Source organism: Phoenix dactylifera, chromosome 16 (assembly GCF_009389715.1).
Source record: "Phoenix dactylifera cultivar Barhee BC4 chromosome 16, palm_55x_up_171113_PBpolish2nd_filt_p, whole genome shotgun sequence".
Lineage (NCBI taxonomy): Eukaryota > Viridiplantae > Streptophyta > Magnoliopsida > Arecales > Arecaceae > Phoenix > Phoenix dactylifera.
In genome coordinates this window covers 5,039,217-5,110,441 of record NC_052407.1, presented here as the reverse complement: position 1 = coordinate 5,110,441, position 71,225 = coordinate 5,039,217, and the positions used below count along the sequence as shown (strand labels likewise).

The 71,225-nt window shown below is 38.8% G+C and overlaps 4 protein-coding genes and 1 long non-coding RNA gene across 17 annotated transcripts in view; 3 read left to right on the top strand and 2 right to left on the bottom strand.

The window, feature by feature from the left end:
- Positions 1–3,898, top strand: part of LOC103713678 (AP2-like ethylene-responsive transcription factor CRL5) — a 4,336-nt gene extending 438 nt beyond the window's left edge. Inside the window, exons 1-9 of the mRNA XM_039114322.1 lie at positions 1–477; positions 592–1,246; positions 1,545–1,627; positions 1,777–1,785; positions 1,911–1,999; positions 2,085–2,158; positions 2,245–2,295; positions 2,387–2,463; positions 2,928–3,898. The exon at positions 1–477 is cut by the window's left edge and continues 438 nt beyond it. Coding sequence (XP_038970250.1) covers positions 177–477; positions 592–1,246; positions 1,545–1,627; positions 1,777–1,785; positions 1,911–1,999; positions 2,085–2,158; positions 2,245–2,295; positions 2,387–2,463; positions 2,928–3,571 — 1,983 coding nt within the window. The 5' untranslated portion in view covers positions 1–176 and the 3' untranslated portion in view covers positions 3,572–3,898. The remainder of the gene's footprint in view (positions 478–591; positions 1,247–1,544; positions 1,628–1,776; positions 1,786–1,910; positions 2,000–2,084; positions 2,159–2,244; positions 2,296–2,386; positions 2,464–2,927) is intronic.
- Positions 3,899–20,189: 16,291 nt separating this feature from the next.
- On the top strand, positions 20,190–23,082 carry LOC103713676 (transcription factor bHLH74-like). 3 transcript variants are annotated; one of them, XM_039114321.1, is made up of 9 exons: positions 20,197–20,754; positions 20,826–21,272; positions 21,373–21,600; positions 21,681–21,746; positions 21,846–21,914; positions 22,071–22,142; positions 22,272–22,457; positions 22,535–22,622; positions 22,696–23,082. In XM_039114321.1, exons 2-9 carry the CDS (start codon positions 20,880–20,882, stop codon positions 22,716–22,718), a joined length of 1,125 nt encoding a protein of 374 aa, XP_038970249.1. In that variant the 5' UTR covers positions 20,197–20,754; positions 20,826–20,879; the 3' UTR covers positions 22,719–23,082. The 3 variants fall into 3 exon arrangements, with proteins under 3 accessions (XP_008798910.1, XP_038970249.1, XP_008798908.1); XM_008800688.3 differs by having other exon boundaries at positions 20,190–21,266; XM_008800686.4 differs by having other exon boundaries at positions 20,198–21,272.
- Positions 23,083–29,543: 6,461 nt separating this feature from the next.
- Positions 29,544–34,047, bottom strand: LOC103723628 (probable xyloglucan glycosyltransferase 9). 2 transcript variants are annotated; one of them, XM_008814592.4, is made up of 5 exons: positions 32,855–34,035; positions 32,444–32,752; positions 32,077–32,367; positions 31,858–31,971; positions 29,544–30,625 (listed from the first exon to the last, which is right to left on the bottom strand). In XM_008814592.4, the coding sequence occupies exons 1-5, from the start codon at positions 33,647–33,649 to the stop codon at positions 30,008–30,010; spliced, it is 2,127 nt and encodes a 708-aa protein (XP_008812814.2). In that variant the 5' UTR covers positions 33,650–34,035; the 3' UTR covers positions 29,544–30,007. The 2 variants fall into 2 exon arrangements, with proteins under 2 accessions (XP_008812814.2, XP_038970248.1); XM_039114320.1 differs by lacking the exon at positions 29,544–30,625 and adding an exon at positions 30,653–31,016 and having other exon boundaries at positions 32,855–34,047.
- A 15,819-nt stretch (positions 34,048–49,866) lies between these two features.
- On the bottom strand, positions 49,867–53,339 carry LOC103723627. 10 transcript variants are annotated; one of them, XR_005506436.1, is made up of 10 exons: positions 53,033–53,339; positions 52,558–52,619; positions 52,409–52,470; positions 51,408–52,268; positions 51,239–51,314; positions 50,964–51,073; positions 50,786–50,881; positions 50,632–50,703; positions 50,423–50,520; positions 49,867–50,342 (listed from the first exon to the last, which is right to left on the bottom strand). XR_005506436.1 is itself a non-coding variant. In XM_008814590.4 (10 exons), exons 1-10 carry the CDS (start codon positions 53,184–53,186, stop codon positions 50,165–50,167), a joined length of 1,758 nt encoding a protein of 585 aa, XP_008812812.1. In that variant the 5' UTR covers positions 53,187–53,339; the 3' UTR covers positions 49,867–50,164. The 10 variants fall into 10 exon arrangements, 7 of the variants coding, with proteins under 7 accessions (XP_008812812.1, XP_038970242.1, XP_038970243.1 ...); XR_005506438.1 differs by having other exon boundaries at positions 50,632–50,700; XM_008814590.4 differs by having other exon boundaries at positions 50,964–51,062.
- A 6,276-nt stretch (positions 53,340–59,615) lies between these two features.
- On the top strand, positions 59,616–60,744 carry LOC113462227. The gene is made up of 2 exons (XR_005506435.1): positions 59,616–59,786; positions 59,946–60,744. It is a non-coding gene; the product is annotated as an uncharacterized LOC113462227 (long non-coding RNA).
- Positions 60,745–71,225: the final 10,481 nt, after the last annotated feature.

Here is a 71,225-nt window from a genome sequence, read left to right as displayed (position 1 = left end):
CAGATATTCATACAGATTTCCACCATGGAGCTCACTGGGGTTTGAACACAAAACCCCAAGCCTCAAATGGTGGAAATCAAGAAGGGATGGGTATGATTAGAGTGTGTACTCTCCAATGATTGAGCTGCCTCGCCTTGGGTCTTGCTACAATCTTCTTTGTAGTGTGAGGGAGGAAGATGAAGTCCATGAACAATAATAACTGGTTGGGATTTTCTCTCTCCCCCCACATGAGCATGGAGGTGTCTGCTGACCCACACCAGCAGCCAAATAGTCAGAGCCATCATCACCAATCTCAGCCCGCACCTGCTGCCGTCTCTTCTGGCAACTTCTTCCTCTCTCCTCCTCACTTGAGCAGCTCCGGCATTTGTTATGGCGTTGGAGAGAACGGAGGATTCTATTCTCAGCTATCTTCCATGCCACTCAAGTCTGATGGCTCTCTTTGCATCATGGAAGCACTCAGCAGATCACAGCAAGAAGGTTTGTCTCATTGCTTCCTTTCTTTGTTTAGCTTCTGCTCCCAGCTTTCAAACAAGCAGCTGTCTCTAAAACACTTTGCCATATTCTTTTCCATTTTCATTCAATGTGGTGAAGGAATGGTGCCATCTCCATTCCCAAAACTGGAAGACTTCTTAGGCTGTGGTCCAAACATGGGGACCCATCAGTATGGGAACAGTGACAGGGGAGCAATGGCTTTAAGCTTAGACAGCATGTACTACCATCAAAACCCAGAGTCTGAGGGCAACAGAGGTCATCCTCTAGACCTCCTCCAACAACCCTATAGGCAGCACCTTCAAGTCCAACAGCAGCAGCAGCAGCCCCCTCCTCCTTACTTCCAGCCATTGCAGGAAGGGATGTGCTCTGTGCTCACAGGCCATGAGATGTATCAACCACCACTGGAAGAGGAACAAATGGGAGGTGGTGGGATTCCGGGATTGAAGAACTGGGTCACCAGGAGCTTCAGCGCTGGCAACAACGGGCTGGGTGAGGAAGGGGGTGTGGGATCTGGTGGTCCTCTTGGTGCAATGGGGTATGGGGACTTGCAGTCTTTGAGCTTGTCCATGAGCCCTGGTTCACAGTCCAGTTGTGTCACAGCTCCCCAGCATATCCCTCCTCCTGCAAACGACTACATGGCTTTAGATGGAAGTAAGAAGAGAGGGACTGGGAAGGGGGGCCAAAAGCAGCCAGTTCATAGGAAATCCATCGATACATTTGGCCAGAGAACATCTCAGTATAGAGGTGTCACAAGGTCAGTATGTAGGAGCTCTTAGTTTCTTCTACAGCTGATGGCTTGTTTTCTTATTGGATCTTGTTCTTTCTTCTATATATTGTTTATTGCTCTAGTACAGTCCTACTTCCTTTGTTCATCTCTCTTCATATTTTTAATGCTCTGTTTATATAAAAACTCTTGCGTAGCTGTTGTTTATTTCCTATATATGTTTGTAAGTTTTTGGTGCTTATGTGTGATGTGGGATGGCTCTAACCATTTTGTTTTCTTTTAGAAAATTTTTCTATGATCATATAAAGACTCTGGTTTTGTGCATCAGGCATAGGTGGACTGGTAGGTATGAAGCCCATCTGTGGGACAATAGTTGCAAGAAGGAAGGCCAAACAAGGAAAGGAAGACAAGGTTTTTTTCCAAACAAACTATATCCACTACCATCTTATGATTTCAACTATCATATTCAGTCTATGGTACAAACTGACTATTTAATCATATTTGGTTTGCCATGTTCTTTCCTGGGAATGTCATGAATGAAATCTATGTTTCTTGTGCAGTTTACTTGGGTGAGCCCCCGCTCTCTTTATCTACCTCTTTTATCTATTTTAATCTTCTTCTTCTTCTTTAGGATATTCTTGTTGTCTCCAAGACATGAAAAATTTTACTCAGCTCTCTCTTCTCTGGATTCCAGGGGGGTATGACATGGAAGAGAAAGCTGCAAGAGCCTATGACTTGGCTGCCCTCAAATACTGGGGACCTTCCACACATATCAACTTCCCGGTATGATTGAATCAGTACAGGCTTTTAGTTACAGAAATTTAAACTCCCTTTTGCTGGAAACACGTCTGAAATCGTTTTCATTCAGTTGGAAGATTATCAACAAGAACTCGAGGAAATGAAGAACATGAGTCGGCAAGAATATGTTGCTCATTTGAGAAGGTAAATGTTCTTTCCTTATGTTGTAGGCCACTTCCAATATTGCTTGGTGCTTGTAATATTTTATTTCATGTTCATCTCTGTTGCAGAAAAAGTAGTGGGTTCTCACGAGGAGCTTCTATGTACCGAGGCGTGACGAGGTTAGTCTTGCTGCTATTCATGATTAAACGACATCATTTTCTTATTTGTTCAAGAATTTTTTATACACTTGCTGCTTCTATTCATCTCCAGGCACCACCAGCATGGAAGATGGCAAGCTCGAATTGGGAGGGTTTCAGGAAACAAAGATCTTTATCTTGGAACCTTCAGTAAGTTTTTGAGGTTCACTTAACCACTTGATGCTTTGTTTTGCATGCATGCTTCTATCATCAAAGTGTGACCACTCACATCCTTCCGAGTTTGTTATGAGGTTAGAAGTCCAACCGCTATGCTGCACCCAATCTAAGATACTGAAATTTCAGAGGTCCTGTCGAAGAATGTGGTTACTGGCAATGCATGCTTTTTTTTTCCAAGCTAGACTTTTGTTTTTAAAACCCTAGTCATTCTTTTCATAAGGCTGATATCTCAGTAGCTGCAAAGCTCTCGTTTGACCGTCTTATAGGCCTGGAACAGTGAACGCAAAAAGAAACGCACTCGTATCTCCGACGACCTGTGTGAATTCAACTTTTTAAAGTTCACCTTTCAAAATGATGGCCATGTTATAGCGTATTTGTTTAGATGAGTCTTGTTTATTTAGCGCCCTTCGTTCACATAAAGCGAGATCAACTCTCAGGTACTCAAGAGGAAGCAGCTGAGGCTTATGACATTGCTGCAATTAAATTCCGAGGAGTGAATGCCGTCACCAACTTCGACATAACAAGATACGATGTCGAAAAGATCATGGCGAGCAGCACTCTGCTTTCCGGCGAACTTGCCAGGAAAAACAAAGATGCAGAAGCTCGCGACGATGCTCCTTCGGTCCAAAACAGCAGCAGAGAGCTTAATTTGACTGAAGACAACAGCAGTGGTGGTTCTGATTGGAAGATGTCACTCTATCAATCCCCTCATCAAACATCACCGATCTCAGAAGAACATGGTGGGCAACTGATACCAGGTGGTGATGCATTTCGAAGCCCATCCTACTCAACCAGTCTTCATGGTCTGGTTGGCATGGACACAGTGGGTTCGGCGCAGGGGATCGATAATTCTGGGAATTTGGGGAATGCTCATCTATCAAATGCATCATCATTGGTGACTAGCTCGAGCAACTCCAGGGAAGGGAGTCCTGATCGAGGTGGTCTCTGCATGCTCTTTGCCAAGCCCTCACCAAGGCTCGTTAATTCCACACCAGTTAATTCATGGATTCCATCGACCGGGCTAAGGACGACAATGCCGATGTCTCACATGCCGGTGTTTGCTGCTTGGACCGATTCTTAAACCTCTGCTATCATGGTAGCAGCATGTTTAAGAGTTGTTGATGAAGAAACAGGGAGTGAAAGCAAGTAGGACTGGAAGATGAAGGAGGTAGGTGGTTTTATTAGCTGTTTGTAGTTGAGATTAGTGGTGCATGAGATCTTTAAAATGGAGCAGGTCTCTGTCCTTTTCCAGTGGTTGTAACTGTTTGCAACTCGTCTTTTGGGCCATGGGGGGAAGGGTTTTGACATGGGGGGGCGCCTGGAGGTTTAAGGGCAATGATTTCACTGTATCTGTAATGGAATGATGTTGGTAATTTGGGTGGTCCATTCTAATGTTTAACCTGCTTTTCTTCTTGCCTAGTATAGCACTATGATCTTTTGACCACAATATCACTTTGACATGATCAACTCGATTCATATCTATAATAATTTTGTCAGCTTTATTTAAAGACTTCCAACATTCTAAACCGCTTGTCCTAAAAGATTTCCATTCCAGATCATTCATGAGTGAAACAATTAGGATTCCTCCTTTTCCTCTCAGAAGCCACTTTATGAAAAAAAGGGAAGTATTTTTGCTCTCTGCCTCCTGGAAATCTCATCTTTGAGATAAATTTCCTCCAAATATCGATGAAGGATCAAATGTAGACAGTGAACGATCAATCTGTTCCTCCTTCGTAACAAGAATGTCTGTCGATGTCATGCAGCAATTTTTCTTTTCAAGTCTCTACTTGCATCTCTTATGAAACGGACCACTTTCTAGGAGCAGTTCTGAGTCTTCTCAAATTGTCCACCCAGACTGTTGCTGAGTTGGGGCACCCTGCTTCTCCAATTACTGACCGCATATCTTCAAGATTGGGCTCTTTGATCCTCCAGGATTCAAATATGAAATCTTTGGAAGCTCGAACTTTGACTTTGCAATCCAGAGCGGTCGGAGCATGGTCGGAGGCTGCGCTGATAAGGGCAGATTGGATTTTAGTAGGGGATAAGTCTTCCCAATCAGCAAAGAGAAGAAACCGACCAAATCTAGCAATGGAAGGGGGTGCTCGCTCGTGTCACTCCCAAGTCCCAAGTGAAACATCGACCTTTGGGATCAAGATCTAATAAGTCAAGGGCGGAAATAAAGTCCAAGAATCTAGTGCTATCTTTCGATCCTCCACGTATTTGGTGGGTCCTCGCATATTCTTTCTGTGTCGGGTCCGCTCTGATACTATTTGTAACAACCCAGGATCTCATCCAAAATGGCTAGCCGGAAGGTATTATTTGGATTCTTTAACTCTGTAAAAGTATCCAAGATTTATTCCGCGAATAACCGATGTCGAACTAAATATACACTCGCATGAGTCCTCACAAGTAGTGTCCCAATATAAGAATACCACCAGCACTGCCGTCCGCCACCTTAAATATCTGTAGGAGAATGATATCATAAGCCGATGAGGAGAGACACTCCCTAATAACTCCCCGTCTCTCAGCTGCACCAGACCCCCTCACGCTCCAAGAGACAAGAATCATGAATCAAATTTACACCCAGTTGGGGTGGTCACCCAGCCGGCATACATCCCAACCCAATCTAAAGAGCCCCATACCCACTTGACCCAGCCCAGCTGCAGCCTCTCAACCATTCTTTGGAGCAAACCACAATTGAGAAAAACAGCCATACCAAACTAGGGAGCAAGGAGGTGTACTTTCAGCTACTAATTGAGGATTACTTTCAGATTTCAATAATAGCTGTTTGCTCCTTACCCGGCTGATTTCATTCAGCTCATTAAACAAGCAGCAAATCCAACAACAAGAAAATACAAACATACCATCACCTAACCCGGCAACCGACCAAGCCATAAGCATCAACAGATCTCTACTATTACGCCCCAGATCCGGAACATGACATGGCTGTGCTACTGAGGGGTATAGCCCACGAGAACACGAAGCCAACATTACTTTTAACTTTCAAATCCATTACAATAAAATATAACAGTTAAATATCTATTTTATCATCCATTAAATAAAACCAATATTGGCTTAGAGCGTCTAAATCCAACATTAATACCAAATCCATCATCCTTAACATTCAGAAAATCATTAGCTACAAATTTATAGTCAATACTAAAATTCTACTACAAAATTGCCAAGCTTGCTAGCGCGAACTCCAAGCCTGTACTATTCTTCGTCCCTACTGATTCTATTTACCTGGAGAGAAAAAAATAAAAAGAGGTATATGAGTGACACAGCTCAATAAGTAAATCTTTTCCTATCTTATTGGATCAAGCATAAGTTTTTCATACCAATACATCATTTAGGAAAAATAACAGATATTCCAAAATAAAGATTTCATAATACAGTATAATAAAAACAAGCATAAATAACCTAACCTAACCCGATTCATTACCACCATTTTGTGGAATGGCTATATATAGATTAGCTTACTCCACCTCCTTGCATGATGCTCTTTAACTTTTACAATCTAATTAAGGCTTTTGGAATTTATTTTGATCAACCTAGTACTGAGCAAAACTAACTTGCTTTACTAACAGCAGCACCTCTTTGCCAAGCACAGGAATGCTTGATCGAGAAAAGCAAGCAAAAAGCAGCAGAATACAACGGGGTTGGAGGTAGAGCCAAAGACCAATTGAATAGTTAAAGTGAAGGTGTCAAGAGTCGCAGGTTACCGTATATCATGCACGCCTTGTTTAGGTTGCCAATCATATATATTTGTACAACCGATATAGAATTTTCTTGTTGGTACATCTTATATTCAACTCATCTCCATGCAAATCTTAATGTTTTTATCCTCTTAGCAAGGTTATCTTAACATTCCCATTAAGAAGAATTTTTGACATTGTCTTCTCATCATCCTGCATGTTGATAACCTTTCTTGGCTGCCTCTGCATTGACTCTTCCACCATCTCTTTAGGCAGCACATGAGTAGTCCATCATTCATCCTAAGTGGATTCGATCTGAATAAATCATCACAAAGCCTAACCTAGTATTTAGTTCTGATTAATTTTTCCTTCTTGGTGAAAAGGTTGGATTAATGTTTGGTTCCAAACTAAAATCCGATTACCAGTCATCAGGTGGTTTCTTGTACCGGGCCTTTTGTGCAGTCTATCCAAAAGACTCTCAATCTTAGGTCCGGCCCGTCAATTGTTTGGCATCAAAACAAGGCCCAAATTTATCTAGTCTTCATTTTCTTAAAAAGGAGCTGTTATCAATGTTCCCAGGTGCCTCCTCCAATCTTGAATATTTGGTGATGCCTTGTCTTCCCCTAGCATTCATATAATTTTCAGTTTTACATGGTTGGTTGATGTGAATATTTCTCACTTCAAGACTATTCCTAGAGAATTCCCCATTGAAATGGACTCGTGTTCTAAGTAGCATTCACTAACAAATATTTGATGCGACCATAGAAGATTAGAAAATTTAAGATTAAGTAACCTTGAAACTTTTAATACGCAATTATATTTGTATTTTGAAGAAAAATATTTTGGGGTGCAAGTTACATGCACCGGCTAAGACTGAGACCCTGTTTGGCAGAACTTTTGGTAGGCCATAAAGCACTTTCTGACCCTCCAAAAGTACTTTTGGATGAAATAGGAGTGTTTAGTAAAAAAATCGGAAAGCTATTTTAGCTTTGTCAGAAAGCTAAAACAACTTCTTAGAAGAAGCTTGAAAATAAAGCCTTTTCGAAAAAGCACTTTTAGCATGTGTCTAAAAGCTGTTTTGATTTATTATTTTTTTTCTTTTTGGATCAAAATACCCATAATAAAATATTATAATTGCAGAAAAATATTCTTTTATATTTATTAATATATAATGATAATAATTATAATATTTTATAGCTTTATTATTGTATTATACTTAAAAAATATAATATTATCTTACATTATATCATAATACATTGATATGTTATGCTATATAATATCAAATTATGTTATATTATTATGCTATAGCATACAATATTATATTACTATATTATAATAATATTATATTACATTATACTAATATTATACTATATTATTTATTTATGTATTAATATATATTATATTTTATTATGCTCTGCTGTGTAATATTATGTAATATTTTTATGGTCATTTTGTCATACCAAAAGTACTTTCTCAGTTTGTTTACCAAACAAATATTAAAGTTCAATAGAACTTTAGAAATGTAGTTATCAAAGAGCAAATAGTTTTTTAATAAAAGCTCTACTTTCAAAAGCTCTATTTCAAAAAATTCTACTTCCGAAAGTTCTACTGCCAACAGCTCTACTAAACGAAACTGACTACTAACATTTAATTACCCTCATGTTCTCTTTTGCCACTTAGCAACTCCATAAATCAAATCAGCTAACTCTCCATGTACACCTTCTCTCTTACCACATGATAAAAGAACCCCTCCCAATAGTCTGTAATTAGAGGATCAAAATAAGAAATCATTAAATAAGAAAAGAAGGGTAAATATGTCATCCCCTTAATTCCACCCTAAATTCCAAAGGATTTCTTCATTGGCCATGTCTCCATTATTGCTGAACTCCAAATGGGCAGAGACTTGATAACTTTTTAAAAAAGTTTAAAAGTTTTTTATTTTTTTAAAATTGAATAGAAAAAGCCGATGGACATGATGTTTTAGAAAATATTCAAAATTCAGAATTCTGTTTTTTTAATACAATTATAGATGAAATTGTATTCTTTTTTTCTAAAATAACGAGAATTAGGCCTCATTAATCAGATCGAACCTTTTAAATGAGAGCATCCAGAAGATATCAATCCAACGGCTATGGTTTAATCAACCGCAAAATGAATTCTTCAGTCAAAGAGACGGAGCCCCTCACGCCGTCGTATCCTTTCTCCCGCTCTTTCAGGAAACGAAATCCCCTCCTCATCCCTCGGAGCTCCGCGTTCCGAAACCCTCTGCTCTTTTCCACCGAAACCCTAACCCTAGCTCAAAAACACCCATCTCCAATGGCGGAAATCCTAGCCCCAATGGAGGAAACCCTAGCAACGGGAGTGCTGTCGTCCTGTCGTTCTCCGCCACCGCGTTCAATGTTTCCATCAATGGGTTGTTGGATCAGACGGATTCCAGGATCTATCGGGTTTCTTTCGACATCTCGAAGCGCGCCGGTCCGTTGATTAAATCTATGCACGGAATGAGCAAGAAGGAAGAGAAGGAGATCCTCGAACTGTGGAGGACCGTGAGAGATGAGCTTTCCCGGACTCTCCTCATCGAAATTTGCTTCAAGAATGGGTTGGCTGTACCTTATAGCTTGATGTGCCTTCTCACCGAGCTTAAAAATCGGATCTTGGACTTTCTTACTGGGGTCGATCTTGCGAGGATTCAATGTGTTTGTGTTGAATGGAAGCAGCGACCAGCTTTGGAAGTAGACGTCAAGTGACCAGCTTTGGAAGCAGAAGTTCGAGGAGGAGTTTGGTAAGTGGGGAGGAGATTCCGGCACTTGGAAACAGAACGTGGTTGGCGAAGAGAACATTTACTGGTGAAAGATGTGGTAAATTGCGATCTATTTTGAGTTTCTTATATATATATATATATATATATATATATATATATATATATATATAAAATATATTAATGGTGCATGTTTGTAGAGAGGAATGATTGATAATTGGGTGTCCGGCATATAGATATTCATGATGTTCCATGAATATTATTATTTTATACTATGTTGAAAAAGTGATTCTAGCTTGCAATTTGCAAAGGAGAAAGAGGAGCTAATTACATGATTTGCTCTGCGTGGCAATATGCTATGAATGTTGTAATGACCACCAAGTTATTTGGTTGATTTTCAAAAAGTCCATGAAAGTTTATCTCTTTTTTTATTTTTTAAATTTAATGACTTTATATTTGAATAACTACTGGCGGTGGAATTCTAATTTGCTGAACTCTAGTTTTAGTACGTCAAACAAAGACATCAGAACAAACAATTCGAAATCATAGAGAAGACTCAAGGAGTAAAGCATTCAGGTCATGCCAAAACATGAATTGCTCAAGCATTATAAAGTAGATTCGATCAAATAGCTCCTCAATTTGCCACATTAATTTACACCAATGCAATTAATTAATCTGACATATAATAATATATGTCTCTACTAACATTACTTAATGGATGCATGAGGTAGAATATATGGATGCTTTACACTTGAGATATGATCTTGTTAATACTTTGAGAACTCAAAGAATCCTAGAATGTAAACAGCTAGTTTAATTTTCAAAGCTAAGCTTGGACCACTCTGCCGTCATCTAATGTAGCTAAGAGATGGATCTTACATGTGACCAAAAAAAGAACCCAAGTTAAACTTTAATGGGACTTGTGAGAGGAAATATCATGAGCCTTATCATAGTATCTTCCTTTATTAAAAAGAGGAATAAAGAAAATGCATTAGATGTTGCTATTGATAGAAATCAACGACAGAAAAATTTATTTAGGCAGTCTAATTTATTTTAGTCCATGTCATTTATAGATTATTATCTCATGAAAAAATATGATACAATGATGATACATTTATTTAATATGTAATTTCCCATTGCTAAACGCTATTTTTCATATGCAATATTGATTTTTAAATCTTCTGCTCTTTTGGCAGATCCTTCAAGGAGCACTCTAATGCCAATGAGAGTAGCTTCTGCGATCGGTAAAACAAATTAATAAGAATAGGTTAGGTTGAGGTATTAGTTTTAGAGTTTTTTAGGTTTTCATTTTTGAATTATTTATGATTTTTATTCCAAATACATTAATATTGTTCTGTAAGTTGGGCGGCTTTCTTGACTTGCTACGCCTGCATTAGTTTTCATGTTTTTGGCACTTTATCTAGGTTTTGCTGATACTATATAATGGGTTTTTAGTGAATGGGATCACGATAAACGAGGCTATATATTACTTAATTGACATATGAATACATCCATGTATGATGAATGCTTAAAACTTTTTTCATGTCTGGAGTTTGGTTGATATTAATGTTGGACTCTCCATCTCTTATGGCATTCCATTAATTTTTTTTAAAACCAACTACGGTTTCAGTTAGCTGAACTCAATTGACTCATATTTGTTCCTTATTTAGTGTACTCCATTAAAGCACTTAGTTGAATGCTTATCCAAGTACTTTAATCTATACTTTCTTCTTGAAGGTTCTTCAATACCATGAAAAACTGATTCTTGTCCTTCTCAATTACTCCTCGAAATTTTGTTTGCTCTTCAAGAAAATTCATATTGAGTAAGCCAGAAAAATTCCCATTATCCAACAATTGTTATCAAAATGGAAATCTGAAGCTTAGGGGAGGTAGTTGCTTCTCATAATTCACTGCTCAATATACCACTACTTGTACAGAAAACTGAACCAATGTCAAGTTCTCTAATTTTAATGTCCAAGTTACTCTGACTGTGCTATTTAAAGTTAGTTTCTTTAGGCCAGGAAAATGGGTTTCATACGATCACCCCAACCCAACAAAAAAAGAAGTAAAAGAAACCATGCTTAAGCTTACTCCAAAGGTGGGATAACTCCCTCTATAACGGGTGCAATGCAATAGATAGTGAAATTTAGGATTTCCATCCTAATCTTTCTTTTTGTTTATTGTTGGTAGGAATATCTATAATCTCACTCGTACACCATTTACACTATTTTCTTGTGTAATATACACTATAGTAATGTACAATTCTAACAATATATTTTTCAGTCCTTTCAGTAGAGGATTATTGCCTAATTGAAAACCATCAGACAATTGCTCTTCCAATTTTGTTTTGGAAAATCTTTTGGGTGGCTTGCAAGGCAAGTATGTTGGATGTAATCCAGTAGATCTACCTAATAAAAGCAATACAGCTAATCATGTTGAGAGGAGAGGAGGGAGGCTTGAAATTTAGAAAGAGAGAGGAAGATTACTTCAAGATAAAATCTAGAATTTTTTTGCCAAAAGACAGGTTTAAGAATATGTATTTTCTCTATCAATCTGTTTTCTTGGGGCTTAATGTTTGTATCATGGTGTGAAGTTGTTAAGTATTATTTTAGAAGAATATGGGTTAGGTCTATTGACTTTAACATTGAGAGAATTAGCTAGAAGAATGACTGGTTGCTTATGTTTAATAGAGGGCATGGCTGCAACCAAAATATAATTTTTGAATTTGCAAGGAATCATGAATTGGTGGATTTGCATAAGGGTTTGTATAGTTGGTATAGTGATAGATTGGGTTGAGTACGGCACAGATTGATGGGACCATTATTTCAAAGGACCGAGAGGGATGATACTCGTTAGGCTATGTTTGGCTTTTTAAGCCTACATTGGGTTGTATATTGACTGTTTTAGAACTGAGGGGTTTGTCTCATCCTCCATGCCTGATGATGGGTTTCCATAGACAATTTAGTCTTCTATCACTCACCTAGCTATGTGGAAGAGGCCCTGAATCATCAGTCATGCCTTTGGGCCTGTGAGAAGCCTAACTTCTACGTGTCATGCTCTAGGGAGATGAATATTGTTGGATTCAACTCACTTTATTGAGGCATGCCTGCTTAGATGCCTCTTGCAGACATAACCTACTTAACAAAAAGAAAAAAAGGATTATAACATAATGAAGGTTTAGCATTAATTTGAACTTAGTAAGAATGATGAAAACTTGAACAATGATAAGTGAGCATTGTTGTTAAGGGGAAGTGATAAGTGATATCTCACCTCTCTCCCTAAAGTCAGATCTTTTAAAAAATGATGATCATAGTGCAAAGTGAAATGATGGGAATGCAAGTCTAGTATAAATAAAGTTAAGAGAAGGGGATTTAAAAATAAAGAAGTCTAAAGTGGACTACGATAATTGATGGTGTTAGTAGGAGTTATGTCCATTATTTTCTCTAAACACCTTTTCATGATAGCACCAAAAGCAAGAGTAGGAGAATGGGAATGACAGAGAGTGGATACAAATAGACTTATATGATGGATAATTATGTATTAATGTATCATGAATGAATGGACAGGTCAATGTTACATGGATGAAGAGTTGGAATTGCTGAATGGTCAATGGGGAATTGTTGGCCCTATGTAGGATACCTATTTATTGATGGAGGTGGAAGATGGAGAAAAGGGAAAAAGCATAAAAAAAAGGTTATGCAAGGGTGGAGGAAAAAGATAAAAAGCAAATATTGAATGGAGGAGTTGTCAAAATAAGTAGTCCACGTCATCACTACCTTTTTTTCTTCTAGCTGAAAAGTTTCTTTTTTTTTTTTAAAATCAGACACACATAACAAATGTGTCTGAATGCTCATACAAAAATACTTCTGATTAATCAAGCATTTAAATAATTCATGTTGGGTTCCGGATTGTGAATTTTGAAAAACTATAGGAAGAAAAGGAAACATCGTTTTAAAAGCAAAAATAAAATACGAATTTCCTTTTCAAGCTTTAGTTAAAAAACAAATAATTAGATGCATTTAGGAAACACCTTTAATTAAAAAGGTGCATATAGATAATGTCTAACTGTTCAGATGCATAACATGTACACGTCTTCTATATAGACCGGAGTTGAACCAAACACGTCTAAATGCTTATGACTGTATCTAGGTAAAATTCATCCAATAATAAATACCTGGATTTTTTGAATAGTTCTATGGCCCTATATTTAGACACGCATGGTTGGTCAAAACCATGTTTTCTTATCCACAAAACTGATAGTATATAGATGGGATAAGGCCTGCAAGTTTATTTAAGAAGATGGAGCAGTTGGCTAACAAATTGAGTTTCATGAATAAATAACTGGCTTACTAGTCAATATGCAGCTAGCAGAAACTCAGAATGTATTAGTGATTTTGGGTGGTATTGCGGAGAGAGTTTGACTGCTGTCATTAGGGTTTAAGGAATTGAGAAAATTGGTATTGGAGGTCAGGTTAGCTTTGGGCCTGGGATGGGCATGAGTTACAAGACTCATTGAGAAAGGCTTTAGAAGATAAATGATCAAGTAGTATACATTGGGTTGTGTATTATCATGATACTTTTAGATTGATGACTGACAAATACACTGATGTGGCTATTTGCAACAAGGATATGAAATGCTTGTAAACAACCACAAAAAAGCATCCTAGTTAGCCAGCAGTTTGACTAAAGCATCATTTTCATATGTGTTCCCGTATTCTGTATCCTCTATTATAGAATCGGGCAGGTGACATAAATGAATACTGCCTGTTATTCATATTCACATGCCAGTGAGACAGGAGAGGAGAATACCTATGTTGTGTGGACTGAAGTGTTGGTAGCAGGTAGGATACATGCATATAGAATGAATATATACTAGACATGCACAGTAAGCTCAACATGTAATGAGATCAGAAATAGATAAGTTGGGTGCATGACATGAAGCTTAAGACTGCAAGCACTGGGAGATACCTGTTATATGATTAAGACTACAAGCACTAGGAGATTAGTGTTATATGATTTAGATGATCAAGTTATAGCCGTTGACTGCTGAAAGCAGCCTCTGCAGCATGCTATCTTTTCCGTTGAGCATTTTCCAAGAGAGGAGACATAACTTGGAAAATCTAAATGGAGGTTGCAATCTAGAATATGATGGAGATTGCCATGATAAAGAAGAATGCTATGGATAGGTCTTGATAACTGAAAATAGGCAGAGTCTGGCAGTGACAGTGTGCTTTTGGTTTCAATCATAGCACAAACTTGGTCTTGTTTGTTTAATGAGTTTCATTGCTCACACACTCCTTTAGTCATGATATTTTTGAACCTTAGCATCAGTTATAATCCAGGACTGTACCAATTGCTTAGCCTTTCCAGCTGGTTTGTAGCCAGCTTCTTGTCCTCATGCGTTTCTAAATATTATTCTATTTGTCTGAAAAAGCTCCGTTCTGATTGACCTCCCAGTATTATGGTATGGTTTGAACTGGGGCATAAATCTGTTCTGACTCATTCTGCGAACCTTCGCTTGATAAGATTATGCTAATTTGTATATACCTAGGCTAGTAATTGTTTAATTGCACCTTAAAGCTTTCAGTTTTTAATCGCAACCTGAATTTCGTGAGTATCTTCAGTTTTAAGTGCATCAGTGGGGAGGGCTGTTGCTTCAGTTGCCCTGGCGAGCTTTGAAATGATTCCAGAGCAAGACAGATGATTAATTCTCTCCACACGCATTATGTCAATTCAACAGTTCTATCCATCTTTTATTCGCTGCTCATTTATTACCGAAAAAATCTGAAAGAAAATCTTTTACTCTTTGCATTGATTAGTTTTGGCAATTCACATGCTGTTGTGTTCCACCCCTCGTATTTAACAGCAAACTCCCTCCTTGCCGACTTCAGTTGGGTCATCGTGGTCTCCCCACGATGACCACGCCGGCCGAACGGCCAGCGAATCCCCCGCAAGCCCCCCTCTTCCCCTCTCTCCCTCTCTCTCTCTCTCTCTCTCTCTCTCTCTCCCTTTCTCTCTTCTCTGAGAGCCCCATTCTTTCCCCATTTCTCTAAAGATTGGATCTTCTTCCTCTTTTCTTTTTCCCTTTTTTTTTGAGAAGATTACCGGAGCCACCGTCGTCGCCGGAGCCGCCACCGCCGTTGGAAAGCCACTCGTCGACGACCGGAGGTGAGAAAGACAACCTTATTTTCTATTTTTATGGATTTAAGGGAAAGGAATGTGGGCATGTTAATCGGTTTTCATTTTCCCTGTTTTGGAGAAAAATTTGTGGGATTCGGCCGGCCGACGGTGGCCGGCCGGGGTCAATCCGGCCGAAACGAGTTCGGCCGGAGGTGGCGAACGGGGGCCGGGCTTCCCAGCCCCGATCTCCCTCTCTTTCCTCCCTTTCTTCTTCTCCTTCTTCTCTTCTTCTTCCCTTCCGCCGCCCGTGCCAGTAGAGTGGCCGGCGGCGGCTGGCCGAGCGCCGCCGCCGAGGGCCACGGTCGACCGCCGAGGGCCGACTGGAACAACCAGCCACCCTCCTCCCTTCTTCTTCTTCTTCTTCTTTTTCTCTTCCTCTTTCTTCTTCTCTTCCTTCTTCTTTATTCGGCCTGGGTTTTTTCTTGCTTTGAAATCCGTGCCTTAATTGTGAACCAGACTTTGAACCGGGTCTAAACTGTGAACCGGTTCCACCTATTCCGTGAACGGGTTTTGATTAGGGTCTGAATCTGAGTCAAGAATTTAGGTTGGGGAATCTGTGTTGGGCTGAGTTGGACCAAATTGGATCTGTAGGCTGGGTTTGGTTCATTTGGGCCTAATCTGTGTTGGGCCACAATTGGGTTGGGTTTAAAGGATTCTGATTTTTGGAATTTAGTTTACTTGTTCTTAGGGTCTATGTTTGGTATTGGGGGCCTATTCTTGGATCTATGAACTTAGAAGTTAAGGGGTTGGAATTAGTTTAAATTATGTTTCTTAATTAATTAAATAATTAATATTTATGTTTAATCAGGGGTTCGTGATATCTGTGGCAGGAATTTTTAAGCGAGCCCAGGTAGGTGACCGTTGCTTTAAAGTAGAATTTTAACATGTATCTTGCATATGTTGAATTATTGATTTATTATTGGCAATATGTGTTAGAATTAGAATTAAATATTTAATTTCATAAATTGTTATGTGCTTTACTGTTGGGAGTATGATTATGACTTTGATTTGGAAAGTTGATTTATTGATTTTTAAAATCCGCGTGACTATAGTCTAGGCCCCGCCAATGGGATGATACGTTGGCCCTGTCGACTTGTACTGAGGAACTAGTTTCGACACCGCGACCACCGGTGATAGAATAGTGGCGGCACAGGGGTGCGTTTTGCTCTTCGGAGCAGCTCGGTGGAGCGTGAGTTTGGCACCAGGGGGTGCGGCACAGTGGTGCGTTGGCTCAGTGGAGCGGCTCTTCGGAGAGTTGTATTGGCACTTCGGTATAACCATGCCACTGGGTGATTTGGCCGTAGTCATGCGGTTGAGTTATTTTGAGTCTTGGATTGGATTTACGGGTTATCGTGTGGATTTTTGGATTTATGAGTTTTAGTTGCTTTTCATATGTATCATGGCATGTTATATGACGACTTTATTGCATGATGTTGCCTACTGAGCTGTTAGCTCACTCCTCCTATTTACATTTTGCAGGTGATGACATATGATTATGGGGATTACGGGATGGAGTGATCATGATGTAGTTAGCTAGTAGATATGGACTTTCTTTTGACTTATGTATATATATGGACATTTGATATGAAAACTGGAATTTATCTTTAATTAGTTATTGATGGTTGATCTGATTTATCTGCCTTGCGTGCCTGCGGAGTCCGTCCTGCAGGTGCGCGGCGTCTGCTCGCGCCCCGGGCCCCGGGTTCGGGGCGTGACATATGACATGGTGCACTTAATCAAAAATATATGGAGCATAGCATAATCCAAGAAAGTTGGCACCGATCAGATGATGCTGGATGTGGGGTATTGGAGAAAGTATAGATTAAATAAGTTTTGTTCTCACTGGCAATCCAACAGTATAGAGCAAATATGCCTTCTGATATTGGCAATAGTGGGTCTGGTTGGTTATTTGATCTCATATAATATTATGTTAATGTTGGTTAACTTGTCATGGACTTCAGTCCAAAATGATAAGATCTTACCACTGTTTTTCTTTACCTTTGAGGTTAGAATTAATAACCTTGACAGATGAAGTATTACAAAGGGTTGTATGCGCCTTCATGGAACATGCCAGCCAGCTGCAGATAATTGAATTCCCAGGCAGTTATTAACATACTGCAATCCCTGAGAACTGTTTTAGTAAGAGCAGCACCATGAGCAAGTTTCTCTAGCCTAATGAGAGGAATGCGATTTGTAAAAAATTTTACAATTCGAGTACACTGAAGCAAAGCATTGACTGCTTAAGAAGCAGATCTTAGGTTATGAATTCATGGAACTACTGTATCTATCAGTGCAGGCAACAACCTGAGAATTTGGTGCCAATCGGACTCGTGGACTTGTTTTTTTCTCGGCAACGAATTTGTTTCAACTAATTAAGTAGCAATGTATACATGTACTCTACAATTTATGCTTTGGATCCTGTCACTCTTTTGTTCTTCTAATCCTCAGTTGGCTAAAATAATTTTATGTATTAATTAGTGATGCTGTATGAAGTGAAGATTCTTTAAGTTTGAAGGACTGCTATCTCTTAGCAAAAAAAAAAAAAGGACTGCCATGTACCATAAGTGTCACGATTTGTTTCCCTGTTCTGTAATGATGAGTATATCTCCTTGTTTATGACCTCAAATCCTTGATGGGTTCGACAAAAACAGCTGCGAGTGAAAAACCGGGTTTGATAAAACATCCTCGTGTACCACCTTAGAAAGACACAATCCTACATGCATGTGGATGGGTTTTCTTTACTTATTGTGTACCTACGACTGTCAGCTTCTTACCTCCAAAGTTATTGTTGCTCAAACCATGACAATCTCTAAAATATTTAATGCACGTAAGTAGTGCATGGCAAGGGATTAATCATTTCACTTACCATGGTGCACTCTTAGCCCAAAAAAAAAGAAAGAAAGAAATTTTTTTCTCTATATTCATTCGTTAATAAATGACGAAGGTAGAAAATAAAAGGATATATAAGTAGAAATTGGGAATCTAATCCCGATGTTATGATTGGCAATTGCGCAGCAACACACCCTATCAAATAAACAATGCACTCTAGCAAGTGGGACCATAATGCATGCCATATGGAAAAGGTGAGCACGAACATTATGTTATAATATTTATACTTGTTGAAATTTTCTTTTGTGGCTAATTATTTTGGAGAGTTCTGGTAAGACGAGCTGTCTAGAGCGCTCCTTGACTTGTTACTTTTTGACTTTTTTTAGATATATTCATACTAGAATTGTGTGAATAATCTAGCAAAAAATATTAGAATTGTGTGAAGAACAATACCCACACACGATGTAAATAAAATAAGGCAAGCATGTAAGAAGTCATGTGCTAGGGGTGAAAGGTGACATGTATGGTTGGGAGACCTCCCTAAAGATAAAAATTTTATACACTCATATCTTATTTCCAATAGATGGTGACATACAGACAAGCGAAATGCACATCTGAAAGAATAAATAAATGTTTTTAATCTCAAAATAATGATCTTACCTTTTCTGATTGTAAATTTTTTTAATCTGACATATGAAAAGGTACATGTAAGTCGAGGATATTAATCTTACCTGAACAGGGAACTTGGTAATTATTTTTGAGGGTATTTTGGGTAAAAATTAAAATTGATGGAAGCCTACTGAGAATACTTCAATGTTCAAATCATATGTTGTAGATTTGTGAGAGTAATTATTTTGTGAGTAGAAGGGGCTAGCATTGGTATAATAGCATTTCTGAAATTTTAGTAGATAAATGGGATAAAAGAGTGGATGGTTAGAATCCAGGGAGATTGGTTGTGGGCTCGCAGTCATTAAATCAAGACTAGAATTAGTTGGCTATGTCCCGGTAAATGATTTCATGAAGCTCAGAATCCAGTGGAGGGACAGACTCTTATGCCACAAGGAAAGCAATAAAAAAAACAAGCACGCATTAGATTAAGGCTTTTTACTTTTCCTTTGCAACATATTACTAGCCTTTGCTTAGAGTAGCTTACTATTAATATTTTTTTTTGCCACTTCATCTAAAAAGGCTAGCTCAAAGGTATTTCTTGGCTTTATATAAATATCCAGGCATCATCGCTAGGAAATTCATTTTAATCTAATCACAAGCAACACAATCGCCCTATGGTCAGCCCTCATAAATCGGTACTATGGTATCCTCTATTCCACATAGACCATAAGCCGGATCGTTCTGATACCATTTTGTTGCAACTCAGAATCTTATCTAACAAGACTATCTGAAAGATGTGATTTCGGTTCTTTGGCTCTATATAAATACTGAAAATCTATCCAATGTAGTGCATAGCCAATGTAAAACTAAATATATGTCCGAATGAATCCTCATAATTTTACTGAGAATGGTTGATGGTGGTTACCTATTCCCTCTCTAGTCCTTCCGACAGCCTACTGGCTCAATCCACTTCCCCTTAACTAATATTCTTAGGTTTGGTGCTATTTGGTGTCATATACCCTGGAACATTTGGTGATTCTCGTCCCTGTGATTATTTAACTGCACCTACTGAATGCTTTTGCGGGGTTCCTTGTGATGGATGAGTCATGCTCACCTTGGAAAATACTACTGCGCAGTATCTGATAGAGGCCCTTAATTAGCCCAAGTACAGTTCCAATTTTCTTGCTTTATTGTGACGGTTTTGAAGGCTTCTTTCGTCCCCAATGATAGAGCTAATGAACTGAATTTGTTCTTACAAACCAGTAGCCATATCCACTTTCTCTTGGCAGGTGTGAAAATTTCTGCAGTTATTCAGCAGAATATGATCCTTTGAGGGTTTCAGAAGATACTCTTTTCAGGAAATGTTCAAAGGGTTTCCCAATAAACTTTCTTTTCTAATAGGAAAGCTTCAACATTTTCTCTTCTGGTCCATTCCAAAACCTCATTTCAGTTATATCCTCATCCCCATCTCTGTCGATTTGGTGCTTTAAAAGGCTATCTGATGGTAGCCTTTTGTTGCAAGAATCAATGGGCCATCCTAATGGGCATGTAATCATATGCTCTGAAGATTACTCGAGAATCTAATTGCTCTCTCTCTCTCTCTCTTGCCATCCTTCTAAGCTTAAGAAAAAGTCTCTAACTTGCCTGAAGGCCTCAACCTTTAGTAAGCTTGTTACTGCTTTTGATTTTGCTCATCATGTTGCATGATGCTGGTGGTTTGCACTAGCTTATGTCAAGGCCCCTGGGAATTATAGAATAGGAATCCACTTTTCCTCTTTTTTTACCGGCAAATCTAGCTGTTAACTGATAGGATTCCTTTCTCTTTGTCTCCTTTATGCTCTGGTGAAAGGGTTACTTTCTTGTCACTTGGGCGCTTTGGAGTATAATATTAGGTGTAATCTCACAAGGTTCTCAAAGCTATCCAGCTGGTGAATGGTAGGTAATATGCCTGGCCCTGGGGTTACCTTTTCTCTCTGTTTGTCTATAGGATTCTGCTCCTCGGAATTACTTTTGCTTTCAACCTCTTTTGCTACGAAGCTGTCGTCGTTATTTGTTCCTTGTTGAGCCTGCAAGAAATTACCAGTCAAAACTCCTCACCTTTCTCTTTAGTTGAAGATTCTCTTGTTTCTTTGGTTTCTCTAGTCTCCGAGGCTTCTCTTTTAAACTCTCCCAACACCTCAGCTTCTCCAAGAGGTCTGGTATCAAAGCATCATTCAGTTGTTCTATATAGTTGTTCATGGTGATGACAGTCGGTATTTGAACAGAGAAGTGTGGGTTCTACTTAGCTCGGTAGTCAAAGAAGTTTGCACTGGGAACTGATGTCTGCTCGCAAAGAAGTTCCAGAAATGGTAGCTCCAGGCTATTGTGCAAGTGGTGCCGCTAGTCATTGGGATCCACTTCTTTCCATGGATCAGAATGTGGATTTCAGTGGGTCAGCTGGTCATTCTTCCTACAATGTTCGTGTACCAGAAAGCAAAGGAAGTTCTATCATTGATTCGATGAAGCAAATTCCAAGGCTTTCGTCCTTCGGCAGTGAGAGCTTCACTGAAATGTTGAGCTCCTTTACCTTGCCCATTGCAGCTGTTCCTTGCCCTCCAGATATCCCTTCAGGTAATGAGCATGAGACTGAGAAGAATCTGAAGGGGAAGAAGAGGAAAGGGTTGTCTCAATGCATCGCTCCAAGTCCCCATTCTCCAGCAGAAAGGGTTCGAGTAAGACAAATCTCTCTCTAATTCTTCAACTAAATTGATAGGTTTTCTATTATTGAACACTGTAAAACAACTGATAAATCTTCACTGGTCCTCGTACAAGGATGTCGAGGCTGGTCAGCAGAAAGATATTTCACCTGATAGTGTCAAAAGCTCAATGGAGGATGAGAGCAAGCAGAAGAGTGAACTGAACTCAGGTGCCAACAGTCCCAACTCCACTGAGAAACTCTCCAAGAAGCAGTGGCATCATGGTGGTGATGTGAAAGATGATCACAATCATGCGCGAGCTAAGCGAGGCCAATCCACCAACAGTCACAGCCTTGCAGAAAGAGTAAGTTTCAATCTAAGTTATTCCTTTTCCATGTCATTAATCCTTCTCATTTTTCTAGATGTGGTTTCCTTAACCTGCAGATTAGAAGGGAAAGAATTAGTGAAAGAATGAGGTTTCTTCAAGGTCTAGTTCCAGGATGCAACAAGGTATTTTTACATCCAGGGCCTTGGCAAGGCCATGCTCCCCTCATTTATGAAGTATGGTTCTGATATATTCTCAAGATGGAAAATTTTCATTGCTAACAGGTTACCGGTAAGGCGGTGATGCTTGATGAAATAATCAATTATGTTCAATCACTTCAAAAGCAGGTTGAGGTATGCTCTTGATTCATCTTATTCCTACAAATTTGTTGAAGGCTTGTTATAATTTTTTTATGCTTTATCTAACCTTCTTACCAGATGAAAGCAATTATCCTTCTTATTTTTAACCATTTACTGATTTGAAATATTTTTCCTGAATGGTGTTTTTAGTTCCTGTCAATGAAGCTGGTAGCTGTCAATCCAGAGTCGGACTTGGCTATCAAGCAGATCCTCTCAAAAGATGTAAGATTAATGTCCTGATGGCAAAGATATAAACTTGTTCAATTACTTCTGATGTCTTTAGTTTGATTCTTAGTGTGAAAAGTAGCCATAAGCTTCTTCTTTTTTTTCCTTTGTTCTCTCTTTTCACAGATGCTACACTCACTAAATAGAAATCCAGCCATTCCCGGGTTTGGTGTGGAATTAAACCAAATCCACCCTCATTTGCATTGGTCATCCTCATGTGAATTCAAGCAAGCCGAAATGCTTCTTTCAAGTAAACCGACTTCAGGGGATATTATCGGAGCCACCAACCCTCATATATTTCCACTGGGTCAGGTAATCCGAAGGCTTTCTTAGCATCACAGGCTAAGTGCATTCAACAATTTGTACTGATTAGGGTCTTCGGCATGCAGGCATCAAGTGTATGGGATGCTGAACTCCAAAATATTTTTCAGATGGGTCTCATTTCTAACCCACCTCTTGATTGTGAGAAGCTGAATGGTAAACATCCATATGTTCCCTCGCTGCATATCTTTTCAGGTTCATGAAATTTTTTTTTTTTTTTTTTTTGCAGGTGAAATGAAGGTGGAGCCATGAACAATTTAGGAGAATGAAGAATTTAAATTCTCCTAACTAAGATGTTCTTTCGTGTACTGTATCGTTCATAGGTCTAGCCATTAGTGCCCAATGTCTAGAAAAATTGAGACATACATGAAGACCATGTATAGTCAGAGTGGCTCTTGCATTTGCTTGAAGGAAAGATTGCATTATTTGTTGTAATATTGGTTGTCAGAGTACTATTTGTAGGAGATTGTGGAGTTATTCCATTAAGATGATTATAAGTTCTAAAAGAAATGGTTGTATAAAAGTATTTGCTTCACATGATTGTATTGAGTTGCAGGAAGCTTGCAATTGCAATATCTTAAAACACTAGAGTGGAATTTTTATCACTCTTTCGTAATTGCTAATGGTTGAATCTTTTCTTTCAGTGCTGTAATTGTTTCTGCAATGATGCTCCATTATGCACTTGATTGCAGTTTAACTTTTTAATTAACTGAAAGATGGATTTGAGATAATTCGTTATCTATTCTTTATATTACACATTAATAATGAATGATATTAAGATCAGACTAGGAAAAAGGCATGCCTCTTCATAAATAAAAATATGCATCATCTGTGGTTCACACTCTGGTCATCATTACCTCTTGCATTGTTGTTCCCTCATTGGACTGAGCTTGAGTCAAGTTTCTCTCCCAAACCTTTGACAAAATTTGGTGGTGAGCTTCTTTTTTCCTTCATCTTGCAGACTTTCAAGAAAATGTGACTTGAAATTGTAAAGCATCTAGAATTCTTTTCTTTGTTTTCCAACTCTCCAACAAATCATTCACAACAACGCCAGTTAAGATCAAAGACAAGGCCTTGATCTCCAATGACCTCTGCTGAATCACAAAGTCATTGAATTAGCTCCCTTAAATTTGTACTACTCTGAAGATATCTGGTACTTCACAACCAGCATATATTAATTTATTCAAAAAAAAGAACTTTCGGTCGTGGATAACCATGTTCTATTGTTCAATTCATCACAACGTTTTTGGTTAATCTGGCCTCCTGAATGATTTATGGATGCAAGAGGAACTTGAAATAATCAACTGAAAATGTGCCATTGTTTCATAAATTTTTAATAATTTTTGCATTAATATTGATCTATTGAGGAATAATCCTGATAAGTAAAAAGTCATAGTTGGTGATCGATCCATCTATTAGCTTAAGTTTTTGAGTCAAGTTTTAAGATATTATCAGAATTAGCTCTCTTTTTTGCCTATTGCTACGTCCATACTCTCGGTTACTAATTTATGTATCACCTATCCTTTCAGATTCAAGATATGAAAAGAACATTTATGCCCACAAGGACTGGGCTTGGTAATTAGCATTCTTTTCTTGTAAGTGCTTGAGATAATTTTTGATAGTCAACAAAATATTTAAATTCAAGATCCACATAATTAATCATAATTTGTACCAGTATAAAAATACTTACAAGTTAAAAATATATATATATTTGTGGTCCCCAATCTATACATCAACTAAGGAAAAAAAAAACTAAATTATAAACAATATAAAACCATGTTTTGTGATGCTCTAAATATTAAAATAAATTGATTTCTGATAATATGTATAGATTATGATTAGTAAAAATCAAGCATTCTTACTATCAAAAGAAAGTTGCTCTTTTTATCCCATAAAAAAAATCTGCATCCAAATATTGGGTTTTGTTAATTGTTTTTGTTTTAACCTTCAATATCTTTTTATTGGATCTTGTCCAAAAAAGAAAAAAAGCTTTCCATTATAAGGGTTTAGGCATATGATATAAGTCAAGTAACACGGCATCATATTAACATCTTGGAGCACGGTCTTCCATGATAGATTTTTTTTAGGTTATTTTTTGTGCATATTTTCTTGTGTGTGCACTACTTTTATGGTTTGAGACTACAGGGAAATGTAGTCATATTGACAAATATATAGATTTTAATTAAATCTCTCATGCAGTTCCACCACCCACTTCCATCTATGCTGCTCTTTCTTTTTAATTAGGAGATCATAGCCATCCGTTACTTTCAAAATGATCCCATGTATTAGATCATAGGGAATTAAGTGTCACGCCCCCGCCTCTGCGAGGCACGTGAGGCACCTAGTGCCTACGTGGGGGCCACATGAGGGGGGAACACGGGGCTCTCCTGCCAGATATTGTCCGGTTCTGGGGCTTCACGCAAGCGTCCTTCACCCCTCCCCGATTTTGTTTTCCTTCCAAAACGCGTCTGCAGGATTAGGAGACACCCGCCTCATATGTCCAGGCTCTAGAACGAGTCTTTCCGATGTGGGACTATTGGACCTCACACCCTTTCCATCATCGGACAAGAGCCATCCTCGGCTCTAATACCAAATGTCACGCCCCCGCCTGCGCGAGGCACGTGAGGCACCTAGTGCCCATGTGGGGGCCACATGAGGGGGGACCGCGGGGCTCCCCTGCCAGATATTGTCCGGTTCTAGGGCTTCACGCAAGCGTCCTTCACCCCTCTCCGGTTTTGTTTTCCACCCAAAACGCGTCTGTAGGATTAGGAGACACCCGCCTCATATGCCCAGGCTCTATAACGAGTCTTTTCGATGTGGGACTATTGGGCTTCACACCCTTCCCACCATCGGACAAGAGCCGTCTTCGGCTCTGATACCAAATGTCACGCCCCCGCCTCTGCGAGGCACGTGAGGCACCTAGTGCCCACGTGGGGGCCACATGAGGGGGGAACACAGGGCTCCCCTGCCAGATATTGTCCGGTTCTGGGGCTTCATGCAAGCGTCCTTCACCCCTCCCCGATTTTGTTTTCTTCCCAAAATGCGTCTGCAAGATTAGGAGACACCCGCCTCATATGCCCAGGCTCTAAAACGAGTCTTTCCGATGTAGGACTATTGGGCCTCACACCCTTCCCATCATCAGACAAGAGCCGTCCTCGGCTCTGATACCAAATGTCATGCCCCCGCCTGCGCGAGGCACGTGAGGCACCTAGTGCCCACGTGGGGGCCACATGAGGGGGGGCCGCAGAGCTCCCCTGCCAGATATTGTCCGGTTCTGGAGCTTCACGCAAGCGTCCTTCACCCCTCCCCGGTTTTGTTTTCCACCCAAAACGCGTCTGCAGGATTAGGAGACACCCGCCTCATATGCCCAGGCTCTATAACGAGTCTTTCCGATGTGGGATTATTGAGCTTCACATTAAGCATTAAAATGATTCCATGTTTCATATTATAGGCAGCCATCATCTATTCTCCTATCCCATATATGATGCCTCTTAATCTAGTGGGCATGTCTAGAGATGGTTCACAATTTCATATTTTACTCCCGTTCTTAAGAGGGAAAAGAAATATCCATCCATGTTTTCTAATTAAAATACGAGGGACAACCTAGATACTTCCTTCTTAAGTTTTTTTTTTTTTTTTTGCGTTTCTTGGAGTCCTAATCGAAAGTGTGTATAGAGAGAAAAAGATTTCATATGTGTATATATAGATTTCCAAAAAAATAGATCCTTTATAAATAAGAAAAGAAAAAAAGTTTAGAAATTAATTGTTCTTGGTATGGCTCAGCCTTAAAAGCAGTTTCAATTTTATTAAATCTACTTCAAAATGGAATGAAGTTATAGAGCTTCATAACATTTTATGATTAGGATCAACATGTCCTAAAAAAATAATCTAGACTTTCTCTACACTACTCAGTACTCAACTTATCAACCTTGGCTTTCATGGTATCAAACTAACACCAATTATTTGCTTAAATGAGATATAATTGTCCATATTGTGGAGAATTGGGAAAATTAGATGATTGTATCATTATTTAGACCAACTTTTTGTAGATTCGTAAAAACTATAATAGAATATGAGGAGGTTTAGATGGATAAATTTTTTTTTCTGTAATTGATCATTAGATATGGTCAGCATTAAAGCAACAGGCTCCAAAATTGACGATGCTGCGGTATAGCACACGTTGGATTAATTTGCGAGGATGAACTACCAAGCCATGATTAAACTATGGCTCGATCAAGGAGATCTTCATCAGATTTCTCTATTAGTTCCCTTTACTTGATTTTTAGATGTAGCTATCTAAGGAGCATCCATTTGGAATGAGAGCGACACAAGGAACTATAAGTTGCTCCAAGAGAAACCCGAAGAAGACTAAAAGGAAGACCAAGAGAAAGGCAGAAAATCTATTGAAGACCCTAAGAGATAAAACTCTAGTAAGGTGGCAAAACTCCAATGGAAATAAGGGAAGGGAAGACCCTAAGAAATTCTAACCTACTCTCAGCCTTTCTCTCCTCAAGTGTTGGACTGCAAAAGACTCAAATGAAGAAGACACACCAGCCTCTCACCTTATATAGAGCCTCAGACAGCTCGGATTAGCACGGTGGTTCACCTACCTATGTCGATCTCTGCCACATCACTCGGGTGTTTGGTTATGGATGATCACTCAGATCATCATCAATAAAAGCATATAATAGTCATTTCTTTGAAACTCCCATCACAAATGATATTGCTTCGAAAAGAGCAGACGTCGACATGCCCCTCATAAATGCAATATCTAGAAAATATTTAAAACAAAACCAAAAAGATAGTTTTGATGGATCAGCTTCATAGCTTGCCTTGGCTAATTAGCTTCACTAGAAAATCTACTTCTATTATCTAAGCCCACAAGCAAGCTCAGCCTTGGAAGTGGGGGGCAAGTGATATGCCTCAGAACCGACCATAGCCGATGTGGCAGACTGACCAATGAAAGCTCCTCTTGAAGTCTTTGACCAACCAGTCAAACTCGCCACATGGCCGACCCTAGAGGCACGTGAAGAGTTCATCAAATTTCAAACTCTCCCTCCAACTAACGACAGCTTGGCCACGATCGCAAACGATTTTCATAATCACTCAGGGAACGAGCGAGATGAACGAGCGGAATATCCCCGCATGATCTTCGGGATGCGCGATTGGTTACCAAAAATGGCCAATCCATATGCCTGATTTCCTCGCCAATGGGTGTCGACCCCCGCCTATCCAAAGAACTCCCACAGGATCCTCCAGTATATACTCTTGAGCTCCTTTATTCTCTTGCGATGCCACTATGCCAATCTCACAACACTTTCGTCATTTCTTAAGAGTTAGTTTGACTTAGATATCAAAGGATCCTTTGTCAGATACTGTTCGGTAAGAAGACATTCTTTGTCTTTGTTATTTTAGATCAGTTCCTACATTGGAGCAAAGATTCATTCAAAGTCTCCATTGTTCAACGCCATCTCGAAAGCATCCGGTGACGGAGTCATCATCACCCGAGTGTAGCAACCACTCAACTATCGTCACAGATCTTCAATCGATCTTCACAATTTGAAAAGCCGACAGTCCGAACACTTAAGTAGCCCAGCCAACTCAGTAACTTGGTCGGGCTGATTTTCTTTCTTCTTTTCTATCTCTTCTTATTTTCCTACACTGATGGGATTTGGAGTCTTGAACCTGGTTCGGTCCTGTTTTCGAACAAGATAGGAGGACCAAGATGCCTCTCATTCTGCTAGAACTCAAAACATTAACAATTACTAATATTGTCATGGTAGTTCCGTTGCATCTTGTAACGCGTGCAGAGGCCCCTATAATTCCATCCTTTTAGATCATTGCTCTATGTAGTTCCTATCCTATTACTTGCCAAGACCATGAGTTATTTAGTAGAAGTTTATTCAAACGCAGGCTATGTACCCTTTCTACTACGTAGTTCTTCGTGGACATGGTCATCTAAGAAGTTGGAACCTCGGGCCTCGCAGGGACTGGAAGTGAATGCAAATTGGAGGAAGAGAGATTCTCTTCCAGCCAGACTTTCTATGTCGCTGGCAGCTGATGCTTATAGGACTTGTTATGTAAGAATTTGATTTGGGCTTGGCTCCTTTACCATAAAAAAAAAGGTTGGAACCTCATCCCAAATTTTATATTCCTATAAATTGCTGCAAGATTATTAACAATTTGAAATATTTGGAGCCAATGGGCACTTGGCAGAGGCATTTTCTTTTGAAGGTAAGTCAATAATTCAGTCTTTAGAATTATGTCCACTAGTGATTAGGCAGCCAGGAAAAAAAAAACAATGCTTACCGAATTGTTACATATGATGAATTACTGAGCTGTTTGGTCTTATTGACATCCATACGCTTTTTTATACTTGCCCCAGCAAGAAAAGTTTTATTAAAACAATTTCTTCTCTTTTTCATTAAAGAAACATGCTGAGAATACCACAATTATAATTCCAGTCTGGGCTTCTCCATATTGCAATCACTGAGGGTGGCGCCACCCAATTGACCTTTGCCAGTGCCAAAACAAACACATATTTGCCTTACAAACTTTCCACATTCTATTGTTTCTTTCCCGAAATCTTGATGGTCAAATAAAGCAGAATATCTCTACCAAAAACATAAATCACAATGTGAAGATGATAGACAGACTAAGACAAGGTCTGTTTGTCTTGAAGCTTTCTACTCAGCTTGCAAATTTAAAAAATAGAGCACATAGATATAAACAAATTCTAAAAAGACTTGTTTTATGAATTTAAATCCCTTCAGACTGAGCAAAGCAGATAAGTTACTCTATGATCAAATACTCATCAAATCTAACAAGAACAGAACTGTGTGAATTCTCAAATTTGTTCTCATTTATACTGTTCTAATTTTTCAAAAACTTAAAGGGTTCAGTTTTCTGAGAAACAACTGCAGGATAGTGGCAGAAAAGAGGTGATTTTGAGAAAAAACTTGTGGAAAGCCAGGAAAATTATCTTAGCGTCCGCTTCACAATCAGCTTCCAATGTTAAAATAAAAAAATATAAACAAATTCAAGCAAATTTAATCAATGAAGGAAAAAGCAAATAAATAAACAAGGCCAAACGAAGTGGCTGAATTTTTTTCCACCCGCATTAATATATTCCATTTCCTTGTCATTGAGACCTCCAGAACTTAGAAACAGTTTACATCAACACGAAAACCTTGCTCCTTTAAGAATTGATAAGATGCTACTCAGTAAATGGATGGGTGTAATTCACTATGTTGGGAGTTTCTGATATTAAAAAGGTAAAACTATGTTGAACTGGAAGTGAAATCCCATCTGAGCATCAAAACTTTCTTACAAAAGAATATCTGAAAGAATGAAGCAACTAAGAGGCTGAGAGTAGAAATATCTACACCTCCAACGAGTGCAAACTTAAATTCTCCCCCAGCAGGGGATGTAAATGATTTTGGGGAGGGGCCAACAAGTTGTGCATGCCTCTCATAATTAAGATGTTCTTCAATACCCATGCAGTCCACACGACGAGCCTCCATGCAACTGCTTTTACCTTTTCACTGAATCTGCTCGCCAATCAGATCAAGACCCACCAACAGGAATGAGATCCCCTGGAAGAGGAGGAAGTAAAAATGTATACCCTGGGCAGAGAGCAAACTCCGAGCAGAAGCGGTTAAGAGAAGGAAGGCAAGTGCTAGCTCTTTCCGGTAGATCCTGTTATGTTTTTTCCTATCCTTTTTGGGCTTGGCCTCCTCCTTTGCCATGCCATCAAGGTTCGGAGCAGAGGCACCTCGTTGTAGCTTAGGCTCCTTTTCTACCAAGCGAACAAGATCGCCCTCAGAAGAACGTCCTGATTTCTTAGTGACAACCCATTCGTAAGCACTACCAAGCTGGAATAGGCCAGAGATCATCGCATTGAACTTGGTCACGGACATGGTATTTTCGAAGAGCAGGTAGGGGACAATGAATGGGAAGGATCTAGGAGCCGGCAGGATGTTGAGGAAGGACATAGTGGCAGGGATATAGCAGACCACCCAAGCAGGGATCCCAGCTTCAGGGACAAACATGGTCATCGGGAGGATGATGCAGAATAAAGTAAAGGAGTAGAATGGTAATATGAGCTTCCGGAGAAGAAAAAACAGAAATATCAAGTTGGCCTTCTTCCAGAACCCAATCTGCACAGAAAAAAGAGCAAAGAAGGTTAACACAAGGAAATTTCAAGAATCTACAATAGAGAAGAATCACATAGTGATAGGATATATATTTTTCAGAATTCTGGAGAGCAACAGAAACTTCAGCAGTTTTGTATCAGAAGATTGATATTTAGTCACATAGATAGAAGAATAACGGTTGTTGCATTTGAAAAAATTGGGCTCAGCAGCATCCTATAAAGGAATAACACAAACAGGGTAACAGCTGCCAAAAGGCATTGGAAAATAAGAAAGGAAATGGGCTTGGACAATTCATCCTGGTGGTGAAACCATGTTCAACAAATTTACTGCCGTTGTATCAATCTAATGGTGAAAGCATGCTAAGGTTTTTGTTGTCCTCCCACATGATGGCCTCCTGGCAATGACATCGAGGGATAGGAGTAAGGATATTTAACGGCGGCATCCAATAGGTGGGGTATGATAATAGTGTTAGAAAGAATAATTAACATAACAATATTAGATTTACCAAATTTCAAGCATTGCTAAGGACACACACAATTTCCTGTTTTTCTCAGAATGCAGCATAAATCTTTTTTTTTCTTACCACATTCCTCTAGTGTTTTATTTTATTTTATTTTTTTTTGGATACATCGGCTGCTCACACTAATCTCGAGTGAGCACAGCCAGCTGAATCCATGGAAAGCCTCTAGTGTTCTATCATTATAATTTTCAGAAGGAAAACCAGAGCACCTGCAATAAATTATCATTGGTAACAAGAAATGTTGATGGAGAAGGTGGAAGATACGCATTAGTGTGATGTCATCATTACGTTAGACATTGGAAAGAGACCTGCCTTGTATCAATGGGATCAAATAAATCCTACCCATGCAAAGACACATAAAAAAAGACACTAAATGACAATGTAAACTTATATCACTACAAAAAGAAAAAGTGGATAAGCCTCTCTTTTAAATTTAGAACATTAGCAGGTTAAACCACCTGCCCCTTTTAGGTTCAAAGGAAGCTTGGTGTGATATGGATGCATTTTATTTATCGGACATTCAGGCAGAAAGTTCCCATGTAAAATTTATCTAAGCTGGTTATTTGCCAGGAAAAGAATACACCCCAATAAGAAATTGCACATCAGATAAAATAAGTCGTGTTGCATAATTAGTATGTGATTGTGCTAATGTTTTGCTATAATCCCTTCTAGAGCATAAATTAGCATCAGAATAAAACAAATATGAAAATTATACCTTGGATCGCATGATATCCGGCAAGCAGAGCCTAAACAACTGCATGGGACCGGAATGCCAGCGGTGCTGTTGCTTCCGGTAAGCCTCATATGACTCGGGCAATTCGCATTGGCACTGTGAAAGAAATGCAAACAAGGAACACAAATTTAAATCAAAATCCAGTTCGGCAAATCTTAGCAATCCAGTAAGCAGCTGGAGAAGTGGAAGTCCTCCCAGTACCTCCACATCATTGAGGAAGATGAACTTCCATCCCTTGAGATGGGCTCGGACCGCAATGTCCATGTCCTCCACAGTGGTCCTCTCCAACCATCCCCCGGCATCCTCCAGAGCCTTAATCCTCCAAACTCCGGCCGTCCCATTGAAGCCAAAGAAGTTGATGAACACCCCATTCACCTGCTGCTCCACCTCAAAGTGGAAGCACAGGTTGATGTTCTGCAGCCGGGTCAGCAAGTTCTCATCTTTGTTCACAAAAGACCATCTAGCTTGCACCAACCCCACCTCCCCATTGTCCTGCAAATCCCACAGATTAGCTTTGAGGTCGATGCTTATAACAATTAAATGGTTCCAATCAGTCCCTCAAACCAACCTTAAAATGGGGAACAGTTCGCTTCAAAAAGTCCGGCTGCGGCTGGAAGTCAGCATCAAAGATCGCAACGAACTCATAGTCCTTAACATAGCTGCAATTCATGGCAGACTTGAGGTTGCCGGCCTTGTATCCATCTCGGATCACCCGGTGTCGGTACACGATCCGAGCTCCACTCTGCTGCCACTTCTCCACCTCCTCCTTGATCAGTGCCTGCGTTGTGGGATCGTCAGAATCATCCAGCACCTGAACCAGCAAACTGGACCTCGGCCAATCCAGATTACACACAGCAGCAATGGATTGCTCATACACCTGCCAAATGCCAATTCCACAACAAAAGATTGCAACTTTAGGAGGCATCCGCCAAATCCAAAGCTTAGAAAAAGCTAAAAATCGGATCTTTCGTAAGTTTACCTCCCTCTCATTGCACATGGGTATCTGGACTAGAACCATGGGGAAGTCCTCGCCGCCGGATTCGAGGTCGTCGGAGCCTCCGGCGATGGGTTTAGTGGTCTTCAGCGTGGGTTTGATCCTCTTGAAGCGGATCCAGAAGCAGCCGAGGCAGAGGATGAGGCGGTCGACGCTCTGGATAAGGAAGAGAATGACGCAGCCGTCGGCGAGGAACTGGAGCGGTGGAGCGACGTATGCCGCCCGGAAGTGGATCCAGCCGGAGTACACCGAGTCGAAGAGATCTCGAACGCCAAATGAGGTGGGAAAGACGAAGCCCCGCAGCTGCGGAGCCCCCAGGTGCCAGCCCTTGAAGTAGGCGACGACCTCGACCCCCAAGAGCATCACCGAGAGCCAGAGGAAGACCTTGATAAAAGAGTAGAAGCGTGTCCGCAGCACCGGGCTCTCCTCTGGCGGGGAGGAGGTGGCGTCGGAGTCCGTCCGACCGGACGCGACGCGGCGGCGGACGACGGACGCCAGGCCGAAGAAGGCGGAGGCGAGGGAGGCGAGGCAGCCGGCAGCGCGGTGGGCCTTGAGGAGGAGAACCCAAGTGATCTGCTTCGCGTTCTTCCCCCGGCCGCCCTTCCGCGGCCGACCGCCGGCGAACTCCTCCTCTTTGCTACTGCCGCCGACGTCGACGCCGTAGTCGTCGTCGTCTTCTGGGGACATCTCCGAGATGGACCAGTTAGGATTCTCCATTTTGACGATCACCGGCGTCCCGCGGTGGCTCTCCTTCGCCCACCAACCGAACGACGGCGCCATGACTGCCGGAGAAAAGACGACGGCCACCGGCTCAAATCCTCAAAAAGCCTCAACAGAACCGATCAAGGTGCTGCCTTTTCCCTCAAAAGCGCCTCGGGATTGGATTCCCTTCAATAATCTCGACGCGTGGAGACCGGACCTCGCGCCCCAAGAGCAATGCAGTCGTCCCCTGGGTTTCACCAGACGAAGGGAGACATGGAAAGGGCAAGAGGAATCCAAATCCAGCACCGAATCGGCCTGTCTTGGTCTCTACTTCCTCTCCATCGGTTACAGCTCGGAGACGCGCCTTCGCTCGCAATAAGAAGGACACGACAAGAACCAGCAGGGAAGAGAATAAGAACAGCTCAACACGTCTTTGTCGATCTCAGGAACACCCAAAAAATAAAAGAAGGCATTTTTTCCTCCCACCATATCATTACTGTTGGCGAATTAAGAAAGCTCCCCGAACACGGATTACAGCTGGAGATGAGCAAGGAAATGGACGAAGTTTTTTTTTTGTTTTTGATTGACCAGCCAATTTTTTTAAAAAAAAGAAAATACAAGGTAAGATTTTAATATCAGAGAACAATAAAAAAGAAAGAGTTTAAGCATGAAAAGGATTTTTTTTATTTTTTGATTGACCGGCCAAGTTTTTTTTTAAAGAAAATAAAAGGTGAGATTTTTATACCAGAGAACAAAAAAAAAAAAGAAAGAGTTTAAATATGAAAAGGATTTGTTTTTATGTTTCCATTGTGGAAAGGATGCTTCCCCCCTCCTTCCCGTTTTCGTTGGGATATTCTCATCTCTTTATGTACAAAAAAAAGATTAAAAATTCATAAATTTAGAAAAATATTTGGAGGAACGTGAAGGGAAAGAGGAAGAGGGTAAAGGAGCAGGGAGTCCAGAAAGGGTGGGACTTGGGAGGGGAGGACGATCTCCTGATAGGCTGAGACCGTACGCGTGTTATTGGATGGATTAGATTAAAATCTGAATTAGAAAGCTAAAACAGTAAGTTAGAACAGAGGAGTATTACTCTTGCCACAATGGGTATTAAACCCATCTCATTGTACTGTATTATTACGTTAGATCTTATGGTTAGTAACTTGAATCAATTTTATTACAGAAAAGAACAACTCGGATCAGTTTTTAGTGTTGTCGCAATTCTAAAAGATGAGATGTAGTTTCTATTTTAGTCTTGAAATCCATGGCCGTGGCTCTTCATTCTGTTGGCCACTTGGAGACTGATAAAGGCTTACCAAAATAAAAATTAGACTATATCTAGCATGACGATAAAGGCTTACCAAAAGAAAGGCTATGTCAGAAGAAAAATTATACTATATCACTCTGTTGGCCTTTGGGTAATATCTCAGACTATATCTAAATTAGATTTGCTAAATCTTAAACATACATGAGAAAAATAGTAAAACAAGGCTAAGCACATCTAAAGAATATCTTGATGCCATACAGCAGTAAAAGATTGGGGAAAAATCCAAATGCTGCAAGTATTTATTTTTTTTCTTACCAAAAAACAGTAAATCCCGAAATATCCGCTAAATGGAAACATTAAATTACTAAATAGTGGTTGATACAGTGGTAGAAGGGGGTTATCAAACTTTTCCTTACAAAATATGACAAGAAAGCGGTATATATTAAAAAAATTATTCACTCAATTAGGTTGTGTACATGTAATTGTCATTTGACTAGATTACCCCTCTGCGGTTACCGGTCCTCGAATCCCGAGAAAACCGGCGGAAATTACGACTTTGGATCGTCGACGAGAGCCCACTAAATGAACGGACAGGATCAACTTGATAATTTTGAATTTCAAACACCGCCCGGTGAATACTGTAAAAAAAAAGGGATACTTCGCCCGCCATCTCCATCGATGTAATGCGGGAGGATTTCAAACCCCGAGGCCATCACTCGATCACAGCCGTCCATTCGCTCCAACTCAAACTAAGACGGAGGTGTGGTTCCCTGTGTGGCCCGGTCCCATGGCCGCGAGGCGTTTTTGTATCCTACCAAAATGACTCTTTTAACCTCAAGGTCGAAATGGTAATGAAGAGGATTCCGGCAAAATTTATTCTCTTCATGTCCAAACACGTGTCAAATTCTACCACAACAGTTTTGTCCAAAAATCTAAAATTTATACTGTCAGAAAAAATAAATTTACGATAATATTTATTTAGATCGGGTTAGGGGCCAAACAATAAAAAAAAAAGAACGCAAAGAAAAAGAAAACATTAATAATATCAAGTAACTCAAATTTGAACAAATAACCATAACCCACAATAGCAATATTAAGTCTTTAATCTCCTCACCTCTCTATTTTATATAAATTATATACATATATATATATATATTATATAATCTGATTTTCCGAGAATTAAATCCCAAATTTGCTCAAAATTCTAACTGGTATTTATTTTAAATTCTAAACTTCTCAAATTTTATTGGGTTTGGTTAAATAGATTCTCAGAGTTTAGGACGCGTGGAAGGACAAAAAAAAAAAGCATGCGCTATTTATGAAGGTTTAGAAAGTAATTTAACAGATAGCATGAAGACTTGGAAAACACGTGCTGCGCACGTGACAGGATTGACAATCCCTGAAGCCTGAGCAGGCGACAGCGCTGAGATGGTCATATTTAAAATGACGAGGGTAAAATTGGTATGTGGAGTTTTATTTACTTTCGTTTTATAATTATTTGTTTTCATGGTATTGGCTTAGCTGTCACCGACGCCGGGACACGTGACGGCCGGTGGAGGCGGGCGAGAAGAAGGGAAGCCAGAGGACACGTGTCGGTGAGCAGCTCCGGGATCCCGCCAGCCGGCGGGGCGGGTGCCGTGCGTTCCAGCCTCGCGCGATCCGCGGTTACCGCCTGGTCGCCGCTTTAATTTTCGTAACTCGTAATACTTTTTATGATTTTTTTATTAGAAATAATGGGACTTTTGGGCGTCGGCGCTTCGGCGAAAATGATAAAATAATTGCCTGGCTCTGCGTTTGCGTGAGGGCTTCATGGAGTTCAGGTTTTACGTCGAGGTGGTGGTCAGAACTCAGAAGCCGTGGTCTGCCTTCGGTTCGATCGTACCAAGGGTTTTGAACTTGGCCAGCTGCTTCTCTGGTTCCCTAGAATGGCCTTATGGTATTGCCCAAATGACTTGGGTTGCCTAGTTGAGGGATTGCATGGTTTCACTTTCACCTTCTACGATGTTGCATCAAGGAGTAGGGTATTGATAATCTTGGGAACAAAAGGAAGAGATTCTGTGGTGTGTGGGATCCATCAAGTACTTGTGTTAGGGACTTATCAGTATTGTTTTTAAAGTGGCTCTTTTTTCAATTATTCTCCTGTATGCAAAGTTTAAGTCCTTCAATGATTTCTTTTAACTTGGTTGTGAGTATCGAAATGTGGGATAAAAAAGCTTTCTTCATTGAAGTTATTTATGATATCTTGAATATGTTTGCAAACTTTTGATATTAGGTTGAATAGTTCTAGTTTCAAATATTTTTGAATATATATATATATATATATATATATATATATAACGCAACTTATTTTTTGTTTCTTTAGTATTCATTTTACGCAAAATCATGTAAGAATGATGTGAGACAAAAATAAGTTGTAGGCTTTTCCATCAGTAAAAAAATGTTGTTGACGCTCGAAATCCGACTTGATAGGTGGATATGTTGATATGCTCAATTAAGCTAAAAGAGTATAACACAACGCTGTTGTGTAACCACAAAAAATGATTAAGGGTTTACGGAATATATCCGACTAAGGATCCTTCGTTGTTTAAAACAGACAATTTCAAGAGGGAACAAGAGAGATGAATGAGAGATAGAGGTACGAGAGTATGGTATTTGGGTTTTCTTTTGTAACTGAGAAGTTTCCTACTTATAGAGAATAGGATGAGAATTTACGTGATTAAGATCACGTGATTCGCGGATGAGTAGTTGAGCTTTTTTCCTATTCGTTGATCGGAGATGGTTGGGATATTCTTTTTTCAAATACGCCGTAATCGAGCATTTTTTTTATCTACTAGTCGGTCATGATATTCTATTTAGGATGTATTGAGATTGCGTCAAAACTGTAGTCAATCACGCTGATTGTTTGGAGATTTGATTGACCAATGCTTTCATTGAACACGTATCATCGTTTGGTTAATGGGCTAAGCTATCATATGAGATTTTAGAGATAACAAATCTAAGTGATGCCGCATATAATTATGGCTAACTATAAATTTGTGACACTTTATGCACATTTAATGAGGGGATGATCTTAAATTGAGATTATAATGATGGACTGATATATACATATTAATAAACCTTCATTTTGGCTTGTTTTACCTTTTTATAATAATTAAAAATACTAAAAACATAAGAAAAAGATAATAAATGATGCTTTTTCTTTACTTTACTTATACTTTAGACTGGATTCTCCCTTTCAAAGAAAAAGCTTTTTTTATTCTCTTTCTCACAAACCAAGCGTTGAAAACATAAAAACATGAAGTTATTTTAATTCCATTTTCCAATGGTGCAAATTTGGGTTTCATTTTTTGGAAGATGATGTGTGGTTATCAAAACTTCATTTCTTCCAAATCTTTTTCCAAAACCTTATCCTTTATCAAATAAAACTCGCAAGTCACAGCTCTAAAACTCAAAATAATCCTCATCTTCAAAGTAGAGCAAAACCAGTGTGCCACCAAACAAAGACACTTCAAAACATGAAACGAGAGGGCTAGAAAGGGAACAACACCAAGATAGAGAAACAAGAGCATCTTCTGCACGAGTTTGGCGGTGTCACACTTTAACTCAAAAGCCCTGGCTCACGTACATGACGCGGGACTCGTACGTTTACTTATATCCCCTCCTGCAGGTGCGTGACAGCTAAATGCATCATTGTTTCCAGCGAGTCCCGTTCTTATCGCAACCCCTCCCAAAACAGAGCAATTTTAAACCACCTTTTAGGAAGTTTCTGCCTCCCTCCGTCTGTACTCCATCATATAGTGCTTAAAACCAAACAGAGAGTGTAGAAAACTAGTGTTTCGCTGAACCCTCCCTTTCACGACCAGCCCTATCCTAAACCTAGATATGAGACTGGCAGACTGATAGTAGCTGATAGGCACCGCACGTCGAGACTCACTGTTGTTGAAGCCGAGCTTCGGACAGTCTGGAAGGATCTATCCTATATGAGATGGGTACTTGATGCCGAACAGGTGCATTTTGAGGAGATTCATGTTTAGCGATCGATTAGATCCGAAAAGTGGACAGAAGATGGACGATTTTCAAGCAGTACATGTGTTTAGGGAGGTGAACAGGACTGCAGACTGGGTCGCCTCCTTTATCGTTCAGCATTTCGGAGAGTTTTTTTGGACATCCGTTGTAGACATACTTTTTTCTTTGTACTTTTTATTTTCTCATGATTTGGCAGGATGTACTCACGTTAGAGCTATATAAATTGTAGTTTTTATCCCGAAAAAAAATGATGGAGTAATTTTACTCCCCATTATTTGATTCAGTGTGGGCCTCCTACATTTGAGAAGTGATGGGGGAGGGAATGAATACATGTGACACATATGGCACTGTGATCCCGCCCATAAGGTTGTTGGGTTGGTGGGTGCAGCAGTGGGTCCGTCACCGGCAGCCGTCCATCCAAAATTGTGTTTGACCCAATCATTGTCCCAAGAGGGGGCTGAATCTATTAAAGAAAGACACAAAACAATCTCTAAACCATGTGCATTTGTCTGCAAGTCTCTATCTATGGGATCTTTAATTTATGTGACACATTCCATGTGGCATTTCTTGAAGATGAGACAAGTGCGAGTTGCCTTGAAACAAGGCGGTGCACATGGTGACTGTAATTGGTTTGATGTGGACTCGGGTCGAGCCCATGATTGGAGATTGTGAATCGGACCAAGCCGATGGCTCGGCTGTCGACTCGGTTGAAAAGGATAGAGATCAAGGCTTGACGTCTTGATCAAAAGGAACCATGGATGACAGCGTGACGGTTGGGTTCCATGGTCAAGGCACCTCCTTGTTGGTTTTATATTTTTCTTGCGTTAGTACAGGCTAATTTGCCTGCCAAGTGGAAGTTTGTTCAAAAGGTGTGGAATGAAGACCATCTTTAGCAAGTGAATTGTAGTTAGTGATGCATGATCTGTGTTACATGCAGGCTAATTTGCATGCCATGTAGAAATTTGTTCAATAGGTGTGGAATAAAGATGATCTTCATTTGATGAATTACAATTAGTGATGCACGACCTGTGTTACGTGCACGGTAATTTACCTGCCATGTAGAAATTTGTTCAAAAGGTGCGGAATAGGGACCATCTTCATTTGATGAATTACAATTAGCGATGCATAACCTGTGTTACATGCATGGTAATTTGCCTGCCATGTAGAAATTTGTTCAAAAGGTGCGGAATAGGGACCATCTTCATTTGATGAATTACAATTAGCGATGCGTAACCTGTGTTATATGCATGGTAATTTGCATGCCATTTAGAAATTTGTTCAATAGGTGCGGAATAGAGATGATCTTCATTTGATGAATTACAATTAGTAATGCACGACCTGTGTTACGTGCATGGTAATTTGCCTGCCATGTAGAAATTTGTTCAAAAGGTGTGGAATAGGGACCATCTTCATTTGATGAATTACAATTAGCGATGCATAACCTGTGTTACATGCATGGTAATTTGCGTGCCATTTAGAAATTTGTTCAATAGGTGTGGAATAGAGATGATCTTCATTTGATGAATTATAATTAGTGATGCACGGCCTGCGTTATATGCACGGTAATTTGCCTGCCATGTAGAAATTTGTTCAAAAGGCGTGGAATGGAGACAATCTTTAACAAATGAGATGCAGTTACTCTCAACTCGACTGAGTTGAATAGAAGTTGAATAGATTAAGGCATTTCAAATAGATGACTTGCATTCACTCCCATGGATGTTTTTCATATAATAGCACAAATTAACATAGCAATTTATTTAATTACCAAAAAAAATAGCAATTTATTTTGCAATAATAGATATCGAGGCAATAAATTTACTTTAAACCAGTAGAGATTTTACCTTCAGGATATGAGATGCATGAGCAGCATCCTGCACACGTGCCTGGCATCATCGTTCGCATGCATGCTGAACTCGCCACGAGTGGCGAGCTAAACCAGTTTTGTTGGCACCAATTAAAGAAAATAGTGCTCATTGAGTACGGTTTTTTTTTCTTTCTTTCCCTCTGTTTGCTTTCCAATTTTAAAGGTAAAGTTTGATGAGGTAATTTGCTGTGTCCAATTTAGGTGTAAAAGGGTAGCAGTACAAAATTGTTGTATGCAATGCACGGAGCCCCATCTCTTTGATGAATGCCAAATGCTTGCCCTCTATATAATTTGGTAGTAGACTTGCTCTTTTGAGCGCTATCAGTCAAAACGTGCCTCTCGACGTGGTTTCTAGACATTAAGAAATGGACCCCTGCGCAATTGGCGCAAGAGCAGGTTAACATGTTAGGTTTGTTCCTAAATCTAGCTCGACGTGTGCTGTGAATTGTTTCTCATGCAATTTTTGTATGATTCTTGCCTTCTTCAAAATGTAAAGTCAAAGGGAGGTCTGGTATCATGCATAAGGCACCTAGTGCACATTCGTTTGCCTAATGCCCAAGTAATATTAATATTAATATTTGAAATTGATGAAAAATGGTATTTCACGATCTAGAATCTGATTCAAAAAAACTAGTCGAAAGAAATTATTTGAATTTCTTAATCCTGTATAAATACTTAAAATCTATCCAGCGAATAACCGATGTTGGACTAAATATACGCTCACACGAGTCCTCACAGGCTCCTCCCGTTTAATCTCTAGTATCCTTGCTAGGCTAAGGATCTAAATCTAGTTAAATCTATTTACAAGTACTACATCAGTTCGTGATCAGCTCATATATTTCATATTGCAGCGTTCCCTAGTTCATATGGGTCATAGGTCGAGTCCGCTCTAATACAATTTGTCACAACTTAGGAGCTTACCCAAAAAGGTTAATCAGAATATATTATTTGAATTTCTTCGTCTCGTGGTCCTGTATAAGTACTTAAGATCTATTTAGCGAATAGTCAATGTAGAACTAAACACATACCTATACAAGTTCTTGTATGCATAAGCAAATTCTCTCTAATTGTAGTTTTTTCATGAAGTTACACAAGAATATTCTTGAAATGATGCATCCAAAACTAGCAAGATAGGCTGATTGGCTTGCATATTAATGATTCGAAAACAAGTCAGCTGTGCTATGTACAAGAAAACACAAATCATACACAGAACTCGGTTATTTGTAAACAAGTTGGGAGGTTAGGATTGTTCCACTTATCTCTTGATCCAACACATTAATATGATAAGAGTTTGGGATGCATGCTAGCAACAACATTTTCAAAGAATTTGGATGAATATTTCAGTTCGCAATCGGAATGCCCTGGACTACCTGGATTCGAGAGCAAATGTAAATTTGAAAATCTTATGCATATAAATGTCAATAGATTCACAAAAGTTTGAGTACAGTTTTTTCACAAAAATAGCATCGGTGTAACATTGACTCGCTCAAGCCTTCTTGCAGTAGCCAATACATGTTAGATTAGTATTTACAAAATAGTCATTAGAAAATCTCGACAATAATAAATGTATATATATATATATATATATATATATATATATATATATATATATATATATATATATATATATATATATATATATATATATATATATATATATATATATATATATCAATATGCACCAGTAATTTATAAACTATTGCTGTTTCTAAGAACACTCGGCATCATTTGAAGTAAAGGTTGCCATATTTTGCTTATCTCAGATGTCAGATGCGTCATTGCCTAGAATATATATAAATACAACTATATATATATATATGTATGTATGTATGTATATATGTATGTTGTATGTGACGTTGCATGCGTCCAGAGTCATAACATAATTTAAGTCATTCAAACTCTATATGTAAACTAAGGTCTTTGAGAAAACTTACTTTGAGAGGAAAAGCTAATTCATAACAATAAAATAAATGGTTCAACGTTCCAGAACGTCAAACTTAAATAGACTACAGAGCAATCGCGTACTTGGTCCTGAAAACAAATGATGTGACATGGTAACTGCATCTGACCAAGATAGCCACGTTGAGGGAGACTTCTCAGGGAAAAAAAATAAAGGAACTCGTGGTCTTCATGCGGTCATTTTGCAGGGAAGGTGATTCTTCCTTAATATAAGAAATAATGGTCCGATGTCTTGAAGGATTCCACAAATTAATGTCAGGCCTGACTTGAACTCCTTTAAATGAGACCCCACCACGTTACTCATACCTGTAGAATATTAATATTGAGCTCATTTACATGCATCAAATAGTTAAATTTCTAATCCCACTTTTTATATTTGTATTTGGCTCTTTTTGCGAGGCCACTAACAAAATAAAAGTTCAATATTCACCATGGATATGTACCAAAACTGGTCGCTTAAATAAAAATATACCAATATGCACCGATATATATCGGTACAATACTGTTAGAGCTACAAATAGGTCAGATGATCTAGCACCAATCTAATTAGACCCGACCCTATTCGATCCGTATTTGAAGACTTGTATGTCCGATTTGATTCAAAAATTGAATATAATCTAAAATCTGAATTAGGCCTGAATTTTATATTTTTCAACTCGACCCAATCTAACCGACCAGTATATCATTCGATTTTAATTTTGGTCAATAAAAAAAAACTTGATCGGACCTGACTTGAACTAGTAAAATTGAAAAACCAAAATCATATCAATCTCCTTCCCATATACTTAAATATTTTTCTTAATTTATAGAATGAACTCGAATTGAAACTAATTCCTCTTTTTTGTTTTATTAATAACTACATCTCGCATCTATTCAATCTCCTTCCCATCTACTTAAATATCTTTCTTAATTTATTGACTGAACTCTAATTTAAACTAATTCCTCTTTTTTGCTTTATTAATAACTACATCTCTCATCCATTTCTATTTAATTATTATTTAAAACTTTATATTTTATTATTTATTTTGATAGATTCTTATTTGTAATGCCCTCAAGTCTGTCAATATATATAATTTTAAAAATTATAGTATGTAAACTTTAAAAAAATAATTTAAGTTAAATGAAATTAAAAAAAATTGAATAAAAATTTAAGTTTAAGTTAACCATCTTTAGTTGCGAAAGAATTGCTAGATATTTGACTTGAATTGCAAAACTGATGTGCCGGTCCTGATCTGAACCCAAATATTTTAGGGTCCTTGATCCCAACCAGAGCCAAATGACTTGCTCAGTCTAAAATTCTTTAAATAGAGCTTACTCGATCCCATTAGATAGTAAGTTGGGTTTGGGTCTAAAATCATGACCCTAATATGACATCGAGCCAGGACAAGGTCATGCATATCTCAATCCAACCCGACACATTTGCAAGCCTAGGTACCATCGATGCACAACATTCTGGTACTATTGATATTGCACTTGTACAATACTACCAATAGGCATCATTACATAGTCTTATGATATTCCGACATCTGTATTGGTGCCGGTTTTGTATCAAAATAGTATATAGTACAGTATTGCTCATCCTATCCTATTGTCGCAATTTTAAAATTCATATTTATTTCTAAATTCTTTATATCTCCAAACACCATGATCGAAAGCTATTCCGTAACTTTTTCTCTGTTGGCATGAAGGAGTACCATAAGCCCGTCTTTCCTTGGAGCACATACTGTTTAAAATGATATAAGTTGAAGATTATAGCAATAGAAAATCAGCAGCCAGAAAAAAAAGTCCTATGTTAGGTGCAAAGAATAAGAACACTAGAAGCAGTAGAAAAACGAATAGAACTCAAGCAATAATCAGCAGCCAGAAAGAGTTCTATATCAGCGGAACAATTTTTGCAGACCGTAAGTTAGTGAATTATATACTGTGGGTTAGAATATACCTGAGGAAGAAAGAGGCAAATAGAGATGTTTTGGAATGCACATTCGGTTAGCAATATATCATCTAAATAAATAAATAAATTTATAAATTCAATTAATAAAAAATCTTAAAGGAAATAATGTACGTGTATATTATTCGGCATCTAAGTAATTCTATTTTAATGCAAAATAAAAATCTATTCTAGCATAATATAAATCTATGCATTTAATAAATTTATATCATAGAATTTCAAATTCTACAAATCTACTAATATTAAATTAAAAATAAGGGTAGAAGAAAGTAGCCTGATTGAAGGCAGGTCGAAGCGCGTAGACGCTGTCCCAAAGAAGTATTTGCTCCCACGTACAGGTCTTTCGGCAATCCTCCTCTGAGATACGACGACCCTACAACTTTTTTATTCGGCACGTCTCGGAAGAAGTCAAAGCGAACCCGATTGGACTTGCAGATCCAGCAAAGAGCGGAATGAAAAGAGTAAAATAAATTGAATAAATATATAAAAACAAAAATCAAAAGTGGCTAAGAGGAGGAAGAATTTCTCCAGAGTTTTTCTACTATTTTTCTGTAATTTTTTGTGTTTCAAAAGAGATGAAATAGAGGGATTTATATAGGATTTTTAACGGAGGCAAAATGGTTTTTTGCGGATGCATTTTCAAACGCGTCCTTTTTCAAATGCGTAACGCCCACTGGCCATTCCTTTTTCTCAAACGGGCACGCGGCCGAATTTCGGGCCGCGTGCGTATTTAAATTTTTCCTAATAATCCCCCACAAAAATTTAAATAATTTTAAAATCAAAATAAAATGCTAGATATCTTATATTATGTAATAGGTGTAGGTACCTTCTGGTTTAAACCTTCACTTAGTGGCAGTTGATTACATCTGTGGAGCCAAGATGGTCTTAACCTTGAACCTCGGTCCATGGCTCAGAATAAATCAACAGCACACATAATAGGGTTCTAAGTGGGTTGCGCTATTATGGCCATGCGCAGGTATCTATCATGTGCTTTTTAGGGAATCGCCCATTTTCCGTAATCGCGGCCTCACGACTGCATATATAGGTGAGTCCTAATAAGAAAGCTAGCAAGGAAGCTCTTGCCTCTTTGGTCTCGAACTCATTAAGAGTTATACAAACGAATTCATCCTACCGCTTGCTTTTACGAGCACTAGCGCTATGGGGATGAGGAAAACATGAAATACTGCTCCTTTTAGTCACACTCCGGTTTGTTTCTACCCATTGAACCTTTTAAGGTTGGGTTCCCACCGTGGTGATCTATCTTTATAGGCTAAGCCCCATCCCTCTCGACGACTCTAGAACCACTGTTCTAGATAAACTTTTTGTAAGCTGATCAGCCAAGTTGTTTTTTGATTTTACAAAATTCAAGGCAATAACATTATTTTTTTAATTTATATCTTAATGATTTATGATGCACTTTTAAGTGCCTGTTCATTTTTACATTGGCATTTCTATTGGCTGCATATCCTATGAATATAGCATCCACTGTTTTAGGCCCTATTTTCTTTCTCTTAAAATTAGGTATTTTTACTTTTGCCAGGCACCCCCACACTTTCAAATAGCTAAGATTAGGTTTTCTATGTTTGTAATCTTCATATAGGGTTAGATCATTATTTTTGGAGGGAATCCTATTGAGGATATAATAGGTTGAAACTAGAGCTTCCTCCATAAATTTTCTGGTACTCCTGAGCTTACTAGCATGAAGTTCAAAACTTGGATGAATGTCAGATCTCTTTGGGTATGGCTCAGAGTCTTAGTAAAATCAGACCAGGAGCTAGGTAGTTTATCTATCAGACATGCTACTTGGAATGGTTCAACCAAATTGGTTCCATTAGCCCTAAGCTGGTGGATCAGAATTTCAAAATCATGGATTTAGTCATTCATGGGCTTTGAGTCCACCATCCTAAAGTTGTTGAAGTCAGAGACCTTGAGCATCTTCACCCTAGGATCATTTAGACCATATTTGCTTTCTAGGGTGTCCCAGAATTTTTTTGGCACTTTTGGTTGTGTAATAGATATCATACAACCTCTTAGAAAGGGCACCTAAGATTCTATGAATACAATGATAGTCTATCTCATCAGGTATTCTAGAGGGTGTGCTAGTGGAGGCAAAAGGTTCAGTGTTGGAGGAGGTTAAGCATATCGTGAAGTAGTTGGGTTGGATCCGTTATCAACTTCAGTAATGCTTTCACCTATGGCTGAGATTAACCCTATATGGTAAGCCAGAACCGCATTTGGTTCTACCACCTCTTAAAGTTATGGCCATCAAATTTTTCAGGTTTGGCACTAAGGTGGTCACTAGTATTTGAGGTCATAGGATTAGGGTTACAGAATAGAGACAGAAACCTGAATGAAGGCAAAAATTCTATGCCAAAAGATTGCACTAATATTTATATTGAACTTTGAATGTCTAATTGATATATTCAAAAAACTAATAGCCAAATCAGCTCCAGATCGGTGGTGGAGCACTAGGCTCACTTAAGTACCAGCCTTTCTTAGGCACGTATACCTTTTTGACAAGATTTTCTTAGACACTATTAGTTAATAGATATAGTTACTAGAAATCATGCAAATTCAATTTTTAGAATAACCTAAGTGCAAACTTAAATTTGTTATTATGGATTAACTAACTTTTGAATTTTCCGTTTGACTTTTCCGAATTAGTAACAATTGATTACTAAATTTAATGCTAGCAAAACAATTATTGTAATTGAAATCTAATTTATCAATTCAATGAATTATATATATTAGAATTGATTTATTTTCTTATTAGAATAATTGATCATTAATTTTGTAGCAAATCAATTATTGTAATTAAGATCTAAAATATCAATTCAATGAATTAAAAGATTTATTTCTTTATTAGAATAATTGATTGAGATCTAATAAATCAATTGAATGAATTATAAGATTTATTTCTTTATTAGAATAATTGATTGAGATCTAATAAGTCAATTCAATAAATTAATTATTATGTATTAACCAATTTCCAAATTTTTCGTTTGAATGAGATCTGGAAATTACTTCTTGAGGAGTCCAAATGGAGGTATAATAAATCTCTTGGAGGTTAAACAAATTATTACCTTTTCAGAATAATTTATTATTAATTATGTACTAGCAAAAATAATTATTGCAATTAAAATCTAATATGCCACAATTGCAATAAATAATTTAATGACTTATATATTACTAACAAAAAATAATCAAATACTTCTTTGGATTGTTAGCAATATATCATCTAAATAAACAAATAAATTTATAAATTCAATTAATGAAAAATCTTAAAGAGAATAATGTACATTTATATTATTCGGCATCCAAGTAATTCTATTTTAATGTAAAATAAATTTATTCTAGCATAATATAAATCTATGCATTTAATAAATTTATATCATAGAATTTCAAATCCTACAAATCTACTAATATTAAATTAAAAATAAAGGTAGAAGAAAGTAGCCTGATTGAATGCAGGTCGAAGCGCGTAGACGCTGTTCCAAAAAAGTATTTGCCCCCACGTACGGGTCTTCCGGCAATCCTCCTCTGAGATACGACGACCCTACAATTTCTTCTTCGGCACGTCTCGGAAGAAGTCAAAGCGAATCCGATCGGACTTGCAAATCCAGCAAAGAGCGGAATGAAAAAAATAAAATAAACTGAATAAATATATAAAACAAAAATTAAAAGTGGCTAAGAGGAGGAATAATTTTTTCAGAGTTTTTCTACTATTTTTCTCTAATTTTTCGTGTTTCAAAAGAGATGAAATAGAGAGATTTATATAGGATTTTTAATGGGGGCAAAATGATCTTTTGCGGATGCATTTTCAAACGCGTCCATAACGCCCGCTGGCCTTTCCTTTTTTTCAAACGCGCATGCGGCCAAATTTCGGGCCGCGTGGGCAATTAAATTTTTCCTGACACATTCCAAGTGGTAGCATACTTTTCTATCTGATTCTTTTATTTTTGCATTTAGTACCGGTGTTGAGGCCACTAACAAAACATATGCTTCAGGCTTTGATTTCCTAGGTTCATCATTTCTCAAAATATTATTCTTGACAAATAACCTCTATTTGGATGAGAAACCATAAAGCACACACTTTTCTCAAAATTCATACTCTGTAAGATGATAGAATTATCTTTAGCAAAAGAAAGTAACTGTGAGGATCCGTACGGGCGTGATGGATTCATTGAGACTGACCATAGGCCAATCATGGTGTTTGTAATTAAATTTAAATAGATTTAAACTCTTAGCCTAACAAGAACGTCAGGACTTGAACGGAGGAAGTATGTGAGGACCTATGCGGGCGCGTGTTTAGTCCCGCATCAGTTATTCACTGGGTAGATCTTGGCTACTTATACAGGATCAACAAACCTAAATAATACCTTTCTGCTAGCTATTTTGGGTGAGGTCCTGGGAATCGGTTTCACGGTATAGGCGCTTATGACCTCCCCCTCTATGCCTTGTAGTAATGATTCCTCTGGCATTACAACCTTTACTACAACAATGCTGTCCATAGATCAAATTATTTCGTGGTTACAGTAACTTTTCGTACAATAGTAGGTTGGATTGGGTGAATATAATAGGGCAGTAAAAGCCATACAAAAAGAGACCAAGCAAGAAACAGCAGCCACAAGTTCTAGACCTGCACAACAAGTTGTTTCAGCCCATAGGTTAGTGGGACTACAAAATGTTGGGAAGCCCATCTCCCACTAGAAACGGGATCATCTTCACCTCGGCGCCTGACTCAAGCCTAAACTGCTCCTGAACTGCTCCCAACGATGCCTCTTGCCAACGAAATTGTGGAAATAGAGGAAATATTGTTTTCCTAAATGAGGATTTTTCATTATTTTCACCACAATAGTTTGATGTCCACATGCTTTTCTGAATGTTATGATGCTATTAGGTTAGACCAAATGAACTTTGTGTTAAGCTTGCCCCACTGAAAATTTGAAAGTTTTATGCACCCAACCTGGAGAAAAAAATTCCCAATAAGATGATGCTTGCATGGGACTAACAAACAATGTCAAGTTATACTAATCATCTACTCTTATTTCTATCTACTTAAGATGTCAAAATGGGAAATAGCATGAAGGATTTTGTACATGCTTGCTGTTGTTCTAACGTGGTTCCTAATCCATTCCCTTGCGTGACAAAGAAAGATGCACAAAAATGAGATCACACGGAAATATTCCAAACTTGAGATTCACAAGAACAGGACAAGGCCAAACACCGAGACAAGCTGTCAAAGAACTATTTTTTATCATATGAATGAGCTAGGAGGTTAGCACAATAAACTAACCCTGTCAAGTTTATTTTATTTCCTTCTTGTGGGTCGATGCCATCAAGATTCAAGGATGAATGGTTTCACTACGCAAGTTAATTAGCAAAAAACAATATAATCCTGTGCCTCAGCACCTAATTTCCTTTAAACATCCTCATTCTCAGCATGGGGAAAAAGAATGAGAATGCATGAACAAAGAATACGGACGTCATATGAATTCACTTGAACAAATGAACAAAAACTAGACGCCGTGGTCAATTGATCACCATCTCAGGTTTCTTTGTGCAACCCTTTGGAAGATTGATCCTGTGAAAGTTTGGTCCTTTTGGAACCGTGGTAGGTCTCTTGGCCTTTATACTCATGGCGGCAATTCCGACTTTGTTGTTCTCCCTTCCTAAATGGGACGCCGGCACCTTTCCTGAAGCTGTCACACTGCATACATGAAAATGAACTTGAGGATTCAAGTTGTTGACTGCATATAAGAGTTTAATTCTGCAGAATGTTGGGAGAACCTCGCAGACTTGGCAGTTTGTCTCTTAGATTTTTCCGTTGTTTTTTCCTTGCTAATGATTAACTGCATGGGCAACTTATGGCGAGATTTTGCTAGATTCTTCAAGATACAAATATATCAAATTTCAGCATTTTTTTCATGGACTCCAGGATAAAAGGATTTAAAACTCACTATCTGAAGGATGGTGCATCAATGGCTTCTTTTACTTACAGGCTGGGCATTGCGCACACCTTCACCAGAAGTAGTTTGCTTTACCAGTCCATGGAAAGGCCTCCCATTCTTCTGCAGTTTAACAGAGATCAGAATCAAGATGACAGTTCCTAGAAAAAGAAAGTATCAAATTGATGAATAAAACATAACACACTTGCAATCCTTCTCCATGCCTGAGTGTGGTGGTTGTTCCTTCCTGAGCTCCAATCTGCCTTCTCTGCAGGTTTGCTTCTTTGAGAATCCCTCTTTCCTGATGCAACAAGTGTCATTACAATCTATCTCAATTGCACATATCGATTTAAAATCAAATCATCACATTGAGAAGAACTTACATCAGTTCTAAATCTGAAAGGCTTCGGATTCGTAGTTCTCTTGTGCTTTCCTCCTTGATCAGAAGGTTCCTTAAGGGACTTAATCGGAGCTCGGATTGCCTGTACCACAACTGAACTATCCTCAATTTGTTTTGTCCCACTTTCTGAGTTACACGAACTCCGACCTCTTTCGGTTATGTGATGTGCGAAATCGGCTTACTTACTTTCAAACACATATTTTCTTTCAACATGATCGGGTTAACAATAGGGGAATAAAAGATTGAGTTGTAGAATACCTTATGAGGAGCATTCTTGCAGGTCTCCGACTGCAAGTTCTCGTTTTCAAAATTTGTCGCATTTGAATCTATATCTCTGGCACCAGTTCATAAAACAGAGATAAACAACAAAAGAAGATGTAAAATTTACCTACTTACATTAGACATTCAGTATAGAGTGCTGTAATACCTAGTAGCTCTATCACTGTATGAAGCATTTTCTTTATTGTCATCCAGGTCAGTAGCATTCTCCACTGCTCGAGTCTCGGTAGCTGCTCTGATGGAAATTTGCTGCATGGAAACCTTGTTTTCTAAATCATCCTTAGAATTTTGTGGTGCTTTTGACTTGCTGGAGGTTGTAGCATCTGCTGTTGCTGATTGCAAAGACTCTTTAACAGAGGAAACCACTAAAGGTGCGAGATGCTCTTCGACATCAGTAGCCAAGATACTCAGATTACCTAGTCTTCCATCAGTTCCTGTGTCATTAGAGTTGCTCTGAATCCCTTCTCGAAGCACCGGGGAATTGCGTATCTGGGAACAACCCTCAACTTTCTTCTTTGAACTCTTCGCAGTTTCTTCAGTTCTTTTCGAATTCATTGCAGTAGATGGCTTGCAAAGGTACCTGCTCGGTACATTCTTTGTTCGACTGCGAATGTTAAGCCTCATCTCAGTGCAAACCTCAGATACTGGGGCATGGCACTTTGAAGGGGTTCTAGTCTCATCTGTTTTCTTTGGGCTATAGTGAAATAGGGCTTTTGCCACACTTCTATTCTTGGGTGCTCCAATTGGCGCCTTCTGATACTTCACACTTCGAAGTGGCTCTTGGTTTGTTGAACATTTTTTCTTCCTTGGTGTCGTCAACGCCTTTTCGCTTGGAAAGCGTTGCACTTTCGCCTTTGTTTTGCTTGGAGTTGATCTCAAAGTAGAGATTGGATGGTCTTTCAGCTTAGTTTTTGCCATCTTTTCAGGAATTGAAGTGATAGTGCTAAATTTACTTATTTTATCCTTGGCTGACTTTGCTGGTGCGGAATGTGGACATTTTGCCATTGATCTGAAAGAAATAAGCTCTATTAGTAAACTTTCCTTCTTGAATCTAGTTCCTTCCATAGCCTTGTGATCATAATGACCATTCTAACTAAGAAGCAAGGACACATGAAAATAGAGCATCAGTCATAGGACTAGTGTATTTACCTTGGTCCTTGTCGATTTAATGCTTTTCGAAGCCCTACATTTGGGCTCCTTGCTGCCATGACCTGTATAAAAATTCATTGGTATGCTCTAAAGTCAGATGTAATTCAACAAGATAAGAGGATGAAAGAACGCAGCAACAGATCACAAACCCGAAGCACGAAACTTCTGTATAGAGCATCAAGATCTACTTCCTCGTGATTTTGGTCACATCCTACATAGGAAAAATCAGAGAAGCAGGTCACATCTCCGTTAGAAACTTGGGTTGGGATCCCATTTGAGCCAGATCCTTCAAAAACAATAGATTTTGCGACTATAGTAAAGCCCCTTTTTCTCTTCCAAGAAATACCATCAAGAAAAACTCGAACAAAAAAGAAGGTAGCTTCAATTCAACATCCAACTACTATTACCCGGTTAATTGAGATTTTGTGAAAAGTAACATAACCACAAATATATTCACATGTTACATCATGAAATCCATTAAAAACGTGTAATCATGCAGTAAAATCGGATCTTTAGAACTAGGAACCAAAGAAGAAGAAGAAAAAGATTATATATAAAAATCCAGTTAAAATGTTCAAGTCAATAAACGAAAAGAATATGAGATTCCGCCAGATGAGTGCTCACCGACACGAACGCAGAACCAGGAGCGGTCATCCGGCCGAGAACGATCAGGGGCTGTGAAATCAACAAACTTCGGTGCCTCAATCTCCTCATAGAATTCATCCTCTTCCATAGTGTCTGCGGACTCCTCCATCAAATCCAACCGGAGATTTTCCATATCCAAAGAGAAAGGAGCAGAGGGGAAACGCAAGGGTGCTGTGATCTCTAGGTCTAGTGCTTCAAAACCCTATCAAGAAAAGGAGAAAAGACGCAACGAAGGGCTCTACCGAGGACAGGAAGGAGTGTGGTTTTGTTGGCTTTCATTCGACCGATTTGGATTTCTTTTTAAAATCTGACACGCGGTTGCCGTGGCCCGAACTAGCCGTTGGAGCGGTGCGTGGACAAAATTTAAAGCGAGGGCAAAAGGCGGAATTCAAGGAACGGCGGTCCGCATAAAATTTCCGTGCGAAGCACTGTTTCGCCTGCCTAACGGTTCCCAGGTTCTGCCCGATTGATGGTAAGAGCCGACTTTACTATGCGGACTCATCAGGCATCTGCGGATGTTTTTAGACTTTGGGCCGTTGCAAGAGAAATGGGCACAGGTTGCAAGAGAGAGTGGGTTTGGGTTCTGTCAGATGGTCATTAGATCATATCCTTGACCACGGTGATTTTTGAAAACATTCGAACCAGAGCCGGTTCAACCTTTAAGCGACTAAGGCAGTCGCCTAAAGCCCCACCCCCTCCAAGCCTAAAATTCTTAGCTATAAATGTATTGAGACCCCCAAATAATTTCCAAATGTATTTATTATTATTATTAGTGAGTTCGCCTTAGGCTCCAAATGCATTAAGCCGCTCCTGGTTTGGAACATCTGCGGTGCACCTTCTACACCACAGAGTGATGTACTATCTTAGATAGCCCCCACATCATTTGTATCAAGAATGCATGTAAGTATGATTAATAAGGAAATTGCATTAGTCAAGCTCTCTCATTCACAATCGAAAAGAGGGGGTGGTGGCGGAACTCAGGGAGTTCTCTAGTACCAAAATTTCTCGTAGTTGGGCCCAAATAAGAGTGGACCTTCCTATGTAGACCCATCATGCATTTGCCAGATGTTTTGGGCATAGGTTGAAAGAGTAAGTGGGTATGGGTTAGGTCCGATGGTCATTAGATCAGATCCATGACTACCATGACCATAGGATGATTCTTGGAAGAGTTCAGATCCACTACGGTGTACCTTTTATACAATAGGGTTCTATGTTATTCCGAATAGCTACTACACCATCCATATTAGAGATAAGGATGATTAATAAGGAAGCTGCATGTAGAGTTCTCTCAGTTCTTCTCCTCGATGTCTCGATATGAAGCTCGAGAAGATGGAAAGCATTAAAGCTTACACAGGGAGAGGGAGAGAAAAGCGGCATGAGGACTCACAATTGAGGAGCATGTATCGAATCATCCTACGGTCGCCGTACTCAGTGGACCTTCAAATGATCATTGGACCTCACCTGGACCCAAAGTAAGAAGGATGTACATGTACCAAGAAATCTATGGGTGTAAGTATTAGCAGGCAAAGACGAGAGGAAGCTATAGTTGTCACCCATTCAGTTATGCAAAATGTTTTGCTAGCCACATGTCACTTGCGGTATTAATCAAAACTGCAAAAATGTGATGAGTTGGATGAATCAAGAATGTCATATAGGTGTTACATGCACTTGAGTAACTTTCTGTATAACTAATAGATAGCTTTAGAATCATTCATCAGATGAAGGAAAATAGTATTACTCATAATAATATTCATCCTTGAATATATGCAAAATAATGGTCTACGAATGCATGTGTTATAGTGCATATGGTATTCTTCTTTTTTTATTAGGATAAAATAGATATCAAAGCTCGTACAAAATCTAGTTTGGGATTCGTGACTATCATACTTCAAACCTGCTACATCAGCTGGGCATGTGACACCATAAAACTTACTGACCATGAATATGCAAAACCTTAAAACCTATATAATATCTTAATAATAAAAAGACTATATAAAAATACAATTTCAAGTTATCTAAGTTCAAGCTAAAAGGCTTCTTCCTCTCACAAGCATTCTGAATTTTGAAATACTGCTAAATATCCTACGGCTTCAAAAGAGAAAGAGAAAAGGTATGAACATGATTCCTCAATAAAAATATTCCCCTTTTCTAGCAAAAAAACAAAATAGAAATATTCCCCCCCCACCAAACACACACACACAAAAAATATAATTTAAATTAATAATAAGTTGATAGCAAATCAATGTACAAGCACAAAAATAGAAAAATAAGAAAGTGAAGTGTTATTAGCATAGAATACACATGCTGGCTAATGTCAATAATCAAATTCTCAGATTAACCACCTAATATGTTTTCAATTAATTATCATATCTTATATAACTAAATAGCCATTTCAAATAAGAAATTCAACACTATCCAAATCTCTTCAAAAACATAATTCCAACTAAATAAAATATTCTAAGATTTATACCACAAAAGCAAAGGAAGTGTAGTTCCATCTTTGAATTATTTCGGTCCGTGACAAGGTTTTTATATAATCATATTTCAAGCCCATAATGAGGCAATGATAATGTCATATTTCAACCCATAATAAAGAAATAATTGCGCATTTCTAGTAAATGACGAGGTCTCACATTTTCAACCTATGATGGGGCAAAAATAATGCTACATTTCCGGTCTTTGATGAAGCAATGATAATGTCATATTTCAAACCTGTGACGGGATAATGATAATGCCACATTTTCAATCTACGATAGGACAATATAGGGCCACTACTCCAGCTCGTAGCGAGGAAATAATATTAGTATGGCTAGTCCAAATCTCTTATCAAACTATACACTCATATCTTGTAACATTTCCATTCAAAATATTTTGGAAACTACCAATCATTCACATCACTATCAAGATAATACTACATTTACTTTTTGGGGAATTCTTTTTACCTAAATAATCATTAGGAGGTGCTATGCACTTGTATAAAAGATTTTTTTTCCTTCCTACGAGGAAGGGATTGATTCAAGGCAATTTCTCTAAGGAATAAAAAGTATGGAAACTTTCACTTCTATGTTCTGACTCCACACATACAGATTCAGAGCACAAATCCCATAAATTAAAAATCGATAAGGTTGGTTTCTATCATATGTTTCATGGAGTTAACTATCTTGGAAAAAATTTTAAACAAAAGGTATGGAGAATTGGAGATTTTTCTTCGGATGTCTATCTTTACTTTCCAAATCCCTAGAGTTTTCTTAAATAGTAGCTCTGCACATGTAGTATAGAGGAGGAATTGCTAAAGGAGCTCGAGTTTTTGAAATGGTGCAGTCTATCAAAAGGATTTTTTAGGAAAAATGTTGAGCTTGTCATCCTCGAAAAAGTATGTGGACTCAGAGATATCTCAAGTGATTTCTTTTCCTTTTTGTTTTTTCAAGGGGCACATGAGCGACTTATCATATTGGAGTAATCACGCCAAAAATTCTGAACTATTGGGGGCTTTTGAATTTCCTCATGAACTTCAATTTAGTGCAATCATATCATCAAACTTTCAATTTTTTTCAATTCGTACTTTACCTCTGAATTCTATTTGACTGCTATGATGGAGTGGTTACGTGCTATCACATGACTTGCTAAAAGTTGCTAATCTGTCCTCCTCTTGGATGATGTGGAAAAAAAGCCATGAAGTCTTTTTCCCTTTCTCCCCTTTTCCAGCTAGGGTTTCACTTATCAATTCCATCTCTCTTTCCCATTCGGCAACTAGAGACTAACGATGGCTAGGGGCCAGCAGCGAGAAAGAGAAAAAGATAGGAGAGTTGGAAGAGAAATATGACACTTATAGTCCAACCTAGCCCATCTCCAAGCCTACAAGCTAGCCTTTTATCATATCACTATCTTTATCAGTCAATAAGAAGGAAAGGAGAAGCAAAAGGCTAATTTTTATAGTGTTCTCGATCCCTATTATAGGAAAGAAGAATATGTGAGAAAGAAAATATTATGGAAAACTTTTTCTACCTACCTTATGAGGTAGTCATCATGTATATTTATGGTTAAAAAGTGTATAAAAGATTATAACTAGAATGATACAAAGATAGAAAGAAATAATTAACAAATGGATCCCTATGATCAATCCTAAATTTATGCTATTCAAGATTCAAAATTTAGAATTCAAAATTTGAAATTCAAAATTTGAAATTTCTAGAATCATGGATCATTGATATATGGCTTGATATGGAGCTAGGATGAAGATATTATCAATACTCCCTGCTAGTGAAGAAGGGTACCACTGAGAGCTTGGAACGCAACTGTTGAAAGTGTTAGGAGGAAAGTTCTTTAGTGAATATATCAATAAGTTGGTAGTTGGAGGAGATGAATTGGACATCAAGCTGACAACGAGTCACTCGCCCTCGAATAAAATGAAAATCAATTTTAATATGCTTAGCCCGAGCATGAAATATGGAATTGACAGTAAGATATATGGCAGATAAATTATCATATTAAAGTATAGGAGCTTGAGAAAGTGAGATACCCAAGTCCTGTAGTAAAGATGGAATCCAAATTAATTCAATAGTAGCATTGGCAAGCCCTTTGTATTCGAATTCGATACTTAAATGTGCCACATGTATTGCTTTTTAGACTCTATGAAATAAGATTATGACCAAAAAATGTATTGAAGCTACTTACAAGATGCTAGTCATCAGGATCACCAACCTAATTGGCATTAAAATAGGCATGAAGAGAAGAGGATGGGCCTTTGGTTAAATAAATACTATAGTCGATAGTATGCTTCAAGTAGCGAAGGATACATTTGACTGCAAGCCAGTGCATGGAAGTGGGCTTATTCATAAACTAACATACTTGGTTAACTGCAAAGGTAATGTCAGAATGTGTAAGCTTAAGATACTAAAGTGCACCTACTATACTCTGATATTGAGTTGGATCAGAAAGTGGCAAACCATCAGAATGAGATAATTGGAACGCGGTAGATATAGATGTCGAGACAGGTTTATAACCATCTATATTGGTTTTGAGAAAAAGATCAGAAATATACTTTCAATGGGTCAGATGAAGTCCAGAAGTAATAGTCTTAGCCTCAATGCCCAAAAAGTAGTGAAGAAGGACTAGATCCTTCATGGCGAATTCAGTTTGTAAAAAAATAATAAGGTCATCCAATCATCAATATAAACTAGAAGAAGCACCACATATTCTTTGGTGCGCCTGATAAAAAGTGAGACATCAACTTTAGACCCAAAAAAACTAAGAGTAAGTAAGGAAGAGCTCAACCACCGAAATCAAGCACGTGGCACCTATTTAAGACTATAAAGAGAATATTATAGCTTGCAAACATAAGTGGGATGGTCCAGATCAGTAAAACCAAGAGGTTGTTTCATAAAAACATTCTCAGTGAGGTATCCCTGGAGGAGTATATTTTTGACATCCAATTGCCGAATGGGCTAACCTTCAGAAACTACAAGAGAAAGAACATTGCAAATTGTGAAAAGCTTGATAAGTGGGTTGAACATCAAATCATAATCAACACCATCTTGTTAACTGAAGCTTTTAGCAATCGGACAGGATTTATAGTGCTCGATGGAGCCATTAGATCGCCTTTTGATTTTGAATACCCATTTGTAGTCGATTACATGTTGTAAAGGAGAGGGTGGAACTAAAAGCAAGATACCACTATAGAGTAAGGTATTGTACTTATCTGCCATCGCTTCGCGCCATTGAGGATCATGTTGAGCTTGAGTGAAGTAGGTGGGCTTGGCAAGGATAGTGGAAGCTCCAAATGCCAAGGAATATGTTGTGCTAAAACGACGTGGCTTTAGCATGCCATCCTTGGAGCATGTGACTATATGATGACCACTAATATGAGAAGAAGTCACCGGTTTAGGAGCAACAAGTTAAGTAGTGGCTATAAAACGTTGGTCACATGTTGTGGTTGGATCATTGTCATGTGTTTGTAAAGAACTGGGCTGAGTTTGAGGACTTGGGGCTGAAGATATGGGTGAATCAATATGGGTTGATGTTAACAGATCATTCAGCTTAGGTGTAAGCCATGGTAAAAAAGAGGCATCAGGAGAGCTACTGGTTGACTTGGGAGTATCACTAGAAAAGTTTTGTGCATAAGAAAACAGTCTTATCAAAGATAAAATCACAAGATATGAAAATACATCCTAAAAAGGGATGATAGCATCGGTACCTATGAAAACCTATAGGATAACTAAAAAAGACACATGAAAGAGAACAATATTCTAATTTAGTTTTATTATAGGAACGAAGATAGGAAAAACAAAAGGAGCCAAAAATATGAAAAAAATCATAATCTAGCTTTTTATTAAACAATTTTTTCTAAAGTGAAGAAAAATGGAGTGCACATGTGGGTAAATGATCAATAAGAAAATTAGAAATTTCAAAGGCCATATCCCAAGATTTAGAAGGAAGATTAGATTGGAAAAGAAGAGTAAGAAGGCCTACTTCTACAATATGTCGATGTTTGCGCTCTGTAGGTCCATCTTATTGGGAGGTGTGCAGGCAGGGCCGGCCCGACCGTTAGGCACCCTAGGCGGTCGCCTAAGGCCCCGGCCCAATAAAAGGCCCCGCCCCAAAAGCCTGAACCACGCCGCTGTGGAGTGGGGACAAGGGATTTGGGATACGTTTACGGCTGGGATGAGGTGAGGAATAGCTGAGAGCTGAGGAATAGCTGTCAAGTGATCACACCTCCATTGCCTACGATTTTTGGGTGAGCCTTCTTCTCCTCCTCCTCTTCCTCTTTCCTTCCAGAATCCCTCAAAAATGGATTTTTCGCTCATCCATGTGATTTAGAGCCTTAGAGGGCAATAATCGTGCTGTATAGATCATTTTTGTTTCTTGGATGGTGCTGGGTTTCCTGTGTTTGCAGGTTTTGAGAAGCGGAGGGGCAGATTTGAGTTTGGACTTGAGTTTTATCGCTGTTTGTTGTCCGTTCTGGGTCTATTGTTGCCAAAACCGTATCAAAATACTATCTTTTTGAACAGATTTACCTGGTTTCCTGTTGATAATTTGCAATTTATACAAGAAAAATTGCAGGGGGGAAATGGTTTTTTTTTAGTGTTTTTTTCCGTCACTTTCTCATTTATAGCTTGCATTTAAATGTAAAAATGGTGGAAAAACAGAAATCGGGCTTGAAGCTCTCGCCTTACCAACGAGCCGACTGCTAATGGCTGTTGGTCACGACTACTACAAAAAAGTGAAGATGAATCTTCTAGAGCTCTTTTTAGCTGTTCAGGTGGGTTTCGCCTTCTTTTTTTTTTCAGCTGGTTACTGAACTCATCATGGAGCCCCAGTTTAGATTCCGATGGTTCTTTCCGGTTGCTCTCGATGCGAGCATTCTAAAGGCTGGTCATACATTTGGGGTTTTTCAATCTTTTGTTTAACCAATTGCAAAAATCAGACATTTTCTAGATTCCAAATGGATTTTGAGCATCAGCGAGATGGCACTGTTTTTACTTCTTTGATTGTCAGATGACCTCATTCTATGATTTTTGAGTCTTTCCCATTTGGTAGTCCCCTGTCACAAGTCCAACAAATTTGATCTGACACCTATTCACCCACTATATGCAACTATATGTCTTTAGGTTGTGTATGTCTTGTAACAACATATGAATATGAATCTTGTAACTGCATACAACAATATATTTTTTGATTTGCCTGTCTATGCTTATTGGTATCAACACAATGACTGCCACATTTGTCTCTGTGTACTGTAAATGTCATCAGCCCGCTGTTGCTCGTAAGTCATTCGATGAAATGCTTGAGAGGAATGAGATTGGAACCATGAATTCTAGTGCTGGATCCACTAATGATGCACAATATGTAGTGCTATCGAATATTTATGCTGCTTCAGAAAAATGGGAAGAAGCAGAGAGGATAAGGAGGAGAATGGTGGAAAATGGAATACAAAAAATGTGTGGTTGCAGTTCGATCATGAAAGGTAACACAGACTATCAGTTCCATGCTGGGGCAATTGTAGAGTCTCAAGCACATATGCTATGTGGGGCCTTGGATTAGACATTTTAAGTAGTACGATCATGAGAATTGGCGGACGCTGGCATTGTTGGATGTTTCCAAACTCAAACAGGTTAGAGAAAAAATATTCAATACTGAGCTTAGGATATGAGCTGAAGCAAGGAAGAAGGTATTGGCTCTCTCTTAGACTAATTTTGATAGTGGATCACTGGATAAACTAGGATACCAAGCAGTGAGCTGAGATGAGATGAAAACAGTGTGATATTGTTTGCACACAATGAGCAAATACGGTAATGAACCCGTAAGGGTGTAAAGATATACTAATTCTTATTCAAGATTGAAACATAGTAAACAAGGTTTAAAAAAAAGAATCTGTGATACGTAACTAAGCATAGATTCCTGTCAACAAGAGAAAGTCTTCAAAAATTCTTTCATCATTTCAAAAAAAAAATAAATAAAGGCCCCTTCTTAGTGAGTTTGCCTTAGGCCCCCAAATGCATTGGGCCGCCCCTGTGTGCAGGCATGAAAAACGATACCAATTCCATGATCATTCAATTCTTATTGAAACAGTCACAACTGAAACTCACGAGCACAGTCAATTTGGAAAATTTTAATTTTATATTGTAAAATATTTTTAACATGCAATCGAAAAATACGAAAGATATGATAAATATCAGAATAATTTTTCAATCGATAATACCAGGAGAAATGACTATAATCATCTAAAAAAAGTATATATAGTATGATACCCAAAATGCGACATAACAGTTGAAGGCCTCCAAGTATCAATATATACAAGTTCAAGAGGAGAAGAGGATCTAGAATGAGAGTGCATAAAGGGTAAAGAGTAACTCTTACTTAATTGACATGCAGAGCAAATTAAAACTTTATTATTGTTACCAAAATGCAAACATGATTTACTAAGAATTCTAGAAACAAGAGGCATTGAAGCATAGCTAAGACATTGATGCCAAAGAAATTGAGAAATACTAGTTGATGCAGCCTATGCAGCAGAAGCCTTCTTGGTGACACTCCCAGGTAAGAAATAGAAAACTTCGTCCTTAAGCATGCCCTTGAGGAGGGTTTGAGCGGAGGTGAGCTCCTCCACAGAAGAATGGTTATCGGTGAAACTCAAAATAATAGAAATTATCGTGTGTAAATTAAGATAAAGATAAATTTCTTTGGTGATTTGAGGGATATGTAAAATATTCTTAAGTTGAATAGGATGAGTAGAAGTGTGTAAAAGAGAGTGACTAATGATTTTTATAGCCAAACCTGAACCATCTCGTATGGTAACCTAGTCAGAACTATTGTAGTCAGAGCTAAAATGAAGATTAGATAAATCTGAAGTCATGTAATGAGAGAGATATGGGTCTGTGTACCACGTTGAATTATGCACGGCAACAACAATTACTTGTGGAGAAGCAACTTCTACTTGATAGAATTGATCGAAGCGATGGTAACACTTCAAGGTTGTGTGCCCATATTTGCTGCAGACTTGACAACGTATCTTCTTTTAAGTTCGGTCATTAGTAGTATTTGGAGATCTTAAGTCACGATCCTTATGGTGGTAAGATTTCTATGGAGAAAAAATAGATACCCTATCACAGAAAAGTATGATAATTCCAATCTACTAATTGGGGGCTCTTGAAAGCTGATTTTTTGTTTTTTTTGGCCTGACAATCTGTGTGACAATATTCAAAGCACACGAAGCAGTAACTCATTACCAATATTTTGAAATTCCAACCAAAGTTTGCCAGCAAATTCAATACCAAGCATCAATCCATTTCCAGTTGCTGTCGGATGAAGAATCTCAAAAAGTAAATAAAGAAAACATCCCACGTCAATCCATATCAATCCAACTGCTTGAAGTTTCTGAGGAAGAAAGTGAAAAACCGGAACTAAACATTAAACATGTACCATTCCTCCAAACCAAAATCATTCAATCTTTCTCCCTCAAATTACAAATATGAAACTAAGAAACCGGAAAATAGTGGAACAAAGATAGGATAAAAAATAAACAAATAAAAATGCTTAAATCCAATCACTTGAATATTGTCATCCTTATCAATGAACAATCTTTTCTTATGTAATCCGTCCCCCTCTTTTTCTATGTTTTTTTTGTTATTAATTAGACTTGGGCATCGGGCCGTGCCGGGCCGGCCCAGCCCAGGCCCACCGGGCCAGAGGTCTAAACGGGCCGTGCCGGGCACGGCCCGCTCAGCAGAGAACCGAAGCCCGGCCCGGCCCCAGGCCCGTCTATTGGCGGGCCGGGCCCGGCACGGCACGAGATGGGCCGTGCCTGGCACGGGCCGTCTGGAGAGGGGGGGAGAAAAATAGTCGTTTCCAACGGCTATTTTGGGATTTTTCCAAAAATGCCCCTCCCAACAGTCCAAAAACGGCTAAATTGAGGGGTATTTTGGGAAAAATTTTTTTTGGGCTTCTATAAATACCCCTTTCCTCCCTCATTCTCACCACACCAAACCAACTATTCTCTCCTTCTCTACTACTATTATTTCTCTCTTCTAAAGTGCTCTTCTAACAATTTAATTTTTAGTTTGCATTTAGCAAGTGTTCAAGTGCTACACAAGAGGAGGTTCCTGTTGGGTAGAGAAGGTCACTCCTGTTGAGAGCACAAGAGGAAGCTCAGAATCTCGGCTCTGCCTCTGCCCTCCGACCCTCTACTCAATTCCTCCTTGTGGTTAGTTTTTATTTATTGAATTCATCAATTTAGATATGTCATCTTTTGAGGAAAGTCATTTTGGCATTCCTCCTGTTTCTGAGGGAGAAGAAACTAATCCCCAACCCCATGTTCCTAGTTCCTCTAGAACTAGTGAACCGAGTGAAGATCAAACCTCTTCTCGTAAGAGGACTAGTGCTGTATGGAAGGAATTTGATAGAGTTATGGTTGATGGAGTCTGGAAAGCTAAATGTAAAAAATGTGCCAAACTTTATAGTTGTAGTAGTAGTGGGGGAACAGGGCATTTAAAAAGACATCAAAAGAGTCATAGGATGCATGATTCTCATGCTCAAACTCAAAGTACCCTTAATATACAAGGGGGATTACTTGTAGGTAATTTTGCATATAATCAAGAAAATCAAAGAAAAGCACTTGTAAAATGGATAGTTAAGGATGAATTACCTTTTAGTTTATGTGAATCTTTTAATTTTGAAGAATATGTTCAATTAAACCTACAACCTGCTTACAAAAGAACTAGTAGGCGTACATTTAGAAGAGTAGCTATGACTAACTTTTTAGCAATGAGACAAAGTTTAATTGAAACACTTTCTACTTTAAATGTAAAAATTTCATTAACTTCTGATATTTGGTCAGCATCTGTAGGTAGTAATTATTTTATTGCCATTACTGCTCATTATATTGATAATGATTGGCAATTAAATAAACGTATTCTTGCTTTTCGTGCTTTTGATTTTCCACATTCTGGGCAACAAATTTCAAATGTCATTTATCAAACTGCATGTTCATATAATATTAATGATAAAATTATGTCTATTACTTTTGATAATGCATCTAATAATAATTCTGCTGTTACATTATTAAAAGACTCATTGCATCCCATGTTAGATGGAAATTTATTGCATATTAGATGTGCATGTCATATCTTAAATCTTTCTGTTCAAGATGGCATGGGCATGATTCAAGATGTGATTTCAAAAATTAGAAATGCAATTTCTTTTATTCATGCTTCAAGATCAAGACTTCAAGAATTTAAGAAACTATGTATAAATCATGGTAAACATTTTAAAAAATTTAAACTTGATGTAATTACTCGTTGGAACTCAACATATAGCATGATACATGATGCATACCCATATAAAAACTTATTAAGTGCATATATTAATGATCGTGGATTAGGCTTTACATTGACTGAAACTGATTGGAATAAAGGAAAAATTTTGGAAGATTTTTTGCTTAGTTTTTATAATGCTACCAATGTTCTTTCTGGTATTTATTATCCAACTTCATGTTCATTTTTACAACAAGCATATATAATTAGTCAAAAATTTACAGAACATAGATATGATGATGTTTTAATGCCTATTATTAACTAAATGGAATCTAAATGGAATGAGTATTGGGACAAGATATGTCCTATGCATAACTTAGCTGCTGTATTTGATCCAAGAGTTAAATTGAATGGCGTGCTAATTTTACTTGATGCATACTGTGAAAATATGATTCAAGATCCTGAACCTGCTAAAAATAAGGTAAAACAACTTCTTTATGATATTTATGCTATATATGATGAAAAAATTCGTAGATCTAGATTTTCCGTACAAAGCTCTATTTCTTCTTCTAGTAGTTCTCGTTCGTCGTCTATTTTTTCATTCATTGCACAGAGAAAACACACACATGCTTCAAGTTTATCTTCATCTTCTTCATCTTTAAGTAGTGAACTAGAATTTTATTTACGAAATGATCTTCAGTCTGCATATGATGAAAATCAAATAGAGAGTCTAGATGTATTATCTTGGTGGAAGAGTGTTAAAAATCAATATCCTGTTATGTCTGTAATTGCACGCGATATTTTAGCTGTGCCGATGTCCACGGTAGCATCGGAATCCGCTTTTAGTGCAGGTCGGCGTGTTCTTGACGAAAAGAGAAGTAGGATGACGGGCGAAACGGTTGAGATGCTTCTCTGCTTCAAAGATTGGTTGGATGCTGAGGCAAGACTTCAAGATAAAGGTGGACATAATACAACATCCTCTGATGATGATGATACAAACACTACTGAAGAGTGAATACTGATTCACTGAATCACTGATGATTAGTAAGATTTCTTAATTTTTTTATAATTATACATTTTTATTTTTTTAATTGTTAAAGTGAGTCATCTCTATTTTTTCTCCTTTCTTATTGTATTCTGGAGGTCAGACCAAGGTCCAAACCTCCCTTCATGTACCATTTTGATTTAAATTAATAAACTGGTAGGGGTCTATGCCAAACCCCCCACCATTAAGGTGGCTTTATATTAATAAATTCTTAGTTTTCAATATTTATTAATTTATTAAAAAAAATTTATGAAGCATTTATTTTAATGGAGACGGGCCGTGCCGGGCTGGCCCGCGGGCCGTGCCGTGCTTGGCCCGCGGGCCAAGAGCGGGCCGTGCCGGCCCAGGCCCGAAGCGGGCCGTGCCGGGCTCGGCCCGCGGGCCAGAAACCCGTGACCCAGCACGGCCCCCTTGAATGGGCTGTGCCAGGCACGGCCCGGCCCAGTGCCCAAGTCTATTATTAATTGATCGCTGCTCGTTGTTGAAGAGAAACACCACCACTCTTACGGCCGTCGCCAGCCCCTTTTGCCACATTGGCAAGTCACATAATTTTATATGACTATTTCTGTCACAGCAGCCCAATGGAATTCATAACTAGAATCTGAATTGAAAAAAAAATGGAAGTTTGATGACTTAATTGCACTAATTGAAGTTTAGGAGAAAATTGAAAACTCCTAAATAGTTCTGTTGAGGGAAATACAGGTCACCCCAAAGCACCTGATCAAACGACCGGCCTCAAACGCCCGTCCCCGGATAACCGACCTCGGATAGCCGACCTCGGACGCCCAACCTCGGACGACCGACCTGGTGCCCAACCTCGGACGACCTGGCGCCAGACCAGGCGCCCGACCCTGAACTCTCAACCTCGGAAAGCCCGACCTAGAAAGCGTCCGACCTCAGAAGGCATCCAATCTCTAGAAGTCAGACCTCACCAATTGCCCGCCACTGTCACGTCCTCCCACGGCCCAGTTCGGAACCACGCCTTGGGCGGCTTACGCAACAATTAATGCGCATGGTCTCTGCAGACCTCCGGCTTACTCAACAATTAATGCGTATGGCTCCTGTTGTCTACGGACCTCCAATCCTCTACGGCAAATCAGCTCGGCTGCGATCAATCAGCCATGACAACTCCATGATTCCGACCTCATCCTCTATGGCAAAGCATTAATTCCCATGATCGTGCATCAATTTATGCGACGTGCTCAGCCGTACAGCAACCTGGTCCCGTCGCGTCACAGGTAACCCAGCACCCCACTATAAAAGAGGAATTTCTTTACCATAAAGAGGGTGGACGCTAAAATTCTGGATAGATTGCTCCTGTTCATATTCCCCCTCTGACTTAAGCATCGGAGGGCCGGCGCCGGAGACCCCGGCCACCGGCTTCTTCTTGCAGGTTCCCTGTGAGACGTCACCCGCCGACGAATCGCCGCTCGCCAATCCCCGCCGGAGCTCCTCCCCCTCAACCGACGGTCGCCCCCGGGTCCAATTTCCAGCAACAAGTTCAAAAATTTTGGCATGATTAATCCTATCATATTCTAGTCACACACTCTCTATACAATAGTATAAAGAGAGTTTACTTTTTATAAGTCGGCCTGATCTTTTTAAATTTTTATAACTGCTTTAAAAATCTTTAAAAATCTATAAAAACAATAAATTTTGTTGATACATACTTGTTAAATAATTATAAATAGTGATAAATTCATGGAAAGCAATTTGATGAAGAGAGTGCAATGGATAAATCACACTATTTTCTGTTTTACAGCTGAGATTACATGTAAAAATGAATTTGCATGGTTGATGAATTGCCAGTCAGATGCCTTAGCAATTAAGTTGGGAGGGCTCACAAAGAACCCAAGACAATTTGATTGCTGTAACTAGAACCAATAATAAAGCATGTTGACCAATAATTAGTAGGATGGAATAGGTGAATGTTGTCCTATCTTGATCATTTAGGGCCTATTTGAATAATTCTATAGGATTGAGCTGAACTTTTTTTAGTGGATTTATAGATTGAGCTGCGTATTTAGATTGAGCTGAACTCGTATTTAACTTTTTTTTAGTATGGCTCACTGCGTATTTATTCGAATCTCTTTCGGCTCAAATCTTGTCTCTTTTTTTCTTTCAGTATACCAATTGTTGCTGGAAATTGGACCCGGAGGCGACCGTCGGATGAAAAGAAGGAGCTTCGATGCTGGATTGGCAGGTGGCGGTTCGTCGGCGAGCAGCGTCCTCCGGAAGACCTGCAGCGAGCCGTTAGCCGGGGTTTCCGGTGCCGGCCCTCCGATGCTTAAGTCAGAGGGGGCTTAATGTGGTGAAAAAAAGAGATGTGTCTTCCTGAGTTTTTGAGTCCAACCCCCACTAAGATAGGAGGGTTTCCCTTTTATAGTGAGGTACTGGATTATCTGTGATATGACGAGGCGAAGTTACCGTATGATTGAGCATGTCGTGCGAATTAATTCGCGATCGTGCGAATTAATGTCTTGCCGTAGGAGATTAGGCCAGAGCCCAGGAGTTGTCATGGCTGATCAAACGCTGCTGAGCAGATTTGCCGTGGAGGGCTTGAGATCCGTAGATAGCAGGAGGCACGCGCATTAATTGTTGAGTAAGCCGGAGGTCTGCAGAGACCATGCGCATTAATTGTTGAGTAAGTTGGAGGTCTGCAGAGACCATGCGCATTAATTGTTGAGTAAGCCGAAGGTCTGCAGAGACCATGCGCATTAATTGTTGAGTAAGCCGGAGGTCTGCAGAGACCATGCGCATTAATTGTTGAGGGCGGCGGCAGGGCATGGTTCCTGGTCGTACTGTAGGTGGATGTGACCGCAGTATATAGGTCGGGCGACTCCAGGTCGGACGCCGGGCCGGGCGCGCGGTCTGTTTCGGAGCGACTCATTTTCCCCCCAACACCAATAACCCTAGAAACAGGAGTTTAGGCTAAGACCTACACTGTGGACTAACGGGCTAAAATATCTTATTCTTGTTCAGAGTATTCAAAAAGATTCTCCTTGGCTCTATCTAGTTAACTCTTATCACTTTTGCGTTTGCCTTCTTTTCAAGGCTAGCCCAAGCCTCGATCAAGCAGCTGAGACGGTCGCCTAAGACTCCGGCTCAAAGAAGGCCGACTGCAAAAAAGCCTTAAAGACAAAATGAAAAAGAAAAAAACTTTTCTGTGATTTCGTCTTAGGCCGATCCACTATAAAGAAGATCTCAAAGATAAAACAATCTTAGGCCTCCAAGTACGTCGAGCTCCTCCTGCTTCTTCTGACTGCCAGAGTTGGTTCTCAAGCACGCCGCTAGATCTATCGTTATGAGCCTGAATTAAAAGAATGCTTTGGAATCCGCTTCATTTTCCCCTGGGCGGCTCTTGTCGGTACTCTCTCGGGGTCTCTCGCTATTTCCTCGTCCTCCCTCGCTACTGTGCATCATGACGTGTGAGATGGTGTAGAATTTTTTGACGGGTTGTCTACATCTCTATACCTGTGTGAAACAGCTAGAAAGAGAGAGACTCCTCTCCAAAGTTGAATAAATCTTTGATCTATCACTCTCTAAATCTTCGTTCTGTACGAATTAGAGAGCCTTTCGTATTAGAACACGTGAGCCAATGCAAGGAAGGTTGAGCCTTTCTTCTATTGCGTGCACGTTTTCTCCTTTATAATGTTGCTTTCATTATTCTTCTTTTATTTTCTTTTTCACTCCCCTCCTACTTACACTTTATTATTTTTTTATAACGACAACTCACACCATATACATAATGAATGCACCCATAAGAGCCAAAAAAAAAAAAAAAAAAATTCTGAGGTTACAAAACAAAGCACTTCGAATATCGCCATTCAACCACTGCATCAAGGCGAGCAATGGATGATCCTACGGTGGATTCGCCCTTCGGGCGAAAGATGCAATCCGAGTTCGTTTGAGATGGTCCCCGAAGAATCGAACTACAATCTTTGTTACGAAAAAGTTGATGAAGCCAAGGCTGGGACCATTTCTCGTTTTGTCCGTAGGAAGTTCGACCGTCCACGTAACTGATAGCATCAGGATGCACTTCCGTCATGCAGGAGCACCAATTTTGTACTTATCATGTACCAACCACCCCTCGCGTTGCTCATGGATGCCCGCACGATCGAAGATGGACGGTCGAGATCTGACCACGTACAGTCCTATGGTCTGCGCGCACGTAGCGAACGAACTTGTTCCTGCGGCACAGGGCGATGGTACACGATTAGCTTATGTGCCCCGGCTCCCCCATACTAAACGCGGGGATCCGGTCACCGCACGGTAAGAGATAGCCGTCGAAACCGAAACATTAACAATGGCGATAACGTTATAAATTATAACATAACGGTTTCAAATATCATATGTTACTAATCTGTTATGGCAATGCCATTAAAAAAAAACAAGAAGAAAAGATCATATCACTTCTCACATATACTGCAGATCCGCTTTATTGAGACATAATAATAATGAATGAATTTTTAGATTTCTGATTAATATTTGTATATTGCATGTGATATAGTACGAATCATTATCATTTATACGTGTTTGCTTATAGTACAATATTTTCTTAAGAATTTGAAATTGATACCAAGTTTTTCTTGATAAAAGGTTCGTACTATCTAGAATTTTTTTTATTTAGTTAACAATGATTTATAAATTAGTAATATTACTCCAATCGTCGTTGATCATTACTACTAATCTATTTTTATTTAATATTTATATTTATAATTTATATTGGACCTGAAACTTTAAGCTAAAAATCAACCCACCTCTAAGTGTGTCCATCTTTGATGGTAACTTCTTTGTGTTTCCAAAATAGTAGAAAAAGAAAAACCTCTATTTCTCTCCTTGTCGTGCACCGACAATTAAAAAGGCATACATTAGTCTCGAAAGAAGAAAGAGGGAGGATGGATAGAAGAGAAGAGAATTTATTTTCTTAGAGTTTTATCTTTATGTCAGCAGTCTCTCATGATATGCTTCTTGAAGTTTTTTTCTATTCTTCCATTTATCTTTCTTGTATTTTCTCTAAGCTATACTTTCCTAGTGAATTCTTTTAAAAGGCCATATATTCTATTTATTATAATAGATTTCTCGCTCCCACGGTGGACATGACCAGATTTGGGAGAACCATGTTAAATCTTGTATGTTGTGCTATTTTTATCTTCTATATTTTTATTAATTTATTCAATTCCTTCTCCGATTTTGATATAAATTACACTACTATAATTTAACTCACAATGTTACAAGTAAGGTTGTTACGTAAAAAGTCAGCATCTTAAAAAGGCTTTGAAAAAGTGATGCAGACTCACCTCATAATCTAATAATCTGGCAACATAAAATGGGAAATGTTTTAAGAACAGCTTTATTCGATCGGTCCCAGAACTTCTAA

Coding starts and splice junctions, on each gene's coding strand:
- LOC103713676 (XM_039114321.1), top strand. CDS start 20,880: ATGTCTGCTCGCAAAGAAGTTCCAGAAATGGTAGCTCCAGGCTATTGT. Junction 21,747..21,845: donor TAGTTCCAGGATGCAACAAG/GTATTTTTACAT, acceptor CATTGCTAACAG/GTTACCGGTAAGGCGGTGAT. Junction 22,458..22,534: donor ATATATTTCCACTGGGTCAG/GTAATCCGAAGG, acceptor TTCGGCATGCAG/GCATCAAGTGTATGGGATGC.
- LOC103723628 (XM_008814592.4), bottom strand. CDS start 33,649: ATGGCGCCGTCGTTCGGTTGGTGGGCGAAGGAGAGCCACCGCGGGACG. Junction 32,368..32,443: donor GAACTGTTCCCCATTTTAAG/GTTGGTTTGAGG, acceptor TGGGATTTGCAG/GACAATGGGGAGGTGGGGTT. Junction 31,972..32,076: donor TCTTCCTCAATGATGTGGAG/GTACTGGGAGGA, acceptor TTTCTTTCACAG/TGCCAATGCGAATTGCCCGA.
- LOC103723627 (XM_008814590.4), bottom strand. CDS start 53,186: ATGGAAAATCTCCGGTTGGATTTGATGGAGGAGTCCGCAGACACTATG. Junction 51,063..51,238: donor GCAAGAATGCTCCTCATAAG/GTATTCTACAAC, acceptor GTTGTGGTACAG/GCAATCCGAGCTCCGATTAA. Junction 50,343..50,422: donor CAAACTGCCAAGTCTGCGAG/GTTCTCCCAACA, acceptor TCATGTATGCAG/TGTGACAGCTTCAGGAAAGG.